Below are 72089 nucleotides of genomic sequence, written 5' to 3'. Positions count from 1 at the left end.
AGCTTTATGCTCAGAAAGTATTTTCTAGCTCCCTCTAGGTTGAAAGTAAAATATTGTCCAACTTTGTCTCCCTCTTGCTTTGAAAACATTGATATGATGACTTCTCTGGATAGGACAAGAGGCTTTACACCATTATGATTTATATTTGATTAATATGCTAAACCTCAAACTAAATAATAAACAACTGGGTCCTTGGTGACTCAGGTTCAAACGTTACTAATGAGTCTCCTTTCTAATGAATGTAGGCAAAAATCCTGAAAGATGCAACAGTGGGGGCAGTGTCCTTAGAGGCACTAAGGTGCTATGATAGCCATAGGCACAGGTTAAGATATAACAGTTAAAAACCAGATGGTTAAGAATTCATCTGCCTTTCTTGTATTTCTTTCCTACTATCTACAGAAGCTGAAAGATTACAACTCTATCTCACTTGCTACTTTTTCTCAACCATTAAAAAAGATAACAACATAAAAAAATTAGATAACTCCAAGCAAATAATAATTCTTTTTAATATTTTAAAGAAGTATATGAATGTTTATGAATATTTAAAAAATAAAAATGCTACATCCATCACCCCTTTTCAGCATTTTTTAACATATGGTCATATATGAATTCATGTAAAGATAGTATTCTCTTCTAAAATTAAATTTATAAAGATAACTGGTTAATAACATTATATAAATTTCAAGCATACTACTTTGTAATACATCTGTATGCTCTACTGTATGCTCCCCACCTGAAGTCTAGTCTCTTTCCATCACCTTGTATTTGCCCCATCTTTACCCTCTTCATCCTAATTCATGTAAAGATACAATTTCCTTTCATAATAACTTACTCATGGATGCTACCATACATAGTTTTCACATCAAGATACTTAGACTTCTTTTATACAATAAATACTGATTTGAGTGATCACTGAAGCTTTTCATTTTCCATATTATTTCCTTGGATTAGTCCTGGGCATTTTTTCTTAAACCTTATAGTATATGCTCTAGTAATTTCTTGAGATGTGGGTTGTAAATGGTAATTTTTATTTCATCTTAGATAATAGAGGGAGAAAGGGAGGGGGAGAAAGAGAGAGAGACAGAGAAAGAAGGGATTTTATAATACAGATTGAAAGCATATAGAGCCAAAAGTGACAGAACTAAAGAAAAAATGAACATTCTTGGAGGTTTTATTTATTATTTATCTATCTATCTATCTATCTATCTATCTATCTATCTATCTATCTATCTATTTATTTAAGCAGGAAGTAGCTTATTTTTATTTTTAAGAATTACGTCAGGGTAACATTGGTTAATACAATTATATAATTTTCAGGTGTACATTATAATTTGATATCTGTATATTCTATTGTGTGTTTACCACCCAAAGTCTAGTTTTCTTCAGCTCCCTATATTTGATCCCCTTTGCCCACTTCACCTTCCCCCTACCCACCTATATTTGACCCCCTTTAACCCGTTTACCTTCCCGTTCCTCTACCACCCTCTACTCTCTGGTAACCACTAGTCTATATCCATGAGTCTCTGTTTGTTTGCCTCATTTGTTGCTTTTATGTTTATATCCAACATATATGTGATGTCACGTGATTTTCTACATTTTCTGTTTGGAATATTTCGCTTAGCATGATTATTTCAAGATCCATCCATGTTGTCGCAAATGGCAGTATTTCATCTCTTTTTATGGCTGAATAATATTCCATTGTATATATGTACCACAGCTTCTTTAGCCAATCACCTATAGTAGGACATTCAGTTGTTTCCAAGTCCTGGCCACTGTGAATAATGCTGCTATGAACATTGGTGTGCAAATATCTTTTCGGATATGGATTTTCAAGTCTTTGTGGTAAATATCCAGTAGAGGGATTGCTAAATTATATAATAGATCAATTCTTAGTTTGTTGAGGAACCTCTATACTGTTTTCCATAGTGGCTGTACCAATTTGCAGTCCCACCAGCAGTGTCTGAGGGTTCCTTTTTCTCTGCATCCTCTCCAAAATTGTTGTTACTTGTCCTGTTGATTATAGCTATTCTAACAGATGTGAGATGGTATCTCATTGTGGTTTTGATTTGCATTTCCCTAATAGCTAGTGATGTTGAGCATGTTTTCAAATATTTGTTGGGCATTTATAGGTCCTCTATGGAGAAATGTCTGTTCAAGTCCTCTGCCCAGTTTTTGATTGGATTGTTTGTTTTTCTGTTGTCATTGAGTTGTATGAGTTCTTTCTATATTTTGGATATTAGGCCCTTATCGGAGGCGTTGCTTACAAATATATTTTCCCATTCAGATGGTTGTCTCTTTACCTTGTTGACAATATCTTTTGCAGAGCAGATGCTTTTTAGCTTGACTTAGTCCCATTCATTTATTTTTGCTTTTACTTCCCTTGCATTTGAGGTCAAATTCATAAAATCCTCTTTAAGTCCAAGGTCCTTGAGATTAGTTCCTATGTTTTCTTCTATGTCTTTTATTGTTTCAGGTCTTATATTCAGGTCCTTAATCCATTCTGAGTTAATTTTAGTATGTGGTAATAGACAACAGTCTAATTTCATTCTTTTGCAAGTGGCTTTCCAGTTTTCCCAACATCATTTATTGAAGAGGCTTTCCTTGCTCCAAGGTATGTTTTTGGCTTTTTGGTTGAAAATTATTTGCCTATACAAATGTAGATTTACTTTTGGACTCTTGAGTCTGTCAATACCATGCTGTTTTGATTACTGTCGTTTTGCAGTATAATTTAAGTGATGCCTCCAGCCTTCTTTTTTCTCAAGATGGCTTTGGCAATTTGGGGTCTTTTGTGCTTCCATACAAATTTGATGATTTTTTGTTCTATTTATTTAAAAAATGCCAATGGAATTTGGAGGAGATAGCATTAGATTTGTATAATGCTTTAAGTAATATGGTCATTTTAACTATGTTGATTCTTCCAATGCAAGAACATGGAATATCTTTCCATTACTTTGTATCTTCTTCAATTTCTATTAATAGGGCCTTGTCATTTTCATTATATAGATCCTTCTTATGTTTTGTTAAATTTATTTCTAGGTAAATAAATTATAATAAAAAAAGGTATTTTATTCCTTTTGTTGCAATTGCAAAAGGAATTATTTTTTCACTTCTTTTCTGAGACTTCATTATTGGAGTATAGGAACGCTATGGATTTTTGAACGTTGATTTTGTATCCAGAGACTTTACTGTATTTGCTTATTGTTTCTAGTAGTGTTCTTGTGGAGTTGTTAGGGTTTTCAAAATACAGAATCATGTCATCTGTAAATAGTGACAGTTTGACGTCTTCATTTCCTATTTGGATGCCTTTTATATCTTTCTCTTGCCTGACTGCACTCGCTAGGACCTCCAATGTTATATTGAATAACAGCGGCAATAATGGACAGCCTTGCCTTGTTCCTGATCTTAGAGGGAAGGTGTTTAGTTTTTCACCATTAACTATAATGTTGGCTGAGGGTTTATCATAGGCAGCCTTTATTATGTTAAGATACTTTCCTTCTATACTGATTTTGTTAATGTTTTGATCATAAATGAGTGTTTTATCTTGTCGAAGGCTTTTTCTGCATCTATTGATATTATCATATGCTTCTTATTTTTTAATGTGTTTATGTGGTGTATCACATTAATCAATTTGCATATGTTGAACCATCCCTGTGCCCCTGGAATGAAGCCCACTTAATCATGGTATATAATCTTTTTAATATGTTGCTGTATTCAGTTTGATAGTATCTTATTTAGGATTTTTGCATCTCTGTTCATGGAAGATATTGGTCTGTAGTTTTCTTTTTTTACCAGGGCCCAGTCATCAGGGCAGAAAACAGGTTTTGGTAGCAAGGTGATAATGGCCTCATAAAATGTGTTGGGAAGTATTGCCTCCTCTTTGAGTTTTTAGAAGAGTTTCAGGAAAATAGGTATTAAATCTTCTTTGAATGTTTGGTAGAACTCACTGGTGAAGCCATCTGGTCTTGGGATTATACTATTTGATAGGTTTTTGATGATTGTTTCAATTTCCATTCTGCTGATCAGTCTATTTAGATTTTCTAGTTCTTCTTGATTCAGTCTAGGAAGATTGCATTTTTCTAAGTACTGGTCCATTTCTTCTAGATTATTATATTTGGTGTTATATACTTTTTCATAGTATTCTTGTATGATCCTTTGTATTTCTGCGATGTCAGTCATAATTTTCCCTCTTTCATCCCTGATTTTGTTTATTTGTGTTCTTTCTCTTTTTTCTTTAGTGAATCTAGCCAGGGGTTTGTCAATTTTATTAACTTTCTCAAAGAACCATTTCTTCGTTGCATTTATTTTTTCTATTTTTTTTTCAATTTCATTTATTTCTGCTCTAATTTCGATGATTTCTTTCTTTCTGCTGACTGTAGGCTTCATTTGTTTTTCCTTTTCTAGTTTTTTAAGATGAAGCATTAGGTTGTTTATTTGGGCTCGTTCTTATTTTCAGAGGTAGGCCTGTCATGATATGAACTTTCCTCTCATGACCACTTTTGCCATGTCCCAAAAGTTTTGATATATTGTGCTATCATTATCATTCATTTCTATGTATCTCTTGATCTCTCTTTTTATTTCTTCTCTGACCCAGTTATTCTTCCGTAGCATGTGGTTTAATCTCCATGTATTTGTGGTTCTTCCTGCTTTCTCTTTGCAGTTGATCTCTAGTCTCAAAACATTATAATCAGAGAATATGGTTGGTATGATTTCAACCCTCCTATATTTGTTGAGGCTCTCTCTGTGTCCTAGTATGTGGTCGATTCTTGAGAATGTTCCATGTGCACTAGAGAAGAAAGTATAAGCAGTTGTTTTGAGATAGAAGGCTCTGTAAATGTCAATTATGTCCAGTTGGTCTAATGTGTCATATGAGGATGTTATTTCCTCATTGATTTTCTGTTGGATGATCTGTCCATATCTGACAGTGGGGTATTTAGGTTCCCTACTACAATAGTGTTTTGGTCTGTTTTCCCTTTAGTTCTGTTAGTAATTGCTTTGCATATTCAGGGTTCCCTGATTGGGAACATAGATATTAATAAGTGTTATGTCTTCTTGGTGCATGATTCCCTTTATCATTATTAAGTGTCCCTCAGTATCTTTCTTTACCTTTTTTATTTCGAAGTCCATTTCATCTGATATTAGTACCACTACTCCCTCTTTTCTCTGAATGCCATTTGCTTGAAATATCATTTTCCACCTTTCTTTTTGAGACTATAATTGTTTTTGGAGCTGAGTTGTGTCTCCTGGAGGCAACATATGGTTGAGTTTTGTTTTTTTGATCCATTCTGCAACTCTGTGCCTTTTTATTGGTGCGTTCAGTCCATTTACATTTAGGGTAATTATTGAAATGTGAGGTTTTCTTATAGCCGTTTTATCTTTTGCTTTCTGGTAGCTCAGTGTTTTTATTGCTTCCTTGTCCTTGTTTTTCTGTTTTCTTTATTTTGAGTTTTGCCTCTGTTCCTTCTTGTTTTATGTTATATACTTCAGTTCTGAGTCTTTGGTGTGTGGTTACCATAACGAATATGTAAAGGATAGTTATATATATATATACAGTCATCCTTTTTCTTTTGCACACGCCTTATCTCCAATCCCTTTTGCTAATTATGATCTTTGAGTCCTCCCCCTTTCAGTCATTATTATCTAATTTGTCCCTATGTATGCTGTACATTCATTATCATCTTGCTATAGCAATTCTCTTCTTATTGTGTAATCATATAATGCCCTGTTGTTAGTAAAGTTTGCATGCCTCTGCTTCTATTTGCCTGATAGGCCCAGTCATCAGGATAGAAAGCAGAGAAGCGGGGTGGGACAGCAAACAACAGGTGATTTTTACTGGCCTTGTTTCCAAAACCGAGGCTGAGATGCAGCTCCCAACCCCTGACCCAGAGGCTCCCTCCTCCCCATATCCTCCAAGACTGAACAACTCAGAGCCCCAGGGGAATCTGAGCAAAAGCTGCCAAGACTGAAGCTATTTGCCTGATAGTCACTTTATTCCCAATTATATATTTAAAAATTTTTTTTGTCATTTTTTTTTTAGGTGAACTGATCCCTTTCAGTATTTCCTGTAGTGCAGGCCTCATAGTGGAGAATTCCCTCCATTTTTGTATGTCTGGAAAGGTCTTAATTTCTCCTTGATATCTAAAGAAGAGCTTAGGCTGTAAGTTTCTTTCACTTAATAGTTTAAATATTTGATTCCATTCCTTTCTGGCTTGTAAGGTTTATGCTGAGAAGTCCGACGATAATCTAATGGGTTTTCCTCTATAAGTTACCGTTTTCTTCTCCCTGGCTGCTTTGTGAATTCTGTCTTTGTCACTGATTTTTGGTAATTTTAATACAATGTGTCTTGGTGAAGGCCATTTTGGGTTGAGATCATTGGGTGTTCTGTTGACTTCTTGAATTCTAAGCTCCAGCTCATTCCTTAGATTTGGGAAATTCTCATCCACTGTTTGTCTGAAAATGCTTTCTAGTCCCTGCTCCTTTTCCTCGCCTTCAATAATACTCTTTATTCTTATGTTTCCTCTCTGATGGTATCAGCTAGTTCTTGAATTTCTCTTTCATTATTTTTTATTCTTTGGTTTCTCTCCTCTTCCTTCTGATTTATTTCTAGATCTCTCTTTCCGATATCACCGATCTTTTCCTCCACTTGGTCGACTCTATTTCCCAAGCTCGCTATTTCATTTTTCAACTCTTGTAGTGTGTGTGTGTGTGTGTGTGTGTGTGTGTGTTTATCTCCAAAAAGATCTATTCATTTCATTTTGAGGGTTTCACTCCTTGCTCTATCTAGGTGTTTTTCACCTGAAATTGTTGATATGACTCGCTTTGGAACTCATTGAGTTTTTCAGAAGTTCCATTCTGAATTCTCTGTCATTTAAGTTGCCCATTTCATGTCTGTGTTTATTTTCGGAGATTTTTCTCTTTGTTTCTGAGATGCCTTGTCACCTTGGTTGTTCATGGTGTTCTCTGCCTGGAATTATGGAAATGTATTCTGCATTTTTTTTTTTTTCAGAAAGGAGATTTATTATATAAAGCTCTCCCTTTAGCCTACTGCAAAGAAGTCGCTTTTCTTTTCGTTTCCAGTATTTGGTGTGTAAATCTCTTGGATTCCTGCTTTATATAAAGCTTTAAAAATGCCTTTTTATTTTCTTATTAATATTTAATCACACTCGTTCAGTTTCAGTCCCTGTCAGTTTCAGTAGTGTTTCAGCAACAGTTTCAGTAGTGTTTGCTCAGATTCCCCTGGGGCTCTGTGGTGTTCTATTTTGGAGGGTAGGGGAGGAGAGTCCTCTGGGTTGGAGGAGAGCCTCTGTGGCTCAGCCTTGGTTTTATATCCGTGGCTGGTAAAAATCAACTGTTGTTTTTCTGCTGTCCTGCTTCTCTGTTTTCTGCCCTGATGACTGGGCCCTGCTGTCAGCCGTGTGGAGCTCAAAGTTTTCCCAGGCAGGACTGTTCAGAGAACTCACCACACCTTCTCCTCTCCCCCTCCTCCTACAGGGAGCTCCGGAGGCTGCAAGAGGCAGTTTCTTTATTTCTGCCAGTCTACCGCCTGACATACAGGATTCTGACCTGTGGTAGCTCTTATGCACAGATCCCACACTCAGACATGCTGGTGTACAATTTGGGTGCTTTTTGTTGAGTTTTAGATGTTTGGGTTATTGTTGTTTTAAGGGGAGAGATCTGGGGACGTCTCTCACTTCGCCATGTTTCTCTGAACCTCCTCCATTTTATCTCTTGGAGTTTTTAACACAATTTTCACAGTTATGACAAGGGAAGCAAACCAATAATAAGAATAGATATCCAAATAACTTGACATTATAGTTATACTAGAACAGTAATCCTCAAATTGCCAATATGTGTTCTTTTAAAGTATACATGTAACATTTAATAAAAGAATCCATTTGCAAGGCATAAATGAAGGTCTCAACAATTTTCAAAGAATTTAAATATTACAGAATATAGTTTCTGACTACAGTGAAATCAAAGGGATTGAACTACAAATCGAAAGCAAAAGGATAAATATGAAAATAAAGTGATGTACTTCTAAATAGAGTCAAAAAAACATAATTTAAATTAAAATATATTTTGAATTTAATTGCAATAAAATCTGACATATTCAAATTTGTGGATTACAGCTAAAGCATAGTTTAGAAGGCAAATTATATTTTAAATACATAATTTAGAAAATATATTATATTGAAAACCAGTGTTCATTTTAAGAGGCTACAAGAAGAACAAACTAAAACAAGTAAAGGCAGAAATAAGTAGTATAGAGAATATATAATTGATATAAGATATAAGAAATACATAAGATAAATATAAGATAAAGAAAATAAATACAAATACAAAATTATTTTTTAAAATAAGGTTAATTAAATTGATAATTTTTTTGCAAGTATTATCAGAGAAGGGAAAAAAAAGAAAATTATCTAAACTGACAATGAAAAACAGGAACATCACTACAGACCCTATAGACATTAACAGAATAATAAGAGTATGTCATAAAGAAAATCAAGGCAATAACATGTCAATTTACATAAAATAAACATTTATTTATGTTTATATACAACTGAAAAATTGAGACAAAAGAAAAAATATGAATATTTTAGTATAAGTCTAAATCATTGAATCCATAATTAATAATTTCACAAAGAAAATTCTGTGCCAAATGGCTTCACTAGTACATTCTTCTAAATATTTGAAGAAGAAATAATGCTAATTTTACATAAACTGATTCAGAGAAGAGTAAAAGGAGGAATAATCCTTAACTTGCTTATGAGTACAGCATAACTTTCATGCCAAAATTGGATAAGTTTTTACAAAAAGTTAAATTACAGGTTGACTTATATAATAGTAAACATAAAAATCCTAATATGTATGAATTATAAAATTAAATAGAGCGATATACAAAAAAGTATACACATATTTATAAAGTGAGATTTACTACAGAAATACTAGGTTGGTTTAACCATTGAAAATCAACACATGTAATTAGCAGAATAAAGGAAGGAAAATATGGTCATGTCAATAATTCAGAAGAAAAGCATTTGATAAAATACAATTCACACTCATTATTAAACATTTTCAGCAAACTTGGAATAAAAACAAAATGTGTTAGTGTGATGAAGGGAATCTAGAAAACATCGTACACTGTTTTGAATATTGAAAACTTTTCTATTGACTTAAGGTATATGACAGGATGTCCATTTCCATTATTTCTGTTTATCACTGTTAGAGAGCCTACACAGGGCAGTAAAGAAAAGATAAACAAATACAATGGTCTGGCATTATTTACATATTATTTGTAAACGTATTATTTGTAATATGTATTTGTAAATAATATGTAAATAATGTGTAAATAATATGTAAAAAAAAGCACTACAAGTAAATCATCAGAATTAATTACTAAATTTAATAATTAGTAATTGCTAAATTAAGGAAGTTTGCTAGACAAAGGTCAATATGAAAAAATAATAGTACCTCCTCATGCTAGCAATAAACAATTAGAAAATAAAATTTAAAAAATCCATATAAAATAGTGACATACCAAATGCCTAGGAGTGAATCTACCAGGATACCAAGTAATAAGTCTGTCAATATTGTGCAAGGCCTCTGTATAGTTAAAACTCCGAAATGTTTTTGAAAGTAATTAAAGAAGACACAAATGAGAGTGGGCTATACCATGTTTTAATGGATTAGAACTCTCAATGTTTAAAGACATTATTTTTCCCAAATTGGCCTATAGGTTCCATGCAATCTTAAAATTACTAGAATATTTTACTTCTTTGCAGAAATTGCCAAGCTGTTTAAAGTTTTATGAAAAATAAAATTTTATGAAGAATAAAGGGCCAGAAAAGCAAAGCAAACTTGAGGAAGTGGAAGAAAGTTGTTGGAATTACACTAGTCAATATGAAAACTTATTATAGAACTACTATAAATGAGATGGTATAGTAGTCATTCAAAGATAAATATATCAATGGAATGAAAGGATAAAACCTGAAAAAGATTCACATATGTAACAACGATCATGACAAGGTTGCCACTGAATGCAAGAAGAAAAAGGCAATCTTTTCAATAAATGATGCTGGATATTCACAAAGAAAATAATGATGACTGTTTCCTATTTCAAACCACAGACGAAAGTCAATTTCAGATGGGTCATTAATCTTAATTTGTAAGATGTGTGAATGAAACTCATAGACTAAAACATGATTACCTACCTTCATGATAGCCAAAGATTTCTGAAACAAAAACAGACCTATCAACAACAGAAATTAAATGATAAATTGGACCTCATTAAAATTAAGAACTTTCATTTTTCAAAGTCAACATAAACAACATGTCAAGGCTAGATACAGGTAGAGTAAAATAACTTTAATAAATACCCGTACAAAAAACTGATATATAGAAAATTTGCAAAACTCCTAAAAATTAAATTTAAAAAAGAAATGTAATATAAAGGACAATTATTTGAATAGTCACTTCATGAAATAGGATATCCAATATCCAAAAAGCATATAATAAGGTATTCAACATCATTAGTCATAATATAGCTAAAATTAATAGGTTTGACCAAGGTAAATATTGACAAGAATATGAAGCAATTAAAACCCTAATACATTGCTGATAGGAGAATAAATTGATACTACTTTTGAAAATTATTTGATAGTGTCAACTAAGCTTAACATATGGCTGCCATATAGCCTATCAATTTCACTTCTAGTTTCTATATTCTAAAGATATGAGTACATATGTCTGCCAAGAAACATGTACGAGAATATTCTCTGCTTTATTTATAGTAGTCATATATGGTAAACCATCTAAATATCCATCTACTGGAAATGATTAAATTAACTGTGCTATATTTATGTAATTGACTACAATTTTAAATTAAAAGAGTAAACTAATGCTAACATAACAGCTTGGACAACTGTCACAGACATAATGTCACAGCAAATGAAACCAGACCTAAAAGCGTACATTCCATGTATTTCTATTCATGTGATGGTTAGGAATACACAAAAGTAATCTTTGGCATTATAAGTGAGCATAGCAGTTTCATTTGGGAGGATGAAAGAGATTTCTGAGATGCTGAAAATATGCTGTATCTGGATCTGTGTGACGGTTACCTGAACATCTACACTTAATAAAAATGCATTAAGCTGTGCACTTTGAATTATGTTCTTTACTATAATAATGTTTAAAATGTATTTATGTTTTTTAGAGATATATACTGAAATATAGATGAAATAACATATGCATCTGTTTCAAATAATCAAGTGGGGGTTGGGAGAATGAACCAGTTTGTAGATGAAACGAGATTGGCTATAAATTGATACCCGTTGACACTGATGAATACAGCAGTATGCATCATGAAATTTCTCTATTTATGCAAGTTTAAAATTAAGAGAAATGTTTAACACACAGCCTGCCACAGAGTGAACACTCAGAAATATTTGTCGTTGCTATTAGATTTTTTAAAAACATTTTTGGACATTTCAAGAAATTTGGGAGACTAGTTGTAATTACCCCTGGGGTTGAAAATGGCAAGCATTCCAGAACAAGACCTGTAGGAATATAACTTCTCAGTCTGGTCTCTCAGGTAAATTCTCAGTAGGCCTGAGTAGCAGGGGACTTTCATTCCTGAAAAGCAGGACTCCTCCAGCATCTTGTCTCAAGACAGGTGAGGGGTGTTACTACAATCTAAATTTCTAGTAACCAAAAGTTTCTAATAACTTAGTAGTCATTAAGTCCACTGATCTCTTTTTGGAAACACCCAACATTTGTCAGATCAGGGATTCAGGACAAGGAGAATATAATTCATAGCATAGTCAATCTGGGAGTAAGGGCATGTATTAGGCCAATTAAAGAAATGTGAGAAGGTTGGGCAAAGATGCAAAATGATGTGGAAAAGAGGTAACCAGAGAGTCAAAGCTTTTGAACTGGAGTTAATTCTGTAGAACAATTGATACAATGAGTTGCCAAAAAACTGCCTGTATTAGAAAGAGCTTCTCAAGGTCTCTGAGCTCATTTCACTTAGCTGTCCTTCCTGCCTACTCAATGCCAATGAGTGCTGCTCTAAGAAATTGCATGGCTCAAATATTCAGATTTCCATTACTTATGTTAATTTATGTATATTTAAAAGTTCAACTGTTTTTAAAAGCAAATTTTAGTTATGCTAACGATCACAGCATTTATATTTTCATTTAACAGGTTTTTTTTTTTTTTTTTTTTTTGGTTTTTAACCCATAGATTAATTTCAATTGCCCATTATCAATCTTATGTTAAAAAGGCATATTGCATTTTATAGCTTGAGCATACTGTGAGCATTTTTTATTATTTAAATGTTACTTATGCTGATTGCATTCCATGTAGAGTTTGCTTGAGGAATTTCTTAAATATATCATTTTGCTAAAATGGTACTCCAAAAAGGCCTCCTTAAGTCAAATACAGAATTTTGGGTCAAATAATCAAAATTTGAATTCTGAGTCCACTATTAACCAGCATTGCTTAAATATCTGAAGGATTCCAATTAAATTATAATGTGGGCCACATATGTAATTTAGAATTTTCTAGTAGGTATATGATAAAATAAATTAATTTTAATAATATATTTTATTTAATTAATATATCAAAATATTATTTCACCTGTAATCAATATAAAATTATGCTTGAGATATCTCATAATCAAGTTCCTTGAAATGTCATTGAAATCTTGTTTTACTTGCTTGTTTCTCAAGATATAAATGAAGGAGTTTAAGAAACAGCTCACCACTACATAGGAAGTAGTGAGCAGTATACACCCTGATTAATATTTCTATTGTTGACAGTTTAATGTAGACGAAAGTACAGCTTCCATAGGTTTACGTTGAATTGTAGTCATTTCTGTGCCTAATTTAAATACACGCCACGTTTTTTACCTGTTTTCACATTTTACTTGTTTTTACAACCTCCTAATTATTTTAGTTTCTCAACAGTCAATGCACAGAGTTATAGCTAAAGGTATATAAACAAATAAAGATATAGGTATATAACCATTTTCACTACAAATTTACTTGTCTTTTAAAAAGAACTCTTAGCACTTTTACTTTACATGTTTTCTGTTCAGATTAACCTGCTAGTGTGTGAATTTTCGAGTATTCGAAATTGTAGAAGCCTACATTATATAATTCAGCTTCTACGTTGATATAAACATGTGCAATAGTTTCCTTTATTTTTCCACTTTAAAATGTTTTTGCTGTTGTTTGCGATGTTTATATTTTATTTAATGCACTGTTCACACGTATCTTCTAAAATATGTCATACGAGGGCAAGAAAATTGCAGGTTTTCTATTCTATCTTTAGTGCCTGAAATGATACCTGGCATCAAAACGGCTCTTGAAAGCTAGAATTGGGAAAAGCAATAAACATAATTATTCTATCCAAAATATACAATTAACTTACGATTCTGCTTATTTTGTCTTGTTTCGTTTGCAGTTTTATAAAGCCTTGTTAAAATGTGAAATTATTCTTTTCTTTCCTGGAAATATGTTATATTATCTTCTTAAGACAGCTTTCTAAAATAGTTTCCTTGCCAGAAAAGGAATGATTTAAAAATCTAAAGATATGTACTTAGGAACTACTGATCTTTTTATAACAACATGATTCCTCTACACTAGCAAATTCCATTACTTCTTTAAGAACAATGTAATTCTTTTGATTGAGTCATTGAAATCTTGTGTTACTTACTCATTTCTAAAGGTGTGATTGAAAAGGTTCAGCATAGGAGTGATGGAAGCAGAACTGCTACACCCTTATTAATCGCCACGGATTCTTTTGAAGAAAATACAGCTTATAAGATGATGGAAAAGACAATCATGTGGGAAGAACAGGTAGAAAATGCCTTTTTCTTTGCTGGACATAAGGGAATTATAAGATAGTCTTGATAATGTATACATAGGATAGAAGTTTACATACCAGGGTCATGATAAAGGTCAACACAGCACAGACTGTAATCACCTGCTCTATGAGCCATGTTTCTGAACATGAGATCTTTAGAAGGGGGACTATATCACAGTAAAAATGGTCAATAACATTAGGGTCACAGAATTCCAGATTTAAACTCAGGCTGAGTGGAGGAATTATGATCGACAAGCCAACTGCCCAGCACCAAAGGATAAGTCTTCTACAGACCCTGTGACTCATGATGGTCACATAATGCAAGGGTTTTCAGTTTTCTGAGTAAGAGTGAATTTTCACTTGCAACTCTCTCCCACGAGTTGACCCCAGGTACTTGAGGTAACATATCAAAGCTTTGGAGAAGGAATACATATTGTCCTTAATACAAATCAAATGTCTTCTGAAGATATTTCAAGCTTTCAAGTACAGAAGAATGAGGGACGGGGCAGAGAACTGAGAGAAACTCTTTTAAAACATTTCAAATCTACACAAGATGCAGATCTCCAAAAATTGGGGCAGTCTTAGAAGGCAGAGAAAGATCTAGGAGCCAGAAAACTTAGTGGACTGAAAAGCAAAAAAAACTCACCAGTGTGAAGAAAATAAAACGGCATTCTTACAATGCTGAAAGGGACAACAACTAAAAACTGTCAATCTAAAATTCTTTATTCAGCAAAAATATCCATCAATTATGAAGGCAAAATAAGACATTTTATACAGAAAAAAACGAATGAATTATTTCTAATAGAGCTGCACTTACAAGAATGCTACATAGTTCTTTGTGTTGAAAATATACAATACCAGGTGGAACAAGCCTGTCATAAATGCTGCATGATGCCACCTATATGAAGTATCTTAAATCTCAAACTCACAGAAGCAGAGTGAAATGGCATTTCCCGGAGGCTGCAATTTTTATTCCAGAGCATGATTCACCTCTATTCACTATAAATCTTTAGCGGATCTTGCCCTGAGAATCAGCAAAATACTGATACCCATTTTTATTTCTTTGTTCCAATTTTTAACTCTTTCTACTCTGGATTGCCTTTTAAGAAACATTTACCTCTTATTACTATATATTAGAGTATTAGTTTTTCTTTATTCAGTTATATATTTTAAAAATTAGATATTTTTGCAAGATAGCGAATACAATATGTCATTTCTATAAGGAATTGCAATTTCTAACATAATAAATTATCATATCAAATAGTTAACCTATTTTTATTTTGAGTAAGAAAATTTGTCCAATCATAAAATTATTAACCTATATTTGTTAAAGATGTTCTTGCCATTTCTTGGTCTAAACATTGGGTGTTTTAAATAAATTAGGTTTCCTTGGGATATTCCTTGGGGTAATTTTGATGATTATGTGTGCTATCCTGAAGAAGCAGTGCCACGTCCAATGGAAATTATTGACCTGGACTCCATGAAATAGAACTGAACCCTGGCTCCAACATTTACTATTATTATTTAATTTTTGCACACCTCAGCTTATGAATCTATGAAAGAAAAAATAAAAAACAGCTACAGTGCTCTTTGAAACATTATCCCATTAAAAATATGTAAATAATTTTACACATGTATACATACATACACGTATAAAAGTAAATGTATATTGAGATAATAATATTATCGCTATAGAGAAAGATAATCTAAATTGATCTCTCAGTAAACTACATCTTTTGGTTTTTTTTTTGCGGTATCTTAAAATTTAAATAAAATGTAGTAAAATAGTCCTGCTTGCTCTGAGCACCAGCGCCAGGTCAGCTGCTCTGGGGGTACCAGGGACTTATAGGAGGACACTGAGTTGTCGCAGCGAGGGCCGGAGGTGAAGTTGTCTCCTGGACAGTGCTGGCAGCATCCATCGTTCTTCTATTGAGCCCTCCCCTGAATCGGTGTAAGGACTCAGCTCAGCCATAGCTGAGACTTCATCGAACTGGATAACAGAGTCGCTCTTCCCAGAAGATTCCCTGAAACTCTGCCTCCCCCAACTCCCAGGCCCACTCGAGCTACATCCATTTGGCGAGTCTGATGCTCCTTGCTGAGCCAACTCCAAGATTTACACTGGTGGCAGCTGACCTTGGTTTATGGCATGGCCTTTTGAGGCAACCATAAGCACAGCATCCATGGGTTGCTTGCTGAATCTTAATAGGTGGCTCCAGAAGCACACAGGCTGGGGCTAAACTTGGCCTGCAGCTGAACTCCTCTCAAGACTGTGCCACTGGACACCTACTACACAAAGCCACGCTAATAAGACTGGAAGACTCAGGAGCTTTGCTTAGTCCATAGAAACAGACAGTGAAAGGCAGCTAAAATGGGAAGACAAAGAAGCAGAAACCATATGAGAGTACAGAACAGAGATCCAGGGATAATGGGATCAAACAATTTAACAGATGCAGAGTTCAAAACTTTGGTTATAAAGATGTTCAATGAACTTAGGGGAAGAGTAGATGAATTCAGTGAAAACTTTAACCAAGTGATAAAAAACATAAAAATGGAAATGGAAATTATAAAAAGGAACTAGTTTGAAATGAAGGACACATTGTCTGAGATGAAGAGTGTATTAGAAAGAATCAACAGGGTGGATAAAGAAGAGAATTGAACCACCTATATAGAGGATGGGAGAAGCCAAGGACATTCAATCAGAATGGCAAGAAAAAAGAAGCCAATATTATAATAATAATTTAAGAAGCCTATGGGACAAAATTAAATGTAAAAACAACTGAGTCATAGTGGTACCTGAAGGAGAACAAGAAGTTGAAGAGCTATTTGAAGAGACAATGATGAAAAACTTCCCTAATCTGGTGAAGGAAATGGACATACAATCCCAGAAAGCTCAGAGAGTCTCCAAAATGTTGAACCTAAAGAGGCCCACACCAAGACATTGTAATTAAAATGCCAAAGGTTATATACAAAGAGAGAATCTTAAAAGCTACAAGAGAAAAGCAATTAGTTACCTACATGGGAGCACCCATTAGACTGGCAGCTGATTTCTCAAAATAAACTATATAGGACAGAAAGGTTTGGCAAAAAAAATATTCAATGTGATGAAAACCTAGGATCTACAACCCAAAATACTTTACCCAGAAAAACTATCATTTCGAGTAAAAGGACAGATAAAGAGCTTCTCAGACAAAAATAATCTAAAAGAATTATCAACATGAAGTCAGTATTACAGGAAATATTGGAGGGACTTCTTTAAGAGGAAAAATATGTATCAAAAATAGGAACAAAGAATGGTAGATACATCCCTATCTCTAAGTATCTCAAATGGAAAAGAATTAAGTGCTCCAACCAAAAGATAGAGTGGCTGAATAGATAAGAAAAAATATATTTTTTGCCACCTAGAAGAGACTCACTTCAGATGAAAAGACATGCACAGACTAAAAGGAAGGGGATAGAAAAAGATATTGCCTTGATGGACCTAGAGGGTATTGCGCTGAATGACATGGAGACAGACAAATATCACAGGATTTCATGTACATGTGGAATCTAAAGAACAAAATAAACAATAAAAATGGAAATAAACCCATAGATACAGAATATTTTGAGGGCTACTAGATGGGAGGAGGGTTAGGGGAGAACGGTGAAAAAGGCAAAGGGATCAAGAAGTACAAACGTACAGTTACAAAATAGACAAAGAGATACGAAGTGTAGCATAAGGAAAATAGTTAACATTGGGTAATAAATATGTAAGGGAGAAGAGTGGTACTAGATTTAGTGGGGCGATCACTTTGTGAATTATATAGATCTCTAATCACTATGGTATACAACTGAAACTAATTTATTATTGTATGCCAACTATAATTGAAAAGACTCATTGTACAATGTAAATATGAGCAACTAATTATCTATTATATTTCAATAAAGCCAGAAAAAAATGTAGTAAGATAGTTCAATCTTTATATAAAATCCTTCAAAAATATATAGCATATTTTACCCATTTGATTTTTTTACAATTATTTTTTTCATGTCATAAATTAACATTTTTCTTCAATAAGTATTTATGATCTTTTTTTAGGGATTGTGAAGCTTTTTCATTCAATTTATTTGAAGGCAATAATATACACTCAGGTATACATAAATATAAAGTTTTTCTTTTATAGGAGATTTTAGATGAACAATATAAGTAAAATTTTAGTGATATTGGTACTATAAAAGAGAAAGCTTAGGTCAAAACAGTGAGTAGGATAAAGTTCTCCAGGCTTGGTTCGTATATTCGTGTGGTAGGGGGAGGAAGAAGTGGTCATTTTAATGTAAAAATGACATTAAAATTGAGATGTAAAAGAAATTTGGAGTGGAAGAATGAGGGAAGGAACATTTTTTTTTCTTTCTTTTTCACAGAAGCAAGAGTAAGTGCAAAATGCTGGCAATACCAGGAGAGAGTCCAAGGGATGGTCATTAGAGTTGCATCCCAAATAGGTGGGAGAACACTTATCAATATGAAAATTTATTTAGTAGTTTTATGAGCTCTTTTGAGAAAAATTGATAGACCTTTGGTAGTCTTCTAATCTATAAGCCATTTATTTCATGGAAAATTTAACTATTACTTTTATTATAACTTTTCATTTGGACTTTATTTCAATTATCTTAGAATTTCATCTATATTATTGCCTTGATTTCCTTGATTTCTTTCAAAATTTTGTTTCCATAATACATAAAACTTGTTGTAAATTTAACTACATTTTAAATTTAGATAGTCATAATCTATTTTAGCAATTAAATATTTTTTGACAATGTTAATAATCTTTAATTTCTCAACTGCAATTAACATTTTGACATTGTACTTATAATTTCATATCCTTTTAGAAAAGGACTTTCCCTCACACTTATTTAAGATATTATTTATTCTGTATAATCTATGAATCTTTTAATTTTCAGCATTTTGTGTGTGTGTTTGTGTATTTATGAATAAACTCCAGAATCCTAGGTAATAAATTCTACTGCCATTTAAAACACATTTATTTGGGTATGTATTAATTTTTATTTCCTTCACTTTTCAACTTTATCATGCTAATTCTTGCTGCTGGTGCTCTAAAAATCTTCTAGTAATATAAGATTAGTGAGCTAAATAAGTTCAAGGATATTACCAATTAAAAAAAAAAATCTTTGGAAACAATATCCCTACCTGGAACTTGGCCTTCCAAGAACGACTCTCAATAAACCTTAATTTAATCAATTAAAATTTAAAGCAACATTTAGATTGGAAGATTGGAAGAATACTTTAAATCAATTACTTTCTTTTAAGTCCAAGAAAATATAAAATAAGCTATTTATTTCCTTGTTTGATTTGCTTTTTGTTTTCTTCTTCTTCATTTCAGCTTTGTAGATTAGAAGTAAAACCAGGCTTACATTTACTGGAAAATTATTATCATCTCTTCTGATTGGGAACTTACCCTCAAAGAGGTTTGCTTGCAGGGGGATTAAAGAAATGAGCTCATGCTATGGAGTGTGTTCATTCTGGGTGCAATAAATGTTTGAGAAAGTTAAACCAAATAAAGATCAGATCAAAAAGAGACAAAGAGATTTATAGCTTCATGGTTTATGGTTAGCTTGATATTTGATTTCTGTACTAAATATTCTCTTATTTCTTTAAGGCCAATGCAATTTTTTTTAAGAAATCACTGAAGGCTTGTCTCACTTGTTTGTTTCTAAGAGTGTAAATGAATGGGTTCAACATAGGAGCAATGGATGTCATTAGCACTGTCACACCCTTATTCATAGCCACCGATTCCTTTGCTGAAGGCTTGATGTAGATAAAGATGCAGCTTCCGTAGGTGATGGAAACCACAATCATGTGAGAAGAACAGGTAGAAAAGGCCCTTTTCTTATGTTGGGCAGAGGGGAATTTTAGAATGGTCTTGATGATGTATATGTAGGACAGAACAACACACACAAGTGTCAGAATGAAGGTCAGCACAGCACAGACAATAACCAGCTGCTCTATGAGCCACGTGTCTGAGCATGAAATCTTCAGGACAGGAGACGCTTCACAGTAATAATAATCAATGACATTTGAGTCACAGAATTTTAAATTTATAAAAAAAGTAAGTGGTGGCAATATGATCAGCAAGCCAGCCGTCCAACAACAGAGGACAAGCCTCTTGCAGACTCTGCTGCTCATAATGGTCACATAATGCAGGGGTTTGCAGATGGCCACATAGCGGTCATAGGACATGACAGCCAAGAAAAAAAATTCTGTTACTCCAAAGACGTCTGTAAAAAAAGCTTGAATGAGACAAGTGGTATATGTAATTGATCTGTCACCTGTTGCTATGTTGTATAAATATCTAGGGACGCAAGCAGATGTAAATAAAATTTCTAATAAGGCAAAATTCTGTAGGAAAAAGTACATAGGTGTTTTAAGGTGGGAGTCCACTAAAGTGAGGGTTATGATGGTCAGATTCCCAGTGATACTCAATATGTAAGTGAAAAATACAAACATAAAAACTGGAATTTGAAGTTTAGGGTCATCAGTTAGTCCTAGCAGGATGAAAGTTGTTATTGTATGGTTTTTCATCGCTGAATTTTATTCAATTTTACATAAAATTTAAATATATCTCATTTGAATAGAGTGGCATCACAGCCAGGTAGCAATAAACAGTGAGTACTAGAGACAGCAAACTAATTTATGTAGAGTTTGCTCTATAAATTAGTAATTGATATTACCAGTGCTCTGTTGGCCTTTGCCATTCAACTGTTTATTTTATTGTTTTGGCAGTTTCGTGATAGACTTTAAAACATCTTTAAAAAAATTGTTCTACCATCCCATGTTCCTTTTTTATTTCGCAGTTTTATTCTATACCCAAGACTAAATTTTCTCATGTGGGCGGATTACACCTATGATGTGTTATGATTCAACACAAATTATGATTTGTTCTTATGTCTAAGATTTCTTTTTTCAAAGGTGGATATTTAAGTTTAATAATTTATTTCATGTCTTTCTATGAAGATTTGGTCATGATAAAATGTAAATATGTCACAACTAATCTGAGCTTCATGCACAAGCTCTGTTGATCACTGTAAGTTGTATCTGATCACATTTACCATTATAATCAAATGTCTCTATGTTGTTTTGTTTTATTTTTTAACATGTAACTTAAACATTGTTGGGTGACTCTTCTAACTCTCCTTATGTTTTTCTCCTAGTGTGTAATTTACACTCGATATCCACTGGATGTACAATACAGAGAGTATTTTAATGCACAGTTTAGTTGTCACATATGAAATGTTTGGCCCAAGGATGTACATCTGGGGGAAAAAAAAAAGAAAATATGTCTTTTATGCTTTCATTCTATTTAAGGTATGGAAACTCTAAAACCTTTCTATCAGTATTACTAAGTTCAAAGTCAAATTTAAAATACTAAATATATTCTCCAAGCGTATGTTTCTGTTGTCTCTCTCAGTCTTAGCCGTAGTGGCAGCACTATGGAGATTAAGAGCAGATCTTCTGTAGCAAGATCTCTATTGTTAACTACCTGCCTTTCTGGCTATGTCTGTATGACCTTTGGCAAGATTTCCATCCTGTCAGGCCTTCAGTTCCTTTATCTGTAAAATCAGGAGATAATGATAGTATCTATCTTATGCAGCTAAAATGATTAGAAAAGATGGTATATTTATAATAAAATCTAATGCATGGTATGTACTTCATATATGGCGGCTTTTTTTTTCTGGATTCTTATAGGTGATTCATGTGATATGAATTCAAAACCACGAAATCACAAGTGAGGCTTATGCACTGTGTTATGCCTATGTTTATCTTTCTACTCCATGTTCCTTATAGTAATAAGAATGAATTCTACTTGTAGATAATTTACTGTGTGATAGTTCTTGTAGTAAGCACTGCACATTGATTATCTGTCTGAAAAAACAATCCTCTCCTTCTCCTCCCACATAACCATCTTTACTTCCCAGTCTCCCAAACTATCAGATACAACTAACATTTGTGAATTTCACTTTCAGCAGCACTTCTACTGGAAAGTCTTTTGAAACTCCTGTCTATGTTAACTGGTCCTCATTTGTGCTCCCATAACAAATAATTGTTACTTCCATTTTAGCACTTCCTATGTGAAAGTGAGTTTTTGCAATCAGGGACTCTTGTCTTTTTTACTGGGATAGTTACAGAACTAACAATCCTAGACTTATTGTCAATGATAAGACATATTATTATGTAAATACATATATTTCTTATTCTTTGTCCTACACATTTAAACTTATCTTCTATCCTACTGGGTTTCATCTTGAAACTTTGTCATTGATTTTACTTACTTAAATTTTCTATGTACCCATACTTAACATTGCGGATTTTTTTTTTTTGCATTTGAAACAATAGTTTTGCTAATGAATAAAGTCATGCATACCATGCAACAATCACCTCTTTGCTTATGTTATTACCTTCCATGCTGGTCAATCTGTTAAGTGGCATCTCTTCTTGCTTTAGCTGTCAAGCAGATAAATAATCGTATCTTTCTTGGTGGTTAATTTTTGCTTTCTTGAGGAAATCTGTCAGTAAGATATTTAAACTAGAGGTGATGGAATTTGCATATCTAAATATATAATTTTTTCACATGCTATTCATCTTAAAACATATTAATATTTTACATCTCTATAAGATAAACACACTTAATTTAATTCTACTTAATTTCAATCCACTGTATTTGTGTAAGTCCAGTTTCTAAATCCCTCTTTATATTTGTAAGTTCTTATTATTTCAAAATTTCACCTATGTTGAAATAGCTTTATGAATGTACCACAAGTTTTAAGTCAATTTCCAACACACGTTTATGTATCTGTTTTCTATGATTGTTACAATGTCTGCAAAAGCATCTTTTTATAAACATTATTGAATAATTTCATAATAATTCTGGAAAACAAAATCTGTATACATTCACCAAGGTATGATTTATAAACTTTGTATCATACTTTTCTTCAACTCACTGACAGTGTCACAGTGTGACAGTGACTGTAATGAATCACGTACCTTTTTCTAAGATTATTGACAATTTTTTGCTATAGGTTTTGGTGCCATTGAGTCCCACCTCACACTTGACACTATGAAATATTCATCTATTCAGTCTACTATTTAAGGTTTTCATCTTTGTCTTATGCGGATAAAGACTTTTCTCCAAAAAACTTACCATTTTTGTTTCTTTAGTGCATATTTAATTGACTGATTGGTTGATTGATTGATTCATTTATTACCTATTTTGCTGCTCTTTTTTAAATTAAAAACCCTAAGAAGGCATTCCAGATTTGAGTATATTGTGTAAATGGATAGAAAGCAATTTGCTTTTCAATTTTCAAGCAAAACTCACTTAACTTGGTGCATGATTGGTTGTTATTTGTTCCTTTAAAACAGTCAGTTCCTTCAGAGATTAGAGTAGGATCATCTCTCACTGTATGATTAGTTACTATAGTTAAACCTCAGCATTTACTGTCACTTCATTGGAAAAGAGAGATGATAGTGATTTTTTTGAAGACACTAACATTCCTAGGAACTGTAGAGACACAACATATTAACTCCAATAGATTATTTTAACTTAAAGGAATGATACTCTGTTCAGCCTTCCTAACTTCCTTAATCCATTACTACTCAACCCAGTGGCTCCTAGAGCTTTACATGGTAACATGCTCTTTTCTGCACCCTCAGGGTGGTAGCACTTGTTCCAAAATATTCTCTATTTATTCCATTCGTTAATGCTAGTTTTCAAGAGGTAACGTTTAAGAAAATAGTTTGCAACTTTCAAAGATTTTTATATTTCAAAAAGTATAAGGATAACTAATTTTGCCAATATTATGTTATAAATTGTCATACTGGGCAATATTAATGTAAATACGCATTTTTTTTCTCTTAAAGAGGAAAGTGAGGGTGTGGCAGAGATAACTTCTCTGCATATAAATTCACATAATCTTTATGTAAACTGTAAAAAGCAGCATTCAAAATTATAACTCAGAAAAGCCTGTAGATCTTTATACAATAATTCAAATATTAATTACATCTGATTTTAGTAAATCATGTGCAATGAGCTTCTCAGAAAAAAATCAACCTATAGGTTTTCCCAGGATGAAAGTATATAAAATGACTATTGTACTTACTCTTCTGAGAGTTAATAATAGCTTCAGTTGATTTTTTAACAACCAGCATCCTATGGGCTCATTTGAGAAAGAGGATCTCTTAGAAAATGTTTGTGTGGAATTTACTTTGCTCTCAGCTTATGACTCCACTTACCCTGATGAGTGCTCTGGGAAGGCCTAGGACTCTAAATTTTTTCATCTCCAACACCCTGAGAAGATTTTCAAACTAAGAGCTTTATGCTTAGGAAATATTTTCTAGCTCCCTCTTGGCTGAGAGTAAAATATAGTTCAACTATGTCCCTCTCTTGCTTAGAAATCATTGATATGATGTCTTCTCTGGATAGAGTAAGAGGCTTTTACACCATTAAGATTTATATCTGATTTATTTGCTAAACCTCAAACTAAATAATAAACAGCTGGGTCCTTGGTGATTCAGGTTCAAATGTCACTAATGAGCCACCTTTCTAATGAACCTAGTCAAAAACCCTGAAAGATGCAGCAGAAGAGGCAGTGTCCTTAGAGACACTAATGTACAATAATATCAACAGGCACAGGTTACAACAAAATAGTAAAAAATCAGATGGTCAAGAATCAATCTGTTTTTCCTGTTTCCCATCTATGGAAGCTGAAACATTACATACAACTCTATCTCACTTTCTCCTTTTCCTCAACCATTTAGAAATTTAAAAAAATTAAAAGAATTAGAAAACTCAAAGCAAGTAATAATTTTTAATACTTTAAAGAAATACACGAATATTTATGAATACTTAAAAGATAAAAATACTATTTCTATCTTCCTTTTTCAGTACTTCTGAATGTATGGCCATACATAAATCATGTAAAGATAATATCTTTTTCTAAAATTTAAATTTATTTAGGTAATAACATTATATAAATTTCAGGTATACAGCTTTATAATATAACACCTATATAATCTATTGTATACTCACCACCTGAGGTCTAGTCTCCTTCTGTCGCCTTGTATTTGACCCTCCTTTACTCTCTTTATCCTAATTCATGTAACGATATATTTTCCTTTCACAATGCACTTTTTTATGGATGCTATCATATATAATTTTTACATTAAGATACTTAGATTTCTTTTATACAATAAATAATCGTTTGGTTGATCACTGCTGCTTTTCATTCTCCATATTATTTTCTATTAAATTTTATAGTATATGCTCTAGTAATTTCTTGAGATGTGGGTTGTAAATGGTAATTTTTCTTTCATCTTAGATATTGGAGGGAGGGAAGAAAAGAAAGAGAGAGAGGTGATTTTATAATATAGATTCAAAGCATATAAAGCAAAATGACAGAACTAAAAGAAAAAATAAACATTCTTAGAGATTTTAACACAACTTTCTCAGTTATGACAAGAGAAACAAACCAAAAATAAGAATGGAGATGATCCGAATAATTTGAAATTATGTATACACTCAAACACAAATTCTCAAATTGCTGATTATACGTTCTTTGCAAGTGTCTATATAACATTTACTAAAAGAGTCCATATGCAAAGCAATAATGAAAGTCTCAATAATTTACAAAGAATTAAAATATTACAGAATACAGTTTCTGACTATAGTGGAATTATTGTTTGAAAGATTACTTTAAAAGTAAAATCATTAGTACAATGAAATTACACGTAACTGAAGTTTTAGGCCATGACTACTTCACTTCCTGCTATCAGGGATAACTTTAAATCATGAAGAGTTGCTGTTTATTATTTTTATCTTTAAAGATAACAAGATTTCTTTACTCCATAGTAAAATGTGTACATATTCATTGATTACGTTTATTGAGAACCAATGGAAAAGTATAAGAAAGGAAAATCTTTTAGTCACATTACACTCAGCCCATCCTTATTAATATCTTATTGTATTTATTTATAAACTGTTTGTACCTATGTAATTATGTAATGCTGTTATTTATATTTTATAAAATTAATATTATCTTATAAATATCATTTGATGTTTTCCTCACTTAACCTCACTTTATCCATTCAACAGTTTCTAAAGTACTTACAATGTATTTTTCTCATGTCATTAAACAGTGTTCAGAAACACAATTTTAGTTGCTCTTTATATCCCATCATGTAAGGAAGAAAATTATAAAGTTAATACTGCTAACATTGAACATCAAGGTTGCTTCCATTTATTATATAATAATCTCTTAGTAGCATTCTTGTATGTAAATCTTTTTGTCTTCACTCGATTAATCTCACTTTTAAGAATTAGTCAAACCAGAAATATTGAATAAAGGGCTTTCCATACTTATTGATAAATTAGTCTTTTAGAAAATGTGTCCCACCCTATAATCCCTAACCCTTGGAGATTTTGGAGTTATTATTTGGGAGATGATTTTTGATATATTTAACTAACAAAATAATTCTAATGGATAATTGTTTCACTGGTGTTTTTCTTATAAGTAAGGTAGGAACACCACTTTATTTTAAGTCATATCCCTACAAAATCATCATCATTGTATTTTGCTGACCTTATAATATTTTAAATGAATGATATAAATGTACATATTTCACATTTTTTAGGTGTTTTTTTGACTGAAAGCCCAATTAAAAAAATAATTAACATCAGAAGCTCCAATTCCTAGAATTTAGTCTAACCTAATTAACATCATCGTAATTATTATGGATTCTTTTATGACCAAGGCAGCCAAAGGGATGGACTAGAAGTGTTCAATGCAGAGATAATTAACCATTTAGCAGGGTGTTTGGAATGGGGGGTTCCCCTTTGAAGTCATTTCTGAAGTTCATGGTTTGAGTCTATAAAAAAGGAAGAAATATGTTTTGATATCATTTTTTGGCCCCCTTCATTATACCATGGCAGTGACTACACTCTGCAGGTAAATACATAGCTGGTGTAATCCTTCATTCTGATATCTTCCAAGAGTACTGCTCAAGAGTCATGTTCAGATTCATTATCATGTTATAAAGAACAAAGTAGCAGCTCACAGATTACTTTTCAAATCCTCTCTGAACATGAAGGTACTTCATGGACTCAGATTTTCTAGCAGTAAGATGTAAACTCACTGCCTTTACTTAGGGATGACAGCTTTTACACAACTTCTATGGTTTTAGTTCTCAAAATGTTAGGCCCATGAATGACAAACATTTCATACTTACTTTCTGGTGGTTCCTCATCACTTTTCGGGAAATGTAACCCAAAGTTTCTTCTTGGGTCTAAGAACACAGGGTGCTAGTGGCTACAACTTTGTGTTAACTTTGGCCTATTGTTAAGACCCACACGCTCTTCCAGGTCAGAGTGCCTGCAAATGCAAGGGACTATGCAGTGGCATAGAGAATAGCATCTTTTGCTTTTGTCATCTCCAAATCTAAAATGTAATCTGATGAGAGTTGCTTTCTCTCATTAAACTATTAAATAATATTTCCCTTAATACCATGGCTGAAAGAATGGACAATGAATGACAAATAAATGCTGGCAGCACTCCCTAGCTGTGGAGGTGAAAGTGGCCTGATCTCTCCGTGCAAAGAAACCAGTTGTTATATAAATTTTCATTACAGAAATGGCATGTGCTTTGTTGTTTAATCTGCTTAAATGCAAAGGACAATCGAGTGAATAAACAAAAATGTCCTTGTGTCCTTATTCAAACTACTAATGAAACTACAGTGAAATTAACTTTAGCCAAAAAAAGAAATAAAAATTAGCCAACACCTGTGGGACAATGTCTGCAGAGAAAAGAATTACAATCATAATAGCATCAGTTGCAGAAAAAATATCGGAACGTATAAACAACAATCTTATATTCCCTTTACATTGTCAAAATGCTGGGGGTCATCCAGTAATTTCTGTTAGAGAACACATTCATATGATCTACTCGTCAGTCTTCCTCAGATATCTGATTATTACCTTTTGAAATTTTTCTTAAATGAGCAGAATCAGTGTTTATTTATTTTGCTCTACAGATCACATAGTTCATCCACTGGTCCTGTTAAGGTAGAACTGATTCGTATGCACATATTTATATGAAAATAATCACTGCTCTCTCCTACTTAAAACATGCAGGGTCCTTGCTAAACCCAAAGGTGTCACTCTGTGTATCAAGAATGCAGGATCTGGTGTATTTTGTCCTTTTCTGTTATTGTTGTCTTAATTTGTCCCTATGTATGCTGAATATTCATTACTATCTTGCAATAGCAAATCTCTTATCATTTAAGCTTTTAATGCCCTGTTCTTAATAAGAGTTGCATTCCCCTGCTTCTATCTGCCTTCCAGTCTCCTTACTCACGGTTATGTATTTGTTTTGTCATTTTGTTAGGTGAGCTGACCGCTCTCAGTATTTCCTATAATGCAGGCCCCGAAGTAGAGAATTCCCTCAATTTTTGTATGTTTGGAAAGGTCTTTATTTCTCCTTCATATCTAAGGGACAGCTTTGCTGGATACATTATTCTTGGCTGGTAGTTCCTTTCTTTTAATAGTTAGAGTATTTGATTCCACTCCTTTCTGACTTGTAAGATTTGTGCTGAGAAGTCTGACAATCTAATGGGTTTTCCTTTATAGGTTACTGTCTTCTTTTCCCTGGCTGCCCTGACAATTCTTTCTTTGTCGTTGATTTTCGATAATTTTAATACAACGTGTCTTGGTAAAGGCCTTTTTGGGTTGAGATAATTGGATGTTATGTTGACTTCTTGAATTCCAAGCTCCAGCTCATTCTTTAGATTTCAGAAATTCTCATCAACTATTTGTCTGAAAACGCTTTCTAATCCTTGCTCCTTTTCCTTCCTTTCAAGAATGCCCAATTTATGTTTTACTTTTATCAGCATGTTAGATTGGAATTAATCATAGAGTTACATTTTACCAGTAACTGAAGCTAAATCCTAAAGCCAAATTTTCTTAAAAACTTTAATATTTTTCTTTGTAGTTGGTCATTGAGAAAGTGCAAATATAACGCAAATGGTTTGGGGCTTACTATGTAGGCTTTCCATATCCATTGCTTAAGATTTTGAGTTCTATTATTATTGCAAATTTTTAAACTGATGTTTTATTCTCTAAACAACTTTCTCCTTATTCCTTTCTTCTCATCTATTTCTTATGAGTTTCTTTCTAAAATTTTTAGTCATTTTCTATTATTGTGCAGAACATAGAGAGTATTTTGGTGACAAATATGTTGTTCAGAATTTTAAGATAAGTTGGGTGCTACATTCACAAAATTTTATGACGTCAAAATTGATTTTATTTTTTAAACTGTTTAGCTAATTTAAATTTCTTGTTACCAATGTCATTAAGTACAAAAAATCGGATGTAAATACTAGTCACATTCCCTAAGTATTGTTTGCTTTTGTTGTGATTCAGTTTTATCATCTATGAAGTGGAAATAGTAATAGTATAATTTCAAATGTTATTTAAAAAATTTTAAGTTATAGGTATCTGAATATTAGAAAAGTACCTAGCTCATAATAACTAATAAATATATGCTCGCCATTTCAATGTTCTGCTTCACAGATATTTTCCTGTTGTTACTCACCATCAATTCATTCTTCACCATGTGGTAAGCATACTTTTGCCACCACCATGTTAATGAAATAGTATTTGCCAAAGTTTACCAAAGAGCTCTTTTTTTTTGGTATAAAATAGTGGCAGAATTCTGGGTGGGATGTGTACTTTCACCACACACTATTTATAATGTTCTCTCATAATTTATCATAACATTACATTTTTTCCTCCCACATTTTTATTTCTACTTCCTGGGTGTTTCTCTTCTTTCTTGTCTCTATCATGTTTATATGCCTCAGTCTCTTCTTTTAGTTCCTTTACTTTAACAAGCACACTTGGTGGATATTTTCTTATACTCCTAATTGCTTAATCCCTCAAAATAATTGCTCTTAAGAATCTCAGGATACAGTCAAATACACCTCAAACATAAAAATGTCCACACTTCTCTCCTGTTACTTTCCTTGAGTTTCTTATAATCGAACTAATAGATTTGGTCATGTATTAAACAATTCACTTTATATAGATAATCTACCTGCAATAAATTTTTCTTTAATATTATCTTTTCCTTTACTCATCTGTTTCTCAAGTTCCAGTTCCATTTTAGATGCAAATACTTGGTCATTGGTTTTTAAGTTAAATGTTTATGTTTTTTGGAACTTAAGGAAACTCTGATATAGGAGCTGGGTGTCATTCAGAACAATTGTTATTTCTATTTAACTATTACTCTCTATATAACAATATATATTCATTACCTAAAAAAAAATTTTACTGGCAAAATTTTTAAGTCAAATTTTCATCCTGAAGCTATATTGGGATGTATCTAAAAACTGCTGGGATATTGAATTTACTTATTTAATTTGCTCTATGAGTCTACCATTTTGACTTTAAAAATAAACTTTTTTAGAATTAAGTTTATTAGGGCAACATTGGTTAATATAATTATATAATTTTCAGGTGTACATTATAATTTGACATCTGTATATTCTATTGTGTATTACCACCCAAAGTCCAGTTTCCTTCAGCTACTATATATTTGATCCCGTTTACCTACTTTGCCTTCCTCCTACCACCTATATTTAACCCCTTTTACCCTGTCTACCTCCCCGCTCCTCCCCCACCCCCTTCCCCCTGGTAACCACTAGTCTATAGTCCATGTCCATGAGTCTCTGTTTGTTTGTCCTGTTCATTTGTTGCTTTTAGGTTCATATCCCACATTTAAGTGATATCATGTGATTTCCAACTTTTTCTGTCTGGCTTATTTCACTTAGCATGATTATCTCGAGGTCCATCCACGTTTTCGCAAATTGCAGTATTTCATCTCTTCTTAAGGTTGAGTAATATTCCATGTATATATGTACCACAGCTTTTGCTTTTTGACTCTTTTTGAAGTTTTTTTTTTCTGCCTAGTTTCATCTCTTTTGGAAGAAGCACTACTCAGATTATATCCATTAACTTTATTTCTGAAAAAGTGATAGTTGCCTTCCCCTCCCTGCTATGTCGGCTAATCAGAAGAATAGGTGTATGTTCATTGATATTGCTTTGGCTTTTCTAAGGCATCTCTCGGTAGGGTATGAATACCAGAAGCCAGGGACTTTGACCTTCTAAATTTCTGGCACTATGTTGTCTACAGATTTTTTTTTCTCAACTTACGCAAACCAAATTCTACCTCAGATTTTCAAACATTTTAAAAAAACTGAATCAGTGTTTCACAAAAAAGAAATTTTCCTATAATTTGTGCTGGAGCCTCCAATTTGTTTATTATGTGAAAATTTTCACTATATTGCTTTATAATATTTCCTCCATATTGAGATGAGAGCAGTGTCAGCTCTGATCATGTGTGTGAGTTCCGGAGTTGAATCTCAGGAATGAGAGTCACTATCACAGAGATGGAACATGGACTTGCTCCTGGTTTGCTTGAGAGCTAAGATGCTCCCATGGAATGTAGGTCTGCACCTCAAATTCATGCGGATCATCCTGAGATGCACCAAAAGATCATTTCTGCATCCCTCCACTCTCCTTGTGCTTCTCTGTGGCAACTATGCAGCCCAACTCACTTTGAGTAGTATTCAGTCATAAAATTATTTTTTTTCTTCCAGTCATTAAAACCATGCTTCCGTGAGAACTCCTATATTACAATGCAGGTCTTGAGTAATGAATTTTTCTGGGTTAGTATTGACTGATTACTGTTTATATTATATATAAAAGATTTAAAAATTTTGATTTTTAATGAGATATGATGCAATGTTACTCAAGTTGTCAATCTATTTTTTCTGTTAGGGAGGTATTGCTTCTTTGTGTCCCTCAAATTATATTACCTTTAGATGACTTCTTACTTATTCTTGCATAAAAATGATCACATCAATGAATACAAAAATAATAATACATTCTAAAAATAATATTCCATTGATAGTCACGTTAACACTCACATCTCTCAGTTTTATATAGCCAGGGAAAATTCATTTTCCAGAGACAAATATGACCAATCTTACCAGAAGAGAATATAATGGGAAAGAAAGATTTTATCATATCTGTACTTCTAACAGTCATAGCCTCCCCTGATGAATTGCTTAACTGCAATTATTTGTACAACTACGAATATGAAAATGAATGTCATGTTGAAAACATTCATGAGAGTTTCTGCTCACTACCAATTGAATCCCTGCCCATGATTACAGAAGCCTTGAATGACTTGAGTTTCTATCTTTAGTCAATTGCATAAACTTCTTCAAGATGGAAGTGCTGCCATAAGCTCAGGAAATATTTTATTTTACTCTTCATTAAAAAAAATTCTGGTAAAGAGAAACTTTCAGTAGCTTTGGAAGAGTTGATGTTCTGAACTATCTTCTCTTAAGGAGAGAATTTTCTAATTTCCATCTTGGTATTTGCTTATTTGCCAAATCTGAAACAAAGTTGTTTATTAACAAAAGAGTCCTAGGTAACCAGGTTGAAAAATCACTAATGAATCATTTGTGTAATGAACTTGGGGGAAAAAAATCGAACTTAACACAGTAATAGTGGGGACACAGCCTTTAGAGACAGGCAAAAGCATCACAATAATTTAAAAGAGAATGGTAGGAAAATAATAAGAATCTAATAGAAAAACTAGTTGTGTTTCTTTTAATTAATCTCTATCAGGAAAGGTAGTTAAAAGGTTGTACATCCTTTTTTCCTTTACCAATATTTATAAAATGAATAAATTACACATTCTTGAGACATTTGATAAGACAAGGAAGAATAGGAAAACACAGGAGAAAAGAACAAGGAAAATAACTCTAAAACAGATAACAAATGCAAATATTTTGGAGCATATTCTTCCATATTTTTCCTCCTTCAATATGCCCATATCTATTGCATGTGATATTTACAAATGTATGAACATTAATTTAAAAACATATGTTGAGATACATAGTTTGTCATATGCTATTTTATACTTAGATACATGTGAATCTATTCTTAACCTAATAATTATTGACATGCATCATTTTAATTCCATTTAATTTCAGTCCATTGTATTAGAGTAGCATCAGAGTTTCAATCAACTTCATTATTGTGAACTTATGCTTTTTAATGTTTCATTACTTAAATTGCATAAACTCAGAGGAGCTGAGAAATATAACATTAACTGAAATATAGATTATTAAAAGGTGGAAAAATTGTAAATTTTATAGAAAAGTTTAGCCGCCATTTAACACTATCGACTGCTATTTTATTTTACTTCCTTCAGAATGATGCAATTCTTTTGATTGCATCATTGAAGGCATTCTTCACTTGCCTATTTCTCAGTGTATAAATAAGTGTTTTAACATAGGGGAAATGGAAAAAACGAGTAGTGAAACCTCTTTATTAATAGTCACCTCTTCTTTTGCTGTGGGATTCATATAGATGAACATGCATGTGCCATAGGTCATAGAAACCAAAATCATGTGGGAAGAACAGGTGGAAAAGGCCTTTTTCCTTTGTTAGGCAGAAGGAAATCCTAAAATTGTCTTGATAATGCAAGTATATGATAGAACTACACACATAAGAGTCAAAATGAGGGTCAGCACAGCATAGATTAAAACAGTTTGTTCCACAAACCATGTGTCTGAACATAATATCTTCAAGGTGAAACATCAGAGAAAATGAGCAATGACATTCAAATTACAGAATTTCAGATTCAGCCCCAGATAAAGTGGGGAGGTTATAATCAACAATCCAACTATCAGAAAATAAGTCTCCTGCAGGCTTTGCTGCTCATGATGCTCACATAATGCAAGGGTTTGCAGATGGCCACATAGTGATCATAGAACATGGCAGCCAGCAGAAAAAATCTGTTACTTCACAGAGATCAGCAAAAAAGACTTGGCTGATATAGGCATTGTAGGTAATGATCTTATCACTTGTTGCTGTGTTATATAAGCATCTGGGAATACAGGCAGATGTGAATGAGGTCTCTAAGAAGAAATTTTGTAAAAAAAAAGTACATCGGTGTTTTAAGATGGAGATCCACAAAGGTGAGTGTGATGATTGTCAAGTTTTCAGTTATACTCAGTGTGTAGGTAAGAAAGAGAAAGATAAAAATCAGAACTTTCAACTGAGACTCATCTGTCAGTCCCAGCAGAATGAATGTTGTTACTGTATAGTTGTTCATCACTGATGACTTCTGTCCAATCTGCCTCCCCCATAATTCAGAGAGGTTAATATATAGATCACATTATCTGTATGAAATCTAATTTAATCAGCTCTATTAACCTCCACTACATTTTATTAGCTCTATTATTCTGTGCTATATTTTATGTTATATTTTGAAGCACACTATACATGTGATAGATTTATCTCCTAATGTGTGATATCATGGGTAGCATGTCATTTGACTCCCCCAAATTCTTCCCTATTCAGAGCTAAGTAAAAAAATCACATTATTAAAATTATGTTTTGATTAACAATTTGGTTCTTTTCTAAATGCCAATACATGATATATAATTTGGCCTCACTCTAAAGAATCTTGACCAAAACTTGGAGTCTCTGTTCTAGCTTTATAATTGAATTTTTTCCCCATTTTTTTTTAAAAAAGTATATTTTATTTTATGACAATGGAAAACTTACACAGAAGACCGAAATAAGCTTCCCTTCCTTGGCTTCCTTCCACATTTCTTTATCAATATGAAAGCTCTTATGCAGAATACAGTATTTTAAATACAAGTTTTGTTTTTATATTTATGAAATACTTTGATAAATTAACTTAAAAATTGCATGCATGATTTTTTTTTATGTTATCTTTTTGCTTATTTTGATTCCTTGGACCTATTAATTCCTCTTCACTTCTGACTACATTTTCTCACTGTTTTCTCCACAATTCGTACAACTTTATATAACATCTATCACTTAATGAATACTAAATTTCTGTTTCTAGTAGTGGGTTGCTCCTGACTTACATATTGAATTGACTACCAAACATATCTGCTTATACATTGACCCTCTTACCAAACATCACCTTGCACAAATCACATACATGTTCATTTCAATGTGCCTAAAATAGAAGTCCTGGTCTTCCACATGGAATGCCACTCTCCTCTCTTTTCCTGTGTGTTTGCAGTTTCCATCTGTTAGCCATGCACTCTGTGCCAGGTATTGTCATAAGCACTTCTCTCATATCCCCCAACTCAACCTTAGTAAATCTTATCATTATTGATTTTCAATTGACGCACCACTTCCCATAAAAGTTTTCTGCAATTCTGATGACTTCTTAGCTTACACACCCACTCATGTGCTCCCATAACAAATAAAACTTGCCACAATGTTAATGTTTAGCCAGAGAATGTATTTGTGCAAGTCATGGTTTTCTCGCTGAGATAGCAATGACAACTAACGTATCTCCACATATATTATCAATACCTAAAAATATTTTTTGAATAAGTTTACATATCCCAAATTTACCAAACACACAGAGGCAAAACTATTTCTTCGCATTTGGGCTTTGGTTCATATTGCCATGGTACTGAATATTTAAAAAAAATTTCTATATCTCTGACTCTATTAGTAGAAAATTTTGTGGTCTTTTGTTTTCCCTTTTAAGGAAGAACTATTTGTATTAATTACGCACATTGTGAAGTTACCTTCTCAATTGCGACAAAAGTTATAACTGCCTTCTCTTCCTTCCATGGTTTTTCAAAAAAGCAATTATATTGATACTGAGGTAAGAAGAGAAGCACACCGTATAATTTGCCCCGTCTATACTGTCAAACTCACAGGGTGGCTGGCCATCACAAATCTGGAGAAGTGTGGAGCTAGGCTCATGGTTTGCCTGAAAACTAGAACCCTGTCAGGGAATTCTGGGACATAGTCAGCATATGTATTAGATGAAATTTAGAAGTAGTGGAGAATGATTGCTGCAGTCTATCTACTTTTCTGTCACCCTTTCTCCTTGTCTCTTAGGCTACATATGCATCACTATGTAACTTTACTTAGCTCAATATCCTATGGGCATTACTCAATGCTCAAAAATTTTTTTTCTTATAAGATATGACAAGATTCAATAAGATATAAGAAATAAGCCAGGATTCAATAACCTAACTGATAGTGACATGTAATCAACTGACTTCTGTTTATTTCTCAATAGATATTTGAGGAGGCAGAGATTTCAGAGTGATGTTACTGCGGCCAGTGATGTTACTGCGGCCAGTCCCATTTTTTTTAATTGGACTGTTTTCCTATGGTAGAGTTGCAAGAGTTCTTTCTTTATGTATTCTGGATTCAATTTTCTAACAGATATATAATTTTGAATATTTTATCCCATTGTGTTGGTGTTCCAATTTCTGAATGTTGTTTTTGAGAAAAAAATTATTTTGGATGAAGTCAAATTGATTTATGCTTATCTTTTACTGCTTGTGATTTTGGAGTTATATGGAAGAAGTCTTTGCCTAACCCAAGGTGACTGAGACATACTCCCATGTTTTCTTCCAACAGAGTTTTATCTTAGAGTTTTATCTTTTATGTTAAGTTCTATGATTTATTTTAAGTAAATTTTTGAATATGGCACAAAAATCATGATAAGATTAATCTTTTGCATATGTATATCTAGTTTTACAGCATCATTTGTTAAAAAGACTTTTTTTTTTAGTGGATTGTGTTGGCACCTTTGTCATAAATCAGTTGACCATTGTAGTGAATTGAGTAGTGTCCCCGAAAAAGATATGTCCAAGTTCTCACCTGCAGAAACTGCAATTGTGACCTTTTTGGAAAAGGTCTTTGCAGATGTAATTAAGCTAAGAATTTTAGGAGGCCTGAAATCCAATGACTGGTACCTCATAAGAAGAGAATAATAAAGAGACATAGGAAAGAAAGCCATGCGAAGATGAAGGCAGATATCAGAATCATGCTGCCACAAGTCAAAGAATTCTAGGGGCCACCAGAATCTGAAAGAGGTATGGAAGAATTCTCCCCTATTTTTCCTCGAGACAGACAGTCTTCCTGTGGGGATGATTTTTAGTTATTAAACAATATTTTAAAACAAGTTGATTTATGTATAAAGATACATTATGAGCAGAGCAACTAATGAGCGGGGTCACTCAAGGATTTAACACAAGAGTATACAGGAAAGATCCAATGGTGAGGATTCCTGTAGGACATGCCTGGGTGACATTTCACTTATTTATACTGCTTAGAGAACAATCACTACTTGTTTATTCCTGGATCCTCGGCTTTGTCTTAACTTTTATATAATTTTACATTATTGTAGGAAAAAATGGAAACAAAGAGGAGTCAGGATTTCCCGGGAGAGGGGAATAAGCCATAAAACATTCTTTCCTACAAATTAAAGGTTGGACAGAAGGGAAAACATTTGTCAACACATGACCTTTCAGAGTCACTTTTCTTTGTGCAGTGGGCCTTTGAACGCTTAAAATAATCTGAATATACATTTTAAATGTTGACTGTCTAATATATCAATCAAAAGAGAGATTATCGCAGTGAATTAAAAAACAAAAGCCCTGTGAGAAATTTTAAAGAGTTTTTGTTTCATCCTTTCTTTCTTCTCCTTTTGGTATTCCTGTACAGTCTACAAGAAACCAACTTTATATACAGTCTCGAATAGATAAAAGTAAAGGAATGGAGAAAGATATAGTAACGCTAATTTTAAAAAGCTGGAGTGGCTATATCAGTTTCTGTGCTATTATTATTTGCTTCCACGTGCTCACTTCGGTTTTAGTTTGTTCTTTTTCAGATTCCTGAAAGTGGAAGGTTAGGTTAACGATTTGAGATCTTATTTCTTTAATATAGTGTCTACTGCTATACATTTCACTGTAAGCACTGCTTGAGCTGCATTCTGTATGTTTTGATGTGTTGTGTTTTTGCTTTCATTCTTCTCAAAATATTTTCTCATTTCTCATGTGATTTATTCTTTAATCCATTGACAATCTAGGCATGTGTTCTTTACTTTCCATATAATTGTAAATTTCCCAAATTTTCTTCATTTATCGATTTGTAATTTTATTACATTGTGGTTGGAGAACACAATTTGTGTGATTTAAATCCTTTTTAATATAATGATTCTTGTTATATGGCCTAGTATATGATCTGCCCTAGAGAACTTCCATGTGTGTTTGAGAAGAATGTGTATCTTGATGTTATTTGATGGAGTGTTCGATAGATGTCTGTTAGGTCTGATTGATTTACAGTGTTGCTCATGCCTCCTATTATTTACTTGATAATCTTCTGTCTAGTTATTCTATCCATTAATGAAAGTGAATTATTGAAGTTTCCCACAATTATTTTTGAATTATCTATTTTGTCCTTTTTTGTCAGTTTTTGTTTAATGGATATGGGGGCTCTCTTGCTAGTTGAAAAATGTTTATAACTAATATGTCTTTCTGAAAGAGTTTTATCATTATACGATTTCCCTCTTTGCTTCTAGTAACAATTTTTGTCATACAGTCTCTTTTGTCTGATACTGATATAGCCACTCCAGATCTTTTTTCACTGATGTATAGAGTTTTTGATCCTTTTATTTAAAACCTACTTGGGTTTTGAAAGAATAGTTTGTGAATTGTAGACATTCTGTCAATCTCTGCTTTTTGATTAGGAAGTTTATTCCGTTTATATTTAATATAATTACTGATGAGGTAGGCTGTATGTCTACCATTTTACTGTTATGTGTATGTGTGTCTAATGTCTTTTTTGTTCCTTTATTCCTTCATTACTGCCTTTTTTTAATCAAATCAATATTTTTCTAGTATCCCTTTTAATTTTCTCGTTACTTCTTCAACCGTATGTTTTTGAGTTATATTCTTAGTTGTCTTGAAGATTATAATGAACATTTTAACTTTAACAATCTAAATGTAAAGTTCTAAATATCTAATCTAAAGTTCTGAATAAACCAAATTAATTTCAATAGCATGTAGAACTGCTCCAATACAGCTCTGCTCCCTCCTCCTGCCTTGGTATCGTTATTGTTATACAAATTACATCTTTATGCATTATAAACTCAGCCACACAATTTTATTGTTTGTTTATTCAGGTGTCTTAAATCAGATAGCAGAAAAAAATTACAAACATAATTGATATTGTTCTTTATATTTCCCTATGTATTTACCATTATTGGTGCCCTTTATTTATTTGGGTGACTTTAAGTTATTGTCTAGTGTCCTTTCATTTCAACCTGAAGGTCTCCCTTTAGTGTTTCTTGCAGGGCAGGTCCTTTAGCTACAAATTTTCTGGGTTTGTTTATCTGGGAACATTTTTTTAAGGAAAGATTTGTTGGCAATCCTTAGTTCTCCTTTGTCTGAGAATGTCTTTATAGTAACCCAGAGTGTAGTTACAGAACAATGTCTTCTGCTAATTTGGGGAAATTTTCAGCCATTATTTCTTCAAGTACTCTTTCAGTTCTGCACTCATTTTCCTCTCTTGGGAATCTGATTATAGGGACGTTAGCTGTTTTGTTAGTATCCCAAAGGTCCTTGAGACTCTCTTCATTTATTTTTCTTTCTTTCTACTTATTAGATTGAGTAAATTAGATTAGTCTGTCCTCAAGACCATTGATTCTCTCCTCTGTCAATTCCACTCCAGTATCTAGCCCATCGAACAAGTTTTTTAACTATAGTTTCTATTCGATTCTTTTTTTTTTACACTCTATTTCTTTGCTGAGGTTTTTTATTTTTTGTGTTTCGTTTCCACAGAATATGTTTTTGCTTCTTGAGGCATTTTTAAAATGGCTTTTTATTTTTACTTATTTATGCAATGCCATATGATTTCACTTACATGTGGAACCTAAAGAACAAAACAAACAAACAAAACAGAAATAAACTCATATATACAGAGAACGTCCTAATGGTCGCCAGATGGGAGAGGAGTTTATAGGGGGGATTCGGTAAGAAAGGGGAAGAGGTTAAGAAATACAAATTTGCGGTTACAAATAGTCATGAGGATATAAAGTATAACATAAGGAATACAGTCAATAATATTATAATAACTATGTACGGTGTCAGATGGTACTAGATTTATTGGGTGATCACTTCATAAAGCTACATAAAAATCTAATCAGTACGTTGTACACCTGAAACAAATACGATGTTGTATGCCAATTGTCAATGAAAAAGAAAATTTTTTTTAAAATACATTAACTACTATAAAAAACCATAAAGACAAATGCCATATGATGGCTTTTTAAAAATCATTGTCAAGTAAATCCACAACCGATTTATCTTGGTGCAAGTATTTGCTGCCTCTTCACATTTGCGTTGTGATTTTCCTGTTTGCCAGTATGACAACTGATTTCTTAAAAATCATATTCTGAACGTATAGGATATTTTATACAAGACTCTGGGTCTATTTTATTATTATTTTTTTAAAGTGGGAAGTATCCCTTTAAGATGTAACATGAGGGCTGGGCGGATGTTCATAGTCAGCTTCATATTTAGCCCTGACAACTTTAGCCTGGTAAAATCGGTGCACTAGCTCACATTGCTTTATTGTAGACGAGTGGAGCAGAATTTCAGATCCCTTCTCAGGCCCAGTGACACCTTCCTAATGAAAGAGGGACAGTGAATCACGGTCTCTTTGCCCCTGAGTAAGGTTTATGGTCGCCTCCCTGCTGGGCCTCACTGCCACCAGGGAAGGGTATGGGGAGGGATAGTTCATACCACTTTGTTACTGTAGGAAGTAGGGGAAATCAGCTCCTGGTAGGGCCCTGCTGATAAGAGGAGAAAGAAGGAAGGGGTGTAGAAAGTGCCACTAAGACCACTTCCCACTATCTCTTTCCATCTCTTTGATGCTAAGTGGGTATAGGTTCTGTTTAATGTAGGTTCAGTTTCCAATTGGGCCTTGCTGACTTCAGTAGTGGGGAGAAAGTGGAGTGTTTACGAGCTCCAAATTGCACAGCCTTATTCAGTCTCTTTCATACTAGACAAGGGCGGTGGCTCAACTCCGTGAGGTCCTGCTAACATGTCGGTGTTGGGGGAGAGATAAGTAAAGTCTAGTGGTGACTAGCCCCTCCTTGTACCACTTGTAAAGTCTCACTGCTGCTAAGTGTGGGCGGAGATTGATCTTGCAACTGGACACTACAGAAACTACTCTGGTAGGGGAATTGGAGCACCGTCTGATTTGCCAGGCAGAGGATGAGAGATTAGCTTCCTGTTGGCCTTGCCACAATCACCTGATGGGAGAATTGAAGCTTACCACTTGCTGCCACAGGGTTGGAGTGGGATAGGGCAGAAGATTAACTTGCACAGCCTTGTTCGGTCTCCTTCATGCTAGATGTGGGTAGAGGCTATCCACCTGGCCCATCTGAAACCAAGGGTGTATATGAGGGGATTTGTTGGTCTTTTCCTGGAGCAGGGTGAATATTGTTAAAAAGGGTTTCTGCTGTTAGCCCACCTTCTTCTCAGTCCTTTGGCTGGGTGGATCAGGCTTTCCTTGGAACCTTAAAAAGCAAACTGTGCTTGCTGGAGGTACTGGATTGGAGCTTCTGTAGTACCCTGTGTGGGACATAGGGAGGCAATAATAAACTGAGAGTACTCACTGCCATGTTGTTCCTCTAGTGCCAAGGTCTTTGACCAGCCCACCCTCATCTTTCTATCTTTAAGGGACTTTCTATGCATGTTTACACCATTAGTTGCAAGGGGGGAGGATGTGAGAAGAATGAGGCTACTCTATCTCAGCAGTACAAAAATTTGGTATGCATTTTTTAAGTGAAATGCTTTATTACTTTACAGAATAAACCATGACGGTTAACATTTCAACAGACATTGTGTAAGAATAGCTATTTCTCAAGGATTCCAATAAGCAAGAAGGGTAAGAGCTCTTCTCAATTCCCAACATCTTTTTTGTTATTATTAAATTTATTGGGATGACATTGGTTAATAAAATTATATAGGTTCCAAGTGCAAAATTCAATAATACATCATCTGCATATCGCATTGTGTGTTCACCACCCAAAGTCAAATCTCCTTCCGTCACCATGTATTTGAACCTCTTCCCTTACCTTTTGACTATCCATGAGTTTGACCAAATTTGTACTTAGACAAGTTACCTATTCGTATTCTTCATTTTCCTTTTGAAGTATTTGTATACCCTGTTCCTATATTTAAGACCCATTTTCATAATTTAGATATTAATCTAGCACACACTTTTTACTACGTAGCATATGACATACTTCATTTATAAATGTTTTATTTTATGACTATATTTATTCATGGCTACTGCTCTTTATTGTCATGATCCTTTCCAAAAGGATTGTATTAACAATGCCATCAAGAATGAATACATCATCTCGTTTCAACATTGACAATTCTTATGATAAAAAGCTACAATTTTGCTATTTTTATAGCTGTAAAATGCTATTTTAAAGTTGCTTTCATTTGCATTTCTTCGAATATGCTGAAGGATGAACAATTTTGTCATGTTTTTATTTACTAACTTTATTTCCTCTTAGGTAGAAAAGATATTTTTCCCCAACTTTATTGAGATATATTGACGTATAACATTGAATTATAAAATGTTTTAAATTATGTATGTTGAGAGTATAATATCTCTTTTTATTTTAACATCTTGGTTTTTTTTCTTTCTTATAGAAAAATACACAAATGCGTTCATATTTTCTTACAGAAAATACACGACGTGTGTGTGTATATCATCTCTGTCATCTATCAACTAACTATCTATCTATCTATCTACCTATCATCTATCTCTCTATCTATCATCTACCATCTATCTATTATCTATCTGTCTATTATGTATCTGTCAAGATACATAACAGATAGAAATAATATTTTGGTCTCAAATCCATTTGAGATTTGTTAATGTGTATGTTGCGAAAGATAGGTTTAACATATTCACTTACAGAAGAATAAGTTGTTGGAACAACGTTCATAAACAATACGTATTTTATTCACTGAACTTAAATTCCATCTTTATAATTGAATATATTAGCTTATTTACACATTCTGTTTTTGTATTTCTTGTTCTGTGCCTTTAATTAATCCTAGGCCAATACATATTTTAAATTTATTTTGATAGATAATATTCGTACATTCATCGATTATTTGTGGTTTTTAATTCTTCCAGGTAGATCTGGAAATAATTTTGTGTTATTAATAACATAATAGTTGGAATTCCAGTGAAAATTGCATTGGATTCTATATGTTATTTTGGGTGAATTATTATATTTTTGATATAAATCTTTGCAACCAGGAATAAAATAACTCTTTTACTGTATTTTTCAGATTTTATGTCTTTAAATCTAATGTATCTCCTTAATTTAGAAAGCCATGTTTTACTTTTTAATGACATCCCTTTATTCCTATTATGATTAAAATTATTTTCCTACTTTGCTTTTCAGTGTTTATTGCTACATAAAAATAGGCCAGTGATTCTAAAAAATGTATTCTTCATCCAGCTTAAATTCTCTTCTGAATTCTATTAGTTTTCTATTAGTTTCTTGCATTTATCTTTTTCAATAAAGTTCGCAGAAGAGTATACAGTCGTCCCTCGGTATCCACGGGGGATTGAATCCAGGACTCCTCTTGGATACCCAAATCCTCGGATGTTCAAAGTTTCTTATATATGATGATGTAGTATTTACGTATTACCTACAAATATCCTCCCGTATACTTTAAATTATCTCTAGATTACTTCTGATACGTAATGCAATGTAAACGCTATGTATTTAGTTTTATACTGTGTGTTTGGGAATAATGACAAGAATAAAAGAGTCTGTATGGTTCAGTACAGAGGCACCAGTGTAGGCCTAACCACATAGTACACATCATCAACAATGTAACTTTTTCTCCCCTAATATTTTCTATCCGCTGTTGGGCGAATCTGTGGATGCAGAACCTGAAGATATGGAGAGCTGAATGTATGCCTCTTTATATGAAATTAAAACAACATCGATCCAAAGACGTCTTCTTTGAAAAAAATGTTGCTAATTAAATTATGATATCAATGCTAAGATGTCATACATTATAAAACACATTTCATTTTCAGAATTAGAAATGCTTAAAAGATGCATATTCAAATTGCTAAAACATTTTTATATCATCTCTCTAGTATTTATAAGGACTATTTTCTTTTCTTATTTTATGACTTTTAAAGATCATCCTAAACAATGTTAACTAACACGGAGGAGACTAGAAATTCCTATTTGGTTTTTGATTTTGACTTTAATCCTGTTTGTATTAGTGGCTGTACCAATTTACATTTCTACCAACAGTGTATAAGCATTCCTTTCACCCCAGAACCTCTCCAACACTTGTGAGGTGATATCTCATTGGGTTTTGATTTGCATTTCCCTAATAGTTGGCGATGTTGAGTATCTGTTCATATATCTGCAGGCTGTTTGTATGTCTTCTTTGAAGTTTCCATTCAGGTCCTCTGCCCATTTTATAGTTGGATTGTTTGTGTTTTTGTTGTTGAGTTGTATGGGCTCTTTATATATTTTGGGCATTAACCCCTTATCAGAGGCATTGTTTGCACATATGTTTCCATTCAGTTGGTTGACTCTTTGGTTTGTTGATGGTATTTTTTGTTGTGCAGAAGCCTGTTAGTTTGATGTAGTCGCATTCATTTATTTTTCCGTTTACTTTTCTTGCCTTTGAGATCAAATTCGTATTTTTTAATTTCCAATTTTATATCTGATTTGTAGACTTTAAAAACTCTACTGTGTGAATGTAAAATCAGGGTTTTAAGGTACATTAGGGAAAATTTTCTGTTCTTTTTTTTTTGGAAAAAAAACAAATAGCCAAAAATATTCAAATTTATCATCTAAATTTGGGCAGGCAGATTGTTTTTAATTCTACCTTTCATCGAATGTACATCAGTGTGGTAATGTGATTGCATGCTGTTGTGCTAGTTCTAAATTTTTTCATCATGTGGCTATGGAGATTTCATATTCCATCTTCTTGTGGTACTTAATTCATTCTGCTTGGGTACATCATGAAATGTCTTTATTCACTCTTCTGTAGTCTATGCATACTTATGTCAGTTTGTAGACTTAGGCTGCCTGTTTTCAGTTCCCTCTTTATCGCTGCCACCTAGGGATTTCCCTTATTTGCTATAAGATAAGCTAAACATTGAGAATAATAGTTATTAAATGGTACTGAGAATGTTTCAAATGTTTGTAGTGATAGTGCTCTTTCATTGGTTTAGTCTGACATATTTTCCTATATAATATATTCTTACAAAAACTTGTGCTTTTTATTACTGCATCACACCTTATTTATAACCTGTAACTCCAATTTTATGATACAACTGTACCCATGAGAACGGAATTGTTAAATAGATTTGGAATAGAGGAATTAATTTGTTACAGTACACCATCAGTCAAGTAAAAGAAGTTGCAAAATGTTCATAAACTAGAAGAGAGATGATTACGACACAAACATGACTAGAATTTTACCAGAAAAGTTGAGGGAATATTCATCCTCCATTGTGAGTAATCAACTCCTCTTTTCTCTTACTTTTTAAAGAGAATGCAATCCTTTTGAATGAGTCATTCAAGGCTTTCTTCACTTGCTTGTTTCTCAGGGTATAAATAAATGGGTTCAACATTGGTGAAATAGAAGAAATGAGCAGAGAAACCCCTTTGTTAAGAGCGACCTCTTCCTTTGCTGAAGGTTTGATATAGATGAAGATGCAGCTGCCATAGGTCATGGAAACCACAACCATGTGGGAAGAACAGGTGGAAAAGGCCTTCGTCCTTTGCTGAGCAGAAGAGAACCTTAGAATTGTCACGATGATATACATGTAGGACAGAACAACACAGACAAGGGTCATGATAAAAGTCAACACAGCGCACACTAAAATCATTCGCTCTATGAACCCTGTGTCTGAGCATGCTATCTTTAGCAGAGGGGTGGCATCACAGAAAAAGTGATCGATAACATTAGAGTCACAGAATTCCAGACTGAGCCCCAGGCTAAGTGGGGGGATTATGATGAACAAACCAGCCATCCAACAGCTGATGATAAGCCTATTGCAGACTCTGTTATTCATGATCGTCACATAATGCAAGGGTTTGCAGATGGCCACGTAGCGGTCGAAGGACATAGCGGCTAGGAGAAAAAATTCTGTTATCCCAAAAAGATAGGTAAAAAATATTTGGACAGCACAAGCATCATAGGTAATGATTTTGTCGCCGGTTGATATGTTGTACAAAAATCGGGGAATACAAGCAGTCGTGAATGAGATTTCTAAGAAAGAGAAATTTTGGAGAAAAAAGTACATGGCTGTTCTAAGATGGCAATCTACGAAGGTGAGGGAGATAATGGTCAGGTTCCCGGCTACACTCAACATGTAGGTGAAAAAAAGAAAGATGAAAATCAGAACTTTCAGTTGTGGGTCATCGGTCAGTCCCAGCAGGATGAATGTTGTTATTGTGTGGTTTCTCATCATGGATTCCTGCTTTCTGCCCAGTCTGCGTGAAGAATTCAGAGACACTTGAATAGAGTGTAGTGAAGCCCAAACGAGCCCTCCACACTGGCTATAAGTGCTAAGCAAACTGACTTGACTCTCTTGAAGTGATCATCTTCTCTGTGTGTAACGTTTTTCTTGCGGTTATGAGAAGTAACTAAATTTTCGTTCTTGCCTTATCTTCCAATCATATAGTTTTACTTTGTTCCCAATCCTTTTGGCTCAGTCTATCTACCCATGAGTTATGGAAGCTAGTGGTCAAATGCTGTGTAATACTGAGATAAATTTTGCGAGGTTATTTTTTAGCTCTCATCAGTGAATTACAAAGGAATTCAGATACCTGTAGTCGGTGTCTCCAGGGCTTGAAATTTCCCTGAGTCAGTGAACAATTAGGAATTCCCTCTGCAGGCCCGAGTTATTATTTTACGTGATTTTACTTTTTATCGTCCCTGTTTAAAATGTCCTCTTCTTACTGATCTGGGGGCAGGATCAACTCTCGCAAAAAGATGTGTAGTGTCCTCAGTTAAGCCTCGAGGTTCGCAGACACTATGGTAGAGACGACCGACATTGTTTTGGTTTTTTTCTTTGCTTGAAGGCTGAAAGCTTCCTCCAGATTAAGGGCTACTCAGGGTGCAAACACAGTCGATGAATTGGGGATGCTGTAAAGAACACTTAGTTGAGTTTACTTCCCCTTCCCCTAACGTCTTGGGCACGCAGGCACAGTATCGCTGCGATACTGAATTCAGCCTTGCACATGCTAGTCAGGTTTCAGTGTTCTGAAAATAACATGGTGTCTTTTTCAATCATACAGTTTATCCATGAAACTCAGTTTATCCTAGATGTTACAAAGCAGGAATAGAGAAAGTAATTGACGCTCGAATGTGACTGATTCATTTCTGTTTATTCTGAAGTTCTGATGAATCAGTATTTGTAATGAAGGGAGGGGTGTCAAGTGTGATGATAAATCATGACTATATGAACCTTGTTTTGCATGGGAGTGATGATCATATTTGTGTGTGCGTGTGTGTGTAAATGCGTATGTGTACCTTCTTCCTTTTTACGATTAAGGATAAGGTAGGAGTTTACTGTCTTGATCTCTCAAATTATACTACACTAACTAATGCATAAAAATCAACCTGCTATGATTTTTCATGTATTCTAGTATAATGAATTTCAAAACTGACTTATAATAAATAACTTTGGTTTATTACAAAACATCAAAATGCATACTAACATCTCTGATTTGATAAAGACAGATATAATAAATTTTTTAGGTGGACGTTTATGACCATATTTTACAAAGGGCACTGCAAATAAAAACTTCATTGTACTTACTTTTTTGTCAGTCAATCATAACTTCGGGTTGTTGTTGAGCAACATTAGTTCTTAAGGCTTAAATCTGTTTTTGCCTTTCTATGCTGCAGTGCTTGTTATTTCACTCTATATTCATGTGCAGTTTGGAAATGCATAGATCTTTCTGTCCTCACCAAAAATTATGAAGTTTTCATCCCAAAAGATTCTGGTTATTATAAACCTAAGGCGTATTCCCTCATGCAGCCAATACCTGAAAATCAAAAGCAGTTCTGAGAGTTGAGAAGCATCAAGAATTCTCTCAGGTTTTGGAGATTTGGATATTTCCTGGGCAGAAGGCGGTTTCCACATTAACAAGATTGGCATTTGTTTTATGTAGCGAACTTGTAACTTCATGAATAAACAAAAGGCTCCTTGGAGACCCAGTTCCATAAAATAGCTATGGAATCTTTTGTGTCCTCATCTTGGCAGAAAGCCTTAAAAATGCTGCTCTGAGGATAAGGACCCTCAGGAGAAAGAAGATGGAACAGCTTAGAGACTGGAGCATAGGCTACAAGAATGAGATAATGAGCTCTTCTAAATAATTTGTATTTATGGTCATATCACCCAACTCACTTTGAAGATGAAAGAACCCTGACTTTCTCTTGTATTTACCTATTACTTTTTAAAAATTTTTATTATTCCTTTTAAGTATATAGTACATTGCTTAAACATTTACATAGTTTATGAAAAAATGATCCCCCGATTGCTCTTCCTCTCTTCTGGCTCTAGCTGTAATATTACATTTTTGCTTACTGCATTCCCTAGTGCTCCCCATCCCCATGACCATCAATCAACTACTAATTGTACTTCTTTAACCTTTTACCCCTTTCTCCCAGCCCCCAATCTTCCTCCCCTCTACCTGTCACCAGATTGTCCTATATTTGTTTGTTTTTGATTAGTTTATTCTTTTTTTCCTTAGATTCCGCATATAAGTGAAATCGTATAGTATTTATCTTTCTCTGTCTGACTTATTACACTCAGCATAATAACCTCTAGGTCCATCCATTTCATTGCAAATGGTAGGATTTCATTTTTTTAATAGCTGAGTAATATTCCTTTGTATATATGAACCATATTCTCTATGCAGTCGTCTGTTAATGGGCTTTTAGGTTGCTTCCATATCTTGGTATTGTAAATTGTGCTGCCATGAACATAAGGGTGCATAGATCTTTACGAATTATTGTTTTGGTTTTCTTGGGATAAACACCCAGAAGTGCAATGCTGGGTCAAAAGGTATATATAGGTTTTTAATTTTTTGAGAAACTTCCAGACTGTTTTCCATAGTGGCTGTACCAATTTAAATCCCACCTACAGTGAATGAAGGTTCCCTTTTCTCCACATCCTTGCCAACATTTGTTGATGATAGCCAATCTGACACGTTGAAGTGATATTTCACTGTGGTTTTAATTTGCATTTCTTTGATGATTAGCGAACTTGAGTATCTTTTCCTATGTCTATTGGCCATCTGCGTTTCCTCTTTGGAAAAATATCTGTCTTCTTCCCATTTTCAATAGAATCGATTTTTTGTTGTTGAGTTGTATGAGTTCTTTATATATTTTATTGATATTTATTTATTTATTTATTTATTTATTATTTTTATTCTATTGACATTGGTTAACAAAATCCAGTGTTTCATGTGTACAATTCAACAGTGAGGTACATATATATATATTGCATTGTGCGTTCATTGCCCATAGTTAGGTTTCTTTCTGTCTCCATGTATTTGACCCCCTTTACCTCATCTAATGCCAAATGACTAGAGGTGAGACAGAGAAGCTTTATCAAACTTTCTGTGACTGCCTGTCCTTTGGGTGAAGACTATAGCTGGAAGATCAAGTTAATTCATCATCAACATGAAGCTTACAAATGGAAGATCAAGTTAATTCATCATCAACATGAAGCTTACGAAGTCATATTTAAATGTGGACATCTGGCTGGTAGTTTAGGAAAAAGAATGATGGTTCATGTATTGTATATTTTTATTGGGCAGGTCTAGAAATATTGCACATCCCTTTCACACCCATACTATTAGCTATAACATAGTCTACAGAGCCACACCTCACAGTGTAGAAATGTGGCAGAAAAATGTAGTCTATTGGGTTTCTGGGAATACCAACCAACATGTTTGGCAAAGCAGTTTCTGCTAGTGAGTAAAAGTAAACATCTTAGAATTTAGTTTTGATAGAGTGTAAAAAATGGAACAGTCAAGGCTCATAGTAAACACGTTTAAACACAAAGGGCAAATGTCCATAAGACTGGAGAATAAATCACGTAGACAAAAATATTATCAGAAACTTCAGGTTTTCTGCCTGTTTTTTCTTCCTTTTAATTGGTTTCATTGACTCTTTTTTCCCTACATCTTTGAGAGGAATGCAATTTTTTTAATTGAGTCATGAAAAGCTTGCTTCACTTGCTTGTTTCTCAGTGTGTAAATAAAGGGATTCAACATGGGTGAAATAGAAGTAATAAGGAGTGAAATCCCCTTATTAACAGCCACCTCATCCTTTGCTGAAGGTTTGACATAAATGAAGATGCAACCACCATAAGTAATGGAAACTACGACCATGTGGGAAGAACATGTGGAAAAGGCTTTTTTCCTTTGCTGGGCAGAGGGAAACTTTAGAATAGTCCTGATGATATAAGTGTAGGAAAGAACTACACACATGAGAGTGATGATGAATGTTAACACAGCACACACTATAACCATCTGTTCTATCAACCATGTGTCAGAGCAAGAGATCTTCAGGATAGGAGATGCATCACAGCAAAAATGATCAATGACATTCGAATCACAGAATTCCAGGCCCAAACCCAGACTGATTGGTGGGAGAATGATGATCAGTGCTGCTACCCAACAGAAGAGGATGAAGTTCTTGCAGACTCTGCTGCTCATGATGGTCGTGTAATGCAGAGGTTTGCAGATGGCCACATAACGGTCGTAGGACATGGTGGCCAGGAGAAAAAATTCTGTTACTGCGAAGAGGTCTGTAAAAAAGAGTTGACTGGCACAAGCATTATAGGTAATGGACTTGTCCCCAGATAATATGCTAAACAAGAATCTGGGAACACAGGCAGTTGTGAAGAAAATTTCTAAGAAAGAGAAGTTTTGAAGGAAAAGATACATAGGTGTTTTAAGGTGGGAATCAATCAGAGTGAGGGTGATGATGGTTAGGTTTCCAGATACACTCAACATGTAGGAAAGAAATAGAAAGATCAAAAGCAAAATTTTCAGTCTTGTGTCATCAGTCAATCCTAGCAAGATGAAGGTTGTCAGTGTGGTTTGGTTTTTCATCCTTGATTATTGTCTCTTGCCCAATCTGCATGAAACAGTGAAGAAGACTTTAGAGGAGGAACTCCAGAGTCCTGGCCATTTTATAACCTCAAGAGAAGTAAATCTGAGAGTGATTCCTATACAGTTGGTCAGTGGAGAAGAAAACATATAATGCATGCCAATGTTTGATCACTTCTTTGTGTCACACGAACTGGCTATTCATATTTAAATCACATATTTCATACTGCTGCTTCTAATAAATCTACAATTCAGCCATAATTGGTGTCAGTTTAATATATTATCTTATAAACATTATTGAAAAACAAGTCATCTTTTAATAAAGGTTGTTTTGGATCTACTATTCTTTCTGCACCTTCCTTCCTGTCTCCAGACATGCTTCTGGCAGAAAAGTCCCTAAAAAAACTGATGGTCTTTGTTAAGACAACACATGCATTGAAGTTTACCTGCGTATTACTTATTAAACTGGCAATGAATATTTATCACTTATAGTTTATCTTGTTTCAGCTTATCAGTCCAGCTTCTCTGAGGTGTGTTCAAGATATTTTTACTGTATATATTTTCTTAAAGATTCATTTAAATGTGTTACTATTCAAACTTTTTGAGGTTTCCTCACAGAAAATTTACTTCAAATCTATTTATTTGATATTATTCATATTTATTCTTGGCCTTTTGTTTCTCCTACTGTTAGAATAGAATATCTGTGTTATACAGTTTTATACTTTTTAAGGTATGCTTGTGCTACAAAGGATTTCTTTCCAGCTTACAAGCAGAAATCTGGAATTGCTTCCTCTGTTTATTTAATTTCCTTTTAGATTCCTTGGACAGTGAAAACTCTCAAGCCCTCTAACCAGCTGCTGTAGGTTCATATTCTGTAGACCCTGAGGGCTCTTTTCCCAACAAATTATTCTATTATGACCAGATTTTTTATATTAAAATTTTAGCCCGAATTTTATTTATTTCTAAACACATTTGAAATGACATATTTCCATTTTTTGTATGTATTGTATAGTCATTTGTTTTATTCAAAATTTATTATAGACAATAAGGGGACATTCAGGTACATTTACAGAGCTGAAGAGCCAATATTTCATGATATTTTTGGTTTTGGTTAGTCTTGTTTTATCTTGAAATATACTCAATCACTATATTACAAAAGATATTTATCAGTATCAAGTTTAACAAGGTTTAGCAATTTCTTAAATATACTTACACATATTTGCATGAATTTCTACTATCTGATAATTGTCTCCTCTGTCCTATTAACTTCTTATATATCAACTCATGTGAGTTTTGCACCATTTATACTACTCTAGCCAAAGTCACCACTAGCTTCCCTCTTGTTTCAATCATAAAATGAAATTCAGTCTTCATTTAACTCAAACTCTCTGCTACATGTGTGACTGTAAACAGCTAATGTATGAAAGTCTTTACAACTTGATTTCTACCATCTCACAATTTCTTGAATTTCTCCCTAACACTTTGTTTATTCTTTTCCATTCTCTCCCATGGTTCTTTTACCTTTTCTAATCTCTATGGTGGTTGGTACACCTGAAATATCTCTTTTCTAGGCAATTCTCTCTTTCACTCTGTTCTCTCTCTAGAAGATTCTCATAAATAAGGTGACTTCAAACAGGCTGATGATTCACACATTTATATCTTCAGGGATATTTCACAGTTTTATGGATTCAACATTTAACTCATTTCTGGGCATGTAGATCAGAGTTAGAGGCTTTGAATTTAAACTTTTCTTTTTTGTTTCCGAGTCCTTGAGCAACTTGCTTAACTTCTTTATCATCTGTTTTTTCTCAGGTGCAAAATTCAGATAAAATAACATATGCATCTTAAGATTATATTGAGAAATTTAGATAATGTAGATAAAAAATCTACAGCTATATCCGGAACATAGTGAATATTCATTACTATTTATGATATTGGGCATTCTTATGTTTTATCTTATTATTTCCTATTGACAGGCCTCTAGATTTGCACATTTCAAGATTTTTAACATGGCATTCATGATTACATTTCCTTACTTGTCTACCCTAAGTTTCATATAAAGACGGTCTTTATGATTCTTTTTTTCTTTATTCCCATTTTCAGTTTATCACCAGGTCTTTATATTTGTGTTATGTTCTTATTTTTTCCTTTAACTCTCACTCACAGTAAATTTTACTCTGGGTGTCTATCTCATAGCTGAAGTATTGCAAAAGTATATTAATTAACATGATTAACACACATCTTTGCTTTCTCTATTCAATACTTTAAAATACATGTAATCAGAATCATTTTTCTAAAGCCCAAATATGATTAATTGGTATAACTAATTCTCCCTATGTGCTGTAGAAAACTATTTTTTAACTTTATGAACTGTATTCCATACTAGATACTTCCTTGAAACTCTTGATTTATCTCTCAGTTACCTGGAAGTTAATTGATTTTGGCTTTAGGTAAGAATGGTGAAGAGGAGAAAGAATACTTTCATGGGTTCTGACCACTGCAATTTGCCACAGGAGTAGTAGTGGTGTCTTAGAGCTTATACAGAAAACTGCTAGAACTTAAGCAGCAATGCACATGAATAGATGTTTGAGGACCAGAAGTGATGATAATGTTAATTCTGATGGATACTGACATTTCTACTTCTTAACACATCAGAACTATATAAGTGTTCCTGAATTATGATGAACCTGGATTGAGGGAGACAACACAGATATATAAAGATAATTCACTACAATGAGGTGGATAGAGTTAGGGAGAGAAAACACCAATATTAAGTTACATAGAAAATAAATACTTTTAAAAAGTATTTTTTCAGTTTGTAAATGGAGTTTTGTAACTGAAACATTAATCTTAATCCTTTTAATGACTCCCTTTTGCCCTCATTATGAAACTTAAACTTCTCAATATATAGAGATCTTTTAATATTTCAAGTATCAGTCTATGCAATTTACCACCTTTCTTATTCTGTTCTACTAGGATATTTGCACTGGCTGCTAGGAAGAGATGGTACATCTTAGTGGTAAAAAACACAGTCTATAGAATCAGGCCACTGGTGTCATCTCTCCTGATTCTATTTGCTTCACTTATCTACTAGCAGATGTGGAGATTCTCATATGTTGGTCTTTTTGTCTCTATGATCACTGTGCATGCAGTCTCTAACCTCCTTAACCTTTTTTTAAGTTTTGGTTTAAGTATGAATTCCACCAGGAATCTATCTAAAACTTTTTAAGATAGAAGTAGTTTTTCCTCTTACTATTCCCACCATAGGCTATGACTATTCTCATTACTGCTTTTATGACTGAATTGTTAAACAGTGTTGACAAATTTTACTTTGACATTATTGTGTCCCCAAGCAGCAAGCTTATCAATAGGAATGTTAAATGTTCTTTAACAGTTTGAGGAAATAAAGAAATATTTGCCTAATTTTCTTTAAAATGCATTTTAAAGGTATTTTCTTTTAATTGCTTAGCAGGTCTTTAAAAGGTTTTTTAATTTTTATATAAGCCTATTGATAAAAATTAATTGATCTTTTGAGACTGCCTTCAATGTTATGCAGGCATGACTCTGACTCTCTATTGTTTTCACATAGACTAATGTTTAGTAAGAGAAGGTATACTTCCTGTGTTTTTAACACAGTCTCTTGAATAAGACTGCAGTGTTCTCATTTCCCCTTTCCTCTTTAGGTTCAGTTTCCTCCATAATATTTAGCTCATAAAATTATTGTCAGCATTGATTGAACTAATCCATTCAGAGTGCCTGGCAGATAGTAAGTTAAAGCTACTGCCTCTATTTTCTCCCTTCATTCCCCTATGTCTCTCTTTTTTTTCTCTAAAATTTGTTTTAATACTTATGCTAATGTATGAGAGCACTAATCAATAGCCACTATAACTACTGTGTTTTCTTTCCTGCATTCCTTATGAAGTATGTAAATTTTGGTGCCTCTGATAACCTGTTCAATGTTCTGTAAAAAATACCAAGAGCAGAATTCAGAGACTACAATTTTGGACACAAGGCAATAGATTTTCCACATTCCTTTCTCAAGTATCATTAAGTAATTAATTACATGGCCAGTTATTTCCTTCTGTAAATAAAGAATCTGTGTCTTTTGTTTTCTCTCTAGTCCAAAAAAAAAAAAGAATTTCCCATGAAAAAAATTAATTTGTTATATGAATGGTTTCACTTTTTAGCAATCTTTACCCCACAAAAAACCTGTAAGTGTGTTTTCCTAAGGTCCGAGACATCGAAAGATGTTATTTCTATCAAGACAGTAACAAATAACAGTGTTGGGCTACTATAGATAGAAAATTATCTACGGTTTATAGGTATTTCTATAGAAAAGGAGCACTAAACTGGGCTCGGGGGAGAAATAATTAGGCAATAATCAGGTACCCTTTTAGAGAGGATCATATAGGAATTGATCCTTCTGAATTAAACAGAAAATTCTCATGCTCTCAGTACCTCACTGTGGCGTCTTAACTCAGACAGAATTCTGAGAAACCATTGTTCCAGGTTCCCAAACTCTCCTCCCTTTCTAATCACCAGTACTTTACCTTCTGTGATACTGGAATGTGAAATGAATGTTCCAGTAAACCACTTTCATTAAGGTGAATTTTCTATTTAGTATTTTTCAAGAAACATTTGCATTTATAATGAGCTTATTGATTGCTAATGACAACATTGCATTTATGTATAATATCCTCTGTTAGAATGCTAAATTCTAACAGAGGATATTATAGGTACATCCTGGTATAAATATATATGTATACATATAAATATATACATATGCATATATATACATACATATATACATATATATATATATATACACACATACATATATATGTGTATACACACACACATACATTCCTGGTAAGAGTAACGTTGTAAGGCAGTCACTCCTGTTTGTTCCTCCTATTCCTAGGAGTACTCATGAATTAATTCAAAACATATTTATCTAGAACTTACGACATGGCTGGTAGTGCTATAGATATTAAGGAGAAAAAGAATGAATAGATAACAGACTCATCTCTACTGATGCATGTAATAAATATTTCTAATAAGTCCAATCTCTTCAGATTTCATTTTTCTAATATAAAACATTAGAAATAACTGTTTTCTTTCTCAGAGACATCCGATATTGCCATCTCTGATTTTTACATAGATTACTCTGCTGTTTTCCAGAGACCAAGGAAATAGAATGTTGAATGAAGAAAGAAACTGAAATTACCAAACAAGAACGTACTCACTCTGATGGAAAGTAATCATGGCTGCAGTTGACTGTGTGTAATCTTGATATCCCAAAAGTGAAACTGAAAGTATGTAGAGTCAAATAATGCACACTAGTGCCCTTCTCATGAAGACATACATGTTCACAGATAATCTTTTTGCAGTAGAAAGTGCTCTCTGAGTTGCCAAAAGACTCACGTTAAAGTTTATTCTACTTTAAACTTAAGAAACAATTTCTTACATATCAAAGCTAAATAAAAAGTTATTTAGTTTAAGTGTCTGATAAATGTAAGGTGATTTTTAGAAGATTTGAAAGAGATGATTTCTGATTTCTCTGGGCAAAGTTATACAGTGAAGTAAGATGACTTTTATTATTTCCAACTCTTATGTATGTACCGGGGCTCTCTGTGTGGATAACTAAAGGGTCCTTCGTGACCAAAGTTCAAACATGACTAATGAATTTAATATACACTGAATTTTGGCAAAATACCTAACAGAGGCACAGCGGGAATTCTGTCCTTGGAGACAGTAAGGTGCAAGTTTTATTAGACACATTCCACGTGTAAAACAATACTTGTTTGATGAAAATGTATTTCTGGCTACTCTCCAATCCATAGATAACAAAGTGTTAACAGAAGACAACAAAATTGCTTTATGTCTGTGTTTTCAATGGAAAAAATATATAAATATACTCAAAAGTAGTATATATACAGTCAATTTCTAAGCCAATAACTGTAAATACTTTTCCATGGTAAAAATATAGGTCACATCATAATTTTTCTGCATTGTATTTTTTATGGATGAAGCATTATTTAATAAAGTTTTCATATTTAATAATTATAAAATTATATATTAAATATCTTATTTTAAATAAACTTGATTGATTTCCTTTGTTTAAATTATCAGAAGAGGAATTCCTGAGGCAAAGGCCTCTTACATTTTATAATTTTGAAGTGCATTGCCACATTTTGCTTCCAAGTGTAATACCACATTATATACACAAAAATAATTGAGTCTCTCATTGTTACTGTTGGGATTGTGAGATCTGAAGGAATCTCACCCTCATTTCTTGCTTGAGTTCTGAGTCAACTAGAGAGAGAAAGTAGGCAAGTAAATGGAGATTAAAATACCAGTTTTATTATAAATAGAGGTATTGAAAACATAGCTTTGAACATCCCAATAAGAAACTCCTGAGTTAGTCATAGCCATGAGATAGACAGTACTAGAAACCCAATTCTACCTCTACCACCCAGAACAGATCCTATGACTGCATGACTTGAACATCTGATATCTATCTGTAGAAAAGACAATATAAAAGAGAAAATGTAATAGGATGGATCTAACGTACCCACATTCTTGTTTAAAATTCATCTGTCAAATAAATCTCTTTTCAACCCCAGGAGAAGGATAGGTAAAATAGAGGCCAGGTGACGGCACAAAAGAATTATTTTAAAAAATCCAAATCTTAAGACTAAAGCAGAATGACTGCCTATCTTTATGATGTTATTTATTATTCAACAATTCCATCCAAAAATTATTTAATTATATAGGAAAAGGTACAGACATTTGACTTGGTTATCTACACTTTGTTTAAAATCCAAATACTGTGAAGTGGCACATCAGCTATAGATTTCTGTTCAGTAGAAAACACACCCTAGAGATTACAGTTTTATGGCTCTACAGCATATTAACCAGTCAATATCTATTAGGTACTGAAAAAGCAGTCTTTTGATTGTATAATGCTTATTCTTTGAATTTGTCTTTGAAAAACTCTGACCAGCTTACTGATTAATTGTTAAAATTAAATAAAATATTTTGCACATAGTCTTTGAATAATTGTATGAATCATGAACTTTTAAAAAGTTTTTGAAATTTATTCTTTAATAGAATACACCTCCGTATAGAGAGAAATATGAAGAGTAGGGATTATTTATTTCTTCCTAGTAGTCACCATATTTCTAATATTTTCTCTTAAACAAATTGCCTTAACATTAAGCCTATGGTTAAAAAAGGTATGTGGCTACCCCTCAAAAGAGAAGATTAGCTCTCTTTAAGACAGAACATCTTCCACCTTCCCAGTTTTATTTTTCTATTGCCAGTTCTTTTGAATATTTTTATGGGCTTATGGTGAGCATTTTAAAATTTACTCCCCAAAGTGGTACTAAATAAATTAAGGAGGCCACTCTAAAACTATAATTGAAAATTTAGCTCCTAAAAATAAAGGAGATGGTGCTAAGTGAAATAATTCAAACAGAAAAAGCTGAGAACCATATGATTTCACTCATCTGAGGGATATAAAACTGAAAGCAACAAATGAACAAAACAAACAGAGACTCACGAACATAGACAACAGTTTAGTGGTTACTAGAGGGAAGGGAGGTAGAGGGAGGTAGACAAGGGTAAAGGGGGTCAAATATGGTGATGGAAGGAAATTTAATTTTGGATAGTGAATACACAATGCAATATACAGATAACGTATTATTGAATTGTACACTTGAAACCTATATAATTTTATTAACCAATGTCACCCCAATAACTCTAGTAAAAAATAAAAACTAACATTAAAAAAAAATAAAATGAATCGGAATAGAAAAAAAAATTTTTTAATAAAAAAGGTCATGGACATATTCATTACCTTGATGGTGGTGATGGTTTCACAGATGTACGCATAGGTACAAACTCATCAAACTGTATACATTAAATACACGCATACATAGGAACAAATTGAGATAACAATGACTGAAAAAGGGAAGATTCAAAGATCCAAATTTGCAAAAGGGAATAGAGATAAGGCACATGCAGAAAATAAATGACTATATATATATATATATATATATATATATATATATATACTATCTTTTACATATTTGTAATGTTAACGGCACACCAAAGATTCAGAACTGAAGTATATAACATTAAACAAGAAGAACTAGAGGCAAAACCCACAAAAGTCAACCAAAATAAAGAAAACAGAAGCACAAGGACAAGGAAGCAATGGAAACACCAAGCTACCAGAAAGCAAAAGATAAAATGACTATAAGAAGATCTCATATTTCAATAATCACCCTAAATGTAAATGGACTGAACTCACCAATAAAAAGGCACAGAGTTGCAGATTGGATCAAAAAACAAAACCCAACCATATGCTGCCTCCAGGAGACACATCTCAGCTCCAAAGACAAATATAGACTCAAAGTGAAAGGGTGGAAAATATTTCAAGCAAATGGCATTCAGAAAAAAGCAGGAGTAGCAGTACTAATATCAGATAAATGGACTTCAAAATCAAAAAGATAAAGAAAGATACTGAGGGGCATTTCATAATGATAAAAGGAATCATGCACCAAGAAGATATAACATTTATTAATATCTATGCTCCCAATCAGGGACCCCCGAAATATGTAAAGCAATTACTAACAGAACTAAAGGGAGAAACACACCAAAACACTATCGTAAGTACCCCACTGTCGGAAAAGGACAGATCATCCAAACAGAAAATCACATCCTTAAATTACACATTAGACCACCGGGACATAATTCACATTTACAGAGCCTTCCATCCCGAAACAGCTGCTTATACATTCTTCTCTAGTGCACATGAAACATTCTCAAGAATTGACCACATACTAGGACACAGAGATAGCCTCAACAAATATAAGAGGGTTGAAATTATACCAATCTCAGATCATAATGCTTTGAGACTAGAGATCAACTGCAGAAAGAAATCAGGAAGAACCACAAATACATGGAGATTAAACAACATGCTACTAAAGAATAACTGAGTCAGAGAAGAAATAAAAAGAGATCAAGAGATACACAGAAATGAATAATAATGATAGTATAAAATATCAAAACTTTTAGGACATGGCAAAGGCGGTCATAAGAGGAAAGTCCATATCATTAGAGGCCTGTTTTCATAAACAAGAACAAGCCCAAATAAAAAACCTAACACTTCATCTTAAAAATCTAGAAATGGAAGAAGAAATGAAGACTAAAGTCAGCAGAAGGTAAGAAATCATCAAAATTAGAGCAGAAATAAATGAAATTAAAAGCAAACAAACAACAAAAAACAGTAGAAAATATAAATGCAACAAAGAGCTGATTCTTTGAGAAGGCTAATAAAATTGACAAAGCTGTGTCTGGACTAACAAAAGAAAAAAGAGAAAGGACACAAACAAAATCAAGGATGAAAAAGAGGAAATTACAACTCACATCACAGAAATATAAAGGATCATACAAGAATACTATGAAAAAGTATATAACACCAAATTTAGTAACCTAGAAGAAATGGACCAGCACTTAGAAAAATACAATCTTCCTAGACTGAATCAAGAACTGGAAAATCTAAATAGACCAATCAGCATTTTGGAAATTGAAACGATCATCAAAATCCTACCACAAAGTAAAAGTCCAGGACCAGATGGCTTCACCAGTGAATTCTACCAAACATTCAAAGAAGATTTAATACCTATTCTCCTCAAACTCTTTCAAAAAATCAAAGAAGAGGCAATACTTCCCAACAAATTTTGTGAGGCCAGTATAACTCCCATACCAAAACCTGGTATGGATAACAAAAAAAGAAAACTACAAACCAATATCTCTCATGAACACAGATGCAAAAAAAATCCTAAATAAGATACTAGTGAACTGATACAGCAACATATTAAAAAGATTATACACCATAATCAAGGGGGCTTCATCCCAGGGGCACAGGGATGGCTCAACACATGCAAATAGATTAATGTGATACACCAATGAACACATTAAAAAATAAGAATCATAAGATCATATAAATAGATGCAGACAAAGTCTTCGACAAGACATAGCACTCAATTGTGATCAAAACACTAAAAAAGTCAGTACAGAAGAAAAGTACCTTAACATAATAAAGGCCATATATGACAAACCCTCAGCCAACATTATACTTAATGGTGAAAAACTAAAAACATTCCCTCTAAGATCAGGAACAAGGCAAGGCTGTCCACTATCACCACTGTTATTCAATATAACATTGGAGGTCCTAGCAAGTACAATCCGGCAAGAGAAAGATATAAAATGCATCCAAATAGGAAATGAAGAAGTCAAACTGTCACTATTTGCAGAGGACATGATTCTCTATATAGAAACCCCTAAAGACTCCACAAGAACACGACTAGAAACAATAAGCAAATACATTTTAGCTTCTGGATACAAAATCAACAATTCAAAAATTCATAGTGTTCCTATCAGTTAATAGTGAAGTATCAGAAAAAGAAGTGGAAAAAATAATTCCTTTTGCAATTGCAACAGAAAGAATGAAATACCTGGGAATAAATTTAATGAAGCATGTGAAGGACCTGTATAATGAAAACTACAAAGCCTTATTAAAAGAAATCAAAGGAGATACAAAGAAATGGAGAGATATTCCATGTTCTTGGATTGAAGAATCAACATAGTTAAAATGACCATATTACCTAAAGCATTATATAGATTTAATGCAATCCCATTCAAATCCCTTCAGTATTTTTTAAAGAAATAGAATAAAAAATCATCAGATTTGTATGGAAGCACAAAAGACCCCGAATTGCCAAAACCATCTTGAGAAAAAAAGAACAAGGCTAGAGGCATCACTCTGTCTGAGTTCAAATATTACTACAAAGTGACAGTAATCAAAATGACATGGTATTGGAAGAAAAATTGGCACACAGACCAGTGGAACAGAATCGAGAGTCCAGAAGTAAATCCACGTTTATATGGACAAATGATTTTGGACAAAAAACTAAAAACATACATTGGAGCAAGGAAAGCCCCTTCAATACATGGTGCTGGGAAAACTGGAAAGCCACTGGCACAAGAATGAAACTAGACTGTTGTCTATCACCATACACCAATATTAACTCAAAATGGATTAAAGGCCTGAATATAAGACCTGAAACAACAAAATGCATAGAAAAAAACATAGGAACTAAACTCAAGGACTTTGGAGTTAAAGAAGATTTATGAACTTGACCTCAAAGGCAAGGGAAGTAAAAGCTAAAATAAATGAATAGGACTATATCAAATTAAAAGCTTCTGCACAGCAAAAAACAACAACAACAACAACAAAAAAACCATCAACAAGGTAAAGAGACAATCATCTGAATGGGAAAAGATATTTGCAAGCAATGCCTCCGATAAGGGCCTAATATCCAAAACATACAAAGAACTCATACGTCAACAACGCCAAAAAACAAAAGATCCAATCAAAAAATAGGCAGAGGACCTGAACAGACACTTCTCCTAGAGGATCTACAAATGGCCAACGAATATTTGAAAAGGTGCTCAACATCGCTAGCTTTTAGGGAAATGCAAATCAAAACCATGATGAGATGCCATCTTACATCTGTTAGAATAACTATAATCAACAGGACAAGTAATAACAGATTCTGGAGCTGGTGTGGAGAAAAAGGAACCCTTATATACTGCTGATAGGACTGCAAATAGGTACAGCCACTATGGAAAACAGTATAGCGGTTCCTCAAAAAAACTAAGAATTGATCTACCATATGATCCAGCAATCCCTCTCCTGGGTATTTACCCCAAAGACTTGAAAACCCATATCCAAAAAGATATTTGCACACCAATGTTCATAGCAGCATTATTCACATTGGCCAGGACATGGAAGCAACTGAAGTGTCCTCCGATAGATGATTGGTTAAAGAAGCTGTGGTACATATATATAATGGAATATTACCCAGCCATAAGAAGAGATGTAATACTGCCATTTACGACAACATGGACAGACCTCAAGATAATCATGCTAAGCGAAATAAGCCAGATAGAAAAAGTAGAAAATCACATGATATCACTTATATGTGGGATATAAACCTAAAAGCAACAAATGAGCAGGACAAACAAAGAGAGACTCAGAGACATGGACTATAGGCTAGTGGTTACTAGTGGGGTGGGGGAGGAGGGGGAAGGTAGGCGGGGTAAAAAGGGTCAAATATAGAGTTTAGTGGGAGGGTGAAGTGGGTAAAGGGGATCAAATATATGGTAGCTGAAGGAAACTGGACTTTGGGTTGTAAATACACAATAGAATATACAGATGTCAAATTATAATGTACACCTGAAAATTATATAATTGTGTTAAGCGATTTTACCCCAATAAACTTAATAAAAATATATAAATAAATAAATAAAATATTAATTATATCTCACTAAAGCCATTTAAAAATTGAATAAACAGAATAAAACTTGGAAAGGAAGAATTAGTAATCTTTATATTTTTAATGCAAAAGAGCTAGAACAAGGGTTGCAATCTAAAATCAAATAACACTATGGACATTCTAGTAATAAACTTATAACTTAGAGATATCCCAAAGTTAGGTAGTTAAAACTTCTCACATTATGTAGGTACAGAGTTCCTAAAAAGTAATCATAGATAATTGATTTTGAAATAAAATGCCCTAGTCTTTGTGCATTAAAAGTATAAAGAAGATTATAAATTTTTCTACCTGAAGTTTATTCTGTTTATTTCTTTTTTCAAACAATTTTTTGAGCTATAATTGATATTTTAAAACCTGCACATATTTAATGTCTACTGGAGATAGGACCATTATTTATAATGACTATGTTAGTCAACTATTTTTTTCTTCATCTTTTTGGATCAACAGAATTTTTTCTTCTGGCCACCATATCCTATGACTGCTATGTGGCCATCTGCCAACCCTTACACATTTGACTGTCATGAGCTGCAGAATCTGCAGAAGGTTCATCATCTGTTGTTGGGCTAGCTGGAGGTTTGTTAATCATAATTCTTCCACTTAGCCTAGGCTTAGATCTGGAGTTCTGTGACTCAGTTGTTATCTATCAGTTTCTCTGTGATCTATCTCCTATCCTCAAGATCTCTTGCTCAGACACATAGTTCATAGAGCAGATGGCAGATGGTTATAGCCTGTGCTATGATGATCATCATGACCCTGGTCTGTGTAGTCCTCACCTACACATACATCAGCAAGACAATCTTGAAATTTCCCTCTGCCAAACAAAGGAGAAAGGCTTTTTCCACCTGTTCTTCCCACATGAATATTGAATCCATCACCTATGGGAACTGCATCCTCATTTACATTAAACCTTCAGCAAAAGAAGTTAACATTAATAACTGTGTGTCAGTACTCACTACTTCCATTGCTTCAATACTAAACCTGTTTATATATACTCTTAGTAACATGCAAGTGAAACAAGCGTTCAATAACTCAATCAAAAGAATTGCATTTTTCTCAAAGAATAAAGAAAATACTGAAATCATGGAATCAAGTTATAAGGAAACTTTTGTGTAGTGGATAGTGCAGGATCAGAGCAGATCAGCAAACTGTTTTTGATGCGCGGTAAGTACAAAAATCAAAAATAAGCTTTAGATACTGTAAGAGCAACATGACAATATTTGTTAAATTTAATAATAGACTATTTGAACTTGTATTTTGTTTTTAAATTTCTTTTTAAGTAATTTATTTCCATTGCATTTATAGAAGTATCCATATACAACAAATTGGAGACTAAATGCTAGTCTTTCATACCACGTATAGTTTGGGAATTAATTTTCTAAACTATGTATCTTTTTAGTCATCATGAAAGTCAGATTAACTGTCTAAACACATTTTTAGTCTTGTAGCTAAAATAGAGCCTAACTAGTTCATTTTTGCCCTCTCTTTGCAAAACAAATGTGCTAGGCTGCCATCTCCCATTGAGAAATGGCCCATGAGAACAAGCCAGATTACACTTCCAAATCAGTGTCACCCATTCAGCAAACAAGTCGGTCATGTTTTTATGTGAGAAATGATAGATGACTAGACAGATGATAGATAGATGATAGCTAGATGATAGATAGATAGATAGATAGATAGATAGATAGATAGATAGATAGATGATAGATAGATGATAGATAGATGATAGATGATAGATAGATAGGTGATAGATAGATAGACAGATAGATGATGATAGACAGATAGATAGACATGATAGATAGATGATAGATAGATAGATAGATAGTGATAATAGATAACAATGATAGATGGATGGATGGATGGATGGATGGATGGATGGATGGATGGATGGATGATAGTTGATGATAACTAGATAACAGGGCCATTCCCAAGAAGTTATTACAAAAATACTTTCTAAAAATCTGAAAGATGTAGCCCAAGCATAAATAAATGTACTTCATCATGAAAGAGGAAAACTAACATTAGAGAACTGGAGGTAACATCCCGAATGCGAATTTATAATAAAGATGGAACTAAAATAGCCCCTCTCAGGACAAAGCATGCCAAGTACTAAAACATATCCAAACACTGATTATAAAAGGAGCTACATTGTGCACAGGGGAGAGAACAAATTCCAGTAACATTCAACTAAGTAAGTATGGAAAACCCAGTTTATGTATTGGTCAGAAATCGGTACTGTAAAGTGTGAAAGATCAAAAAAGTATGAACCTAGTGTTAGTTCTCAAGGAAAAATCTTTATACTTTTAGTTTTTACATTCTTCACAATTTTTCATATTTCTCTTCAGTCCTCTGTGTCTAGGCATATGGAATACTTTTGTGTCTCTATACTTTCATTTCTAGATCCTTGTTCATTTTATTTCTAGATCCTTTTCATTCTTTAGCTTTAAACTCTATTCATCCTTCAGATCTCAGCATAACTATCAATGCCTGTGAAATCTTTGGCCACTCCCCAAATCTATGCCTAATTAGATAGCACCCTTTCTTCCCATTTCTCCACATCTTTCATCCAACTTCCCCACATTCTGCTCTTTTAAGCTTTGTTGATTCCTCTCTATAAACTTATAGGAAAAACTCTTTTAGACTAACCTTGAGATGCCTGCAGTTTTTATCGTCACTATATTCTTCCTTTTGTAACAGTTTCCCCTGTTATAGTATATCCTCCACCCTTCTTGCAATAACCCTTTTGAGTAGTCTTTCCTTACTAAGTCTGGATTAGTTTTGTGATACTTTCTGAGTTTACTGCTTGTTTAATCCTATAAAGAGGATAGATATAACTGTTCTTCCAAACAACACTATTGAGTATTTATGATACCTATTAATAACAGATATACTGTCCTGGATTGTGAAGACAAAGAATAACAGACCCTAGTCATAGAGGACTTAATATATTAGCTTTAGTGATGTTAAGTAGAATTTTATCAGAGTCATTTTGTCCCCACAAACTAAATTGCTCCCCCTGCTTTCAGGAGGACAAAGAAGGGTCAGAGTGTCTTCTCGCATCTGGACTCTATTTTTTTCTGGCTATCTAACAGGATTTTTATTCAGCACCTTCCAAACATAATCACAAAATACAGTCATACAATTATGAAAACTAAAGTGCAGCCACTAGAATAAGGGTACCTTAATTTCAATCCTAACTTTACCACTTTCTAGTTGCATGATATTAAGCAAGTTGCACAGCTTTAGCGTTTGATTTCTTGATCTGCAAAGGGTGGTAACAATTATTACTGCAACATGGGGCTGTAAAGATACGAGTAATGCATATAAAGAGTTTTGAAGAGTTTCTAGCATGTCGCAGTTTTATTATCATTTTCCCTAAACTGGATAATACTGCTCCAGAGTCTTCTCCTATCATCAGCATCACATCTAACCCAGGACTGGACTGACTTGCAGGCTAGTTCCCTTTCTAGTGAATCGCATCTTTAAAGATGATTTTCCCCTTACTTCTGGCCTGCATCATCTCTGATGGAGAATCTGTGATCATTCTTATACCTGTCCCCGTAGCTGCTTTTTTGAGTTTTTCATTATCACTTGTTTTGAAGAAAGTAATTATTATGATCCTTGGTGTTTATCCTTTTTGGTAATTATTGACCTTTGGTTGTCAAATTTGTAGACTTTCAGTCATTTTTTATTTCCTCAAATATTTTTTTGTAACTCCTCCCCAGCCCCTGTAGTCTTTTTTCAGTCTAAACTCCAATTTCACATGTTGGAGCACTTCTAATAGTCCTAGATCTCTTAAATCTGCTTATATTTTCCTCTCTGCTTCAGTTTATCTAACTCTTATTGTTTTATCTAGAAGTTCTTTTACGCCGCATTATATATAATACTATTAATATCATGCAGTAAATTTCTCATTTCAGTAATTGTGTTTCATTTCTAGGAGTTTCCCTTGGGTTTGTACATATTTCTGAAGAAATTTCTCTTCTAGAACATTATGGCTAGAGTACAAAAATATTTTTACTGAAATAATAAAAATATTTTTTAATTACAAAAATAGAATATATATTTTTGTTTGATTAGTTATATTTCTATATTTACTTTAATAATAATAAAATATAAACTTATAAACTTATTTAAGAGCTTGCTTTTTAAATCTTATGGTAATAAAATATGATGGGTTTAAATTTAATTAAAACAAAGATATAAATAGGTTTCCCTATGTTTTTGATTTCCATTGATCTTTATAATTTACAGCCAGGTATACAAGTTATGATCCTTGTTCACATATTTGTAAATGTTGCATACAATATATTTCAATAAATTTTCTGTTTTATAATCTGAAAGGATTAGAAAAATTAGTAAACTGCATCATATAGTATACATTTTATCTGATTGATTTTTGAAATAATCTTATTTATAAAGTAATAAGTAAATACAATAGAAAGTCAGGGTTCTTTCATCTTCAAAGTGAGTTGGGTGATATGACCATAAATACAAATTATTTAGAAGAGCTCATTATCTCATTCTTGTAGCCTATGCTCCAGTCTCTAAGCTGTTCCATCTTCTTTCTCCTGAGGGTCCTTATCCTCAGAGCAGCATTTTTAAGGCTTTCTGCCAAGATGAGGACACAAAAGATTCCATAGCTATTTTATGGAACTGGGTCTCCAAGGAGCCTTTTGTTTATTCATGAAGTTACAAGTTCGCTAAATAAAACAAATGCCAATCTTGTTAATGTGGAAACCGCCTTCTGCCCAGGAAATATCCAAATCTCCAAAACCTGAGAGAATTCTTGATGCTTCTCAACTCTCAGAACTGCTTTTGATTTTCAGGTATTGGCTGCATGAGGGAATACGCCTTAGGTTTATAATAACCAGAATCTTTTGGGATGAAAACTTCATAATTTTTGGTGAGGACAGAAAGATCTATGCATTTCCAAACTGCACATGAATATAGAGTGAAATAACAAGCACTGCAGCATAGAAAGGCAAAAACAGATTTAAGCCTTAAGAACTAATGTTGCTCAGCAACAACCCGAAGTTATGATTGACTGACAAAAAGTAAGTACAATGAAGTTTTTATTTGCAGTGCCCTTTGTAAAATATGGTCATAAATGTCCACGTAAAAAAATTATTATATCTGTTTTTATCAAATCAGAGATGTTAGTATGCATTTTGATGTTTTGTAATAAACCAAAGTTATTTATTATAAGTCAGTTTTGAAATTCATTATACTAGAATACATGAAAAATCATAGCAGGTTGATTTTTATGCATTAGTTAGTGTAGTATAATTTGAGAGATCAAGACAGTAAACTCCTACCTTATCCTTAATCGTAAAAAGGAAGAAGGTACACATACGCATTTACACACACACGCACACACAAATATGATCATCACTCCCATGCAAAACAAGGTTCATATAGTCATGATTTATCATCACACTTGACACCCCTCCCTTCATTACAAATACTGATTCATCAGAACTTCAGAATAAACAGAAATGAATCAGTCACATTCGAGCGTCAATTACTTTCTCTATTCCTGCTTTGTAACATCTAGGATAAACTGAGTTTCATGGATAAACTGTATGATTGAAAAAGACACCATGTTATTTTCAGAACACTGAAACCTGACTAGCATGTGCAAGGCTGAATTCAGTATCGCAGTGATACTGTGCCTGCGTGCCCAAGACGTTAGGGGAAGGGGAAGTAAACTCAACTAAGTGTTCTTTACAGCATCCCCAATTCATCGACTGTGTTTGCACCCTGAGTAGCCCTTAATCTGGGGGAAGCTTTCAGCCTTCAAGCAAAGAAAAAAACCAAAACAATGTCGGCCTTCTCTACCATAGTGTCTGCGAACCTCGAGGCTTAACTGAGGACACTACACATCTTTTTGCGAGAGTTGATCCTGCCCCCAGATCAGTAAGAAGAGGACATTTTAAACAGGGACGATAAAAAGTAAAATCACGTAAAATAATAACTCGGGCCTGCAGAGGGAATTCCTAATTGTTCACTGACTCAGGGAAATTTCAAGCCCTGGAGACACCGACTACAGGTATCTGAATTCCTTTGTAATTCACTGATGAGAGCTAAAAAATAACCTCGCAAAATTTATCTCAGTATTACACAGCATTTGACCACTAGCTTCCATAACTCATGGGTAGATAGACTGAGCCAAAAGGATTGGGAACAAAGTAAAACTATATGATTGGAAGATAAGGCAAGAACGAAAATTTAGTTACTTCTCATAACCGCAAGAAAAACGTTACACACAGAGAAGATGATCACTTCAAGAGAGTCAAGTCAGTTTGCTTAGCACTTATAGCCAGTGTGGAGGGCTCGTTTGGGCTTCACTACACTCTATTCAAGTGTCTCTGAATTCTTCACGCAGACTGGGCAGAAAGCAGGAATCCATGATGAGAAACCACACAATAACAACATTCATCCTGCTGGGACTGACCGATGACCCACAACTGAAAGTTCTGATTTTCATCTTTCTTTTTTTCACCTACATGTTGAGTGTAGCCGGGAACCTGACCATTATCTCCCTCACCTTCGTAGATTGCCATCTTAGAACAGCCATGTACTTTTTTCTCCAAAATTTCTCTTTCTTAGAAATCTCATTCACGACTGCTTGTATTCCCCGATTTTTGTACAACATATCAACCGGCGACAAAATCATTACCTATGATGCTTGTGCTGTCCAAATATTTTTTACCTATCTTTTTGGGATAACAGAATTTTTTCTCCTAGCCGCTATGTCCTTCGACCGCTACGTGGCCATCTGCAAACCCTTGCATTATGTGACGATCATGAATAACAGAGTCTGCAATAGGCTTATCATCAGCTGTTGGATGGCTGGTTTGTTCATCATAATCCCCCCACTTAGCCTGGGGCTCAGTCTGGAATTCTGTGACTCTAATGTTATCGATCACTTTTTCTGTGATGCCACCCCTCTGCTAAAGATAGCATGCTCAGACACAGGGTTCATAGAGCGAATGATTTTAGTGTGCGCTGTGTTGACTTTTATCATGACCCTTGTCTGTGTTGTTCTGTCCTACATGTATATCATCGTGACGATTCTAAGGTTCTCTTCTGCTCAGCAAAGGACGAAGGCCTTTTCCACCTGTTCTTCCCACATGGTTGTGGTTTCCATGACCTATGGCAGCTGCATCTTCATCTATATCAAACCTTCAGCAAAGGAAGAGGTCGCTCTTAACAAAGGGGTTTCTCTGCTCATTTCTTCTATTTCACCAATGTTGAACCCATTTATTTATACCCTGAGAAACAAGCAAGTGAAGAAAGCCTTGAATGACTCATTCAAAAGGATTGCATTCTCTTTAAAAAGTAAGAGAAAAGAGGAGTTGATTACTCACAATGGAGGATGAATATTCCCTCAACTTTTCTGGTAAAATTCTAGTCATGTTTGTGTCGTAATCATCTCTCTTCTAGTTTATGAACATTTTGCAACTTCTTTTACTTGACTGATGGTGTACTGTAACAAATTAATTCCTCTATTCCAAATCTATTTAACAATTCCGTTCTCATGGGTACAGTTGTATCATAAAATTGGAGTTACAGGTTATAAATAAGGTGTGATGCAGTAATAAAAAGCACAAGTTTTTGTAAGAATATATTATATAGGAAAATATGTCAGACTAAACCAATGAAAGAGCACTATCACTACAAACATTTGAAACATTCTCAGTACCATTTAATAACTATTATTCTCAATGTTTAGCTTATCTTATAGCAAATAAGGGAAATCCCTAGGTGGCAGCGATAAAGAGGGAACTGAAAACAGGCAGCCTAAGTCTACAAACTGACATAAGTATGCATAGACTACAAAAGAGTGAATAAAGACATTTCACGATGTACCCAAGCAGAATGAATTAAGTACCACAAGAAGATGGAACATGAAATCTCCATAGCCACATGATGAAAAAATTTAGAAATAGCACAACAGCATGCAACTAAGATTACCACACTGATGTACATTCGATGAAAGGTAGAATTAAAAACAATCTGCCTGCCCAAATTTAGATGATAAATTTGAATATTTTTGGCTATTCGTTTAAAAAAAAAAAAAGAACAGAAAATTTTCTCTAATGTACCTTAAAACCCTGATTTTACATTCACACAGTAGAGTTTTTAAAGTCTACAAATCAGATATAAAATTGGAAATTAAAAAATACGAATTTGATCTCAAAGGCAAGAAAAGTAAACGGAAAAATAAATGAATGCGACTACATCAAACTAAAAGGCTTCTGCACAACAAAAAATACCATCAACAAACCAAAGAGTCAACCAACGGAATGGAAAAATATGTGCAAACAATGCCTCTGATAAGGGGTTAATGCCCAAAATATATAAAGAGCCCATACAACTCAACAACAAAAACACAAACAATCCAACTATAAAATGGGCAGAGGACCTGAACGGAAACTTCAAAGAAGACATACAAACAGCCTGCAGATATATGAACAGATACTCAACATCGCCAACTATTAGGGAAATGCAAATCAAAACCCAATGAGATATCACCTCACAAGTGTTGGAGAGGTTCTGGGGTGAAAGGAATCCTTATACACTGTTGGTAGAAATGTAAATTGGTACAGCCACTAATACAAACAGGATTAAAGTCAAAATCAAAAACCAAATAGGAATTTCTAGTCTCCTCTGTGTTAGTTA

The 72089-nt window shown here is 33.6% G+C and overlaps 4 protein-coding genes and 3 pseudogenes across 7 annotated transcripts; 2 read left to right on the top strand and 5 right to left on the bottom strand.

Annotated features, from left to right (window-relative positions):
- The window catches only part of LOC120604840 (olfactory receptor 6C2-like), an 18668-nt pseudogene extending 2880 nt beyond the window's left edge, over positions 1-15788 (bottom strand).
- A 3719-nt stretch (positions 15789-19507) lies between these two features.
- Positions 19508-20443, bottom strand: LOC120604808 (olfactory receptor 6C2-like). Its single transcript, XM_039865566.1, has one exon. It carries the CDS (start codon positions 20441-20443, stop codon positions 19508-19510), a length of 936 nt encoding a protein of 311 aa, XP_039721500.1.
- Positions 20444-33191: 12748 nt separating this feature from the next.
- LOC120604839 (olfactory receptor 6C2-like) lies at positions 33192-34101 on the bottom strand (annotated as a pseudogene).
- A 10563-nt stretch (positions 34102-44664) lies between these two features.
- Positions 44665-46892, bottom strand: LOC120604871 (olfactory receptor 6C2-like). Its single transcript, XM_039865591.1, has one exon. It carries the CDS (start codon positions 46332-46334, stop codon positions 45360-45362), a length of 975 nt encoding a protein of 324 aa, XP_039721525.1. The 5' UTR covers positions 46335-46892; the 3' UTR covers positions 44665-45359.
- A 2686-nt stretch (positions 46893-49578) lies between these two features.
- LOC120604872 (olfactory receptor 6C2-like) lies at positions 49579-56660 on the bottom strand. 4 transcript variants are annotated; one of them, XM_039865595.1, is made up of 2 exons: positions 56237-56660; positions 49579-51022 (listed from the first exon to the last, which is right to left on the bottom strand). In XM_039865595.1, exon 2 carries the CDS (start codon positions 50995-50997, stop codon positions 50059-50061), a length of 939 nt encoding a protein of 312 aa, XP_039721529.1. In that variant the 5' UTR covers positions 50998-51022; positions 56237-56660; the 3' UTR covers positions 49579-50058. The 4 variants fall into 4 exon arrangements, with proteins under 4 accessions (XP_039721529.1, XP_039721528.1, XP_039721527.1 ...); XM_039865594.1 differs by having other exon boundaries at positions 56241-56660; XM_039865593.1 differs by having other exon boundaries at positions 49579-51390; positions 56237-56658.
- On the top strand, positions 55963-64517 carry LOC120604838 (olfactory receptor 6C2-like; annotated as a pseudogene).
- Positions 64518-68769: 4252 nt separating this feature from the next.
- LOC120604870 (olfactory receptor 6C2-like) lies at positions 68770-72063 on the top strand. Its single transcript, XM_039865590.1, has one exon. It carries the CDS (start codon positions 69812-69814, stop codon positions 70784-70786), a length of 975 nt encoding a protein of 324 aa, XP_039721524.1. The 5' UTR covers positions 68770-69811; the 3' UTR covers positions 70787-72063.
- Positions 72064-72089: the final 26 nt, after the last annotated feature.

The sequence above is a fragment of the Pteropus medius genome, unplaced genomic scaffold (genome assembly GCF_902729225.1).
Source record: "Pteropus medius unplaced genomic scaffold, Ma_sr-lr_union100, whole genome shotgun sequence".
NCBI classification, from domain to species: Eukaryota; Metazoa; Chordata; class Mammalia; order Chiroptera; family Pteropodidae; genus Pteropus; species Pteropus medius.
Note: the sequence above shows the minus strand (reverse complement) of the source record. Positions and strands in the feature narration are given on the sequence as shown.

Excerpts from the sequence above, each read along its gene's own strand:
- LOC120604808 (XM_039865566.1), bottom strand. The coding sequence starts at position 20,443 with ATGAAAAACCATACAATAACAACTTTCATCCTGCTAGGACTAACTGAT.
- LOC120604871 (XM_039865591.1), bottom strand. The coding sequence starts at position 46,334 with ATGATGAGAAACCACACAATAACAACATTCATCCTGCTGGGACTGACC.
- LOC120604872 (XM_039865595.1), bottom strand. The coding sequence starts at position 50,997 with ATGAAAAACCAAACCACACTGACAACCTTCATCTTGCTAGGATTGACT.
- LOC120604870 (XM_039865590.1), top strand. The coding sequence starts at position 69,812 with ATGATGAGAAACCACACAATAACAACATTCATCCTGCTGGGACTGACC.